At 50.3% G+C, this 69,538-nt stretch overlaps 2 protein-coding genes across 4 annotated transcripts; both read left to right on the top strand.

Moving 5' to 3' along the window:
- The first annotated feature begins 18,324 nt into the window (after positions 1 to 18,324).
- On the top strand, positions 18,325 to 42,255 carry VDAC1 (voltage dependent anion channel 1). Of its 3 annotated transcripts, none has more exons than XM_069483619.1 (9): positions 18,325 to 18,404; positions 28,537 to 28,609; positions 29,172 to 29,221; positions 29,901 to 30,053; positions 30,141 to 30,193; positions 35,449 to 35,676; positions 38,788 to 38,938; positions 39,984 to 40,041; positions 41,260 to 42,255. In XM_069483619.1, exons 2-9 carry the CDS (start codon positions 28,543 to 28,545, stop codon positions 41,349 to 41,351), a joined length of 852 nt encoding a protein of 283 aa, XP_069339720.1. In that variant the 5' UTR covers positions 18,325 to 18,404; positions 28,537 to 28,542; the 3' UTR covers positions 41,352 to 42,255. The 3 variants fall into 3 exon arrangements, with proteins under 3 accessions (XP_069339720.1, XP_069339723.1, XP_069339721.1); XM_069483622.1 differs by lacking the exon at positions 18,325 to 18,404 and adding an exon at positions 18,522 to 18,564 and having other exon boundaries at positions 28,540 to 28,609; XM_069483620.1 differs by lacking the exon at positions 18,325 to 18,404 and adding an exon at positions 18,522 to 18,564.
- A 1,667-nt stretch (positions 42,256 to 43,922) lies between these two features.
- Positions 43,923 to 53,406, top strand: C10H5orf15 (chromosome 10 C5orf15 homolog). The gene is made up of 3 exons (XM_069484048.1): positions 43,923 to 44,080; positions 49,615 to 50,141; positions 51,923 to 53,406. Exons 1-3 carry the CDS (start codon positions 43,942 to 43,944, stop codon positions 52,052 to 52,054), a joined length of 798 nt encoding a protein of 265 aa, XP_069340149.1. The 5' UTR covers positions 43,923 to 43,941; the 3' UTR covers positions 52,055 to 53,406.
- The last annotated feature ends 16,132 nt before the right edge of the window (positions 53,407 to 69,538 follow it).

The following is a 69,538-nucleotide window of genomic DNA, read 5'->3' as shown; positions in this document are numbered from 1 at the left end:
AAATGATTCAATGACACACATACACAGACACACGCGCACACACAGCTTGGCATGTCGCAGTCATTTCTGTACCTAGATACATACCTAGATAAGCACCTGCGTACCTGTGTACACACAAACACACACAGGGAGAGGTACGTGCACACACAAACACACAGAGATCGGTATGTGCACACACACGCGTGCCGCTGAGCCCTGTGCTGAAGGAAGGGGGGATGCAGCTGTCCATGGAGGAGCTGAAATGCCAGCCGGCTCAGTAGGCCGAGGGCTTCCCTGTGGGCCTGAAGTGCGGGGGACCTAGGCAGGAAGGAGGGGCAGAGCTCCCATGGAGGGGGGAGGCACCCAGGTGTTGGCTGCTGTTGGCAGAGCCGTTTTTGTGCACCTGCACACAGCGGGAGCTGAAGCTGGGGGGTGGGGGAAGCCGCACAGATGTCTGCGCGGCCCCCCAGCAAGGGGAGATGCCTCTGAAGTTTAGGCTGTGAATCATAACCCACCTTAGAGCTGGAAGAGGCCCCTCGTTCGGGCAGCTGTCGTAGAAACGAGGGTGCAAACTCAACATTCCACTGGCGAAGAGACAGGGCTGGGGGCCGGGCACTGAGCAGGAAAGAGCCTCTGCTCGGGAGTGGGAAACGCTTGGTTTGAATCCCAGTCTGCCACTTACCAGCTGTGTGACCTGGGGCTGGTTGATAAGTGTCTCTGTGCCTCAGCTTTGTCATCTCTAAAATGGGCTGATGACACCCACCTGTCAGGGCTGGAGTGAGGATTAGGTGAGAGAATGGAAGTGTCAAAAATGGTAGCTTAAGGAAACGCAGGTGCTCCATAGAAGCCTACCCACCCATCCCAGGCCAGAATGACCAGAGAGCAGGTGGGGTCCTCTCCAGCCGCCTCCCACCAGGTAGTCCCACCGTCCAGAATCCTGCTCTGGGTGTGCCCCGTCCTGGGAGGGGTGTGGCCAGCGCTGATCTGGTCCTAGCCCTGCCTCTGGTGCTGGCTTGCTGCGTGACCTTGAGTAAGTTGCTTTGCCTCTCTGAACCCCAGCAGCCTCATTCTCTCCAGCCTGGAGAGTTGTGAAGCTCAACTATCTAAAACTATCAGGGGACATGAGGGACCCTCCCTCAGCAGGGAGCATCCCTGGCCATCGCTGGACAGTCTGACCCACCACTCACCCTCAAGTCCCTGACCACTGTTCTCCTGCCATCCCCGCTTCGGGCTCATGGGTGTTCACTGAGGCTGTTGACAGGATCTGACGGCATCAGCTGCCCCTCCGGGGGGCCTTTACGTGCTCCCATTCCCTCATCCAAACTCAGGGAAAGGCACAGGCAGGGTTCCCACCACCGTGTCTCCCAGGGCCCACGTACTCGGGGTGCTGAGAGAGGCAGGTCCCAGGTGTCTGGAGCACCCTGGTTTCTGCCCTACTGTGTGCTCCCTCCTGGAGGTAGGGGACCTGGAGAAGCCCGGGTTCATTAGCCCACCAGGCAGGTAAGACAGTGCCTGGTCACACCTCCATGAAAACACCCAGTGCGGGATGGTCCTCACTGTGTCACCTACTGGCCAGGAGCTCCCCGGGGCAGCTCACGTGGTCCCAGGCACCCAGCATGGGCTCATGGGCTGAGGGATGCTAAGACGGAGCAGAGGTTGGGGCTGTGAGGTCCAGAGTCCCTGGGCTTATTTCCTATTCGTGTGCCTTGTCCCCCCACCCCGACTGGAACTCTTACCCCAGCAGCGCCTGGACCCCACCGAGTCCACGTTGCCCGGGTGAGTGTGGGGTGGCCGTGGCCTTGAGCCCACCGTGGCAGCTGGCCAACCCTGGGCCATCAGCGCAGGTCAGCAGACAACTGTCTCCAAGCTCCCCACGCCTCCCTTGACTCATTCCGAGAGAGTGAGACAGCGTTGCCACAAGGGGTTCTGGCCTCTGCAGTCACCTTTGGTTTGGTTTCTGCTTGAGCAGCTCAGAGCAGTTTTGTTTTTAAGTGCAAACCCGCAGAGCTGCTTTCCCCTTTCTCTGATCCCCCAAAACAAACAAAGGATGTTGGTCTGCATTTTGGTTTGTTTTGAAGCTGCAGAGGAGAGCGAGGGAGATGGGTCACCTCGGGGGCTTTGAGGGTGGCCAGGCCAGGCGGGAGTGTGAGGGCGTCCGGGGAGGGTGGCGCCTTCCCCTGCAGGACTGGCTGGGCAGCGCGCCCTGGGTGGGCCCGGTCCCGAGGAACCACTCACCAGCAGGGATGCTCGGAGCGGGGGCCCCTCATGGCACCAGCTTTAGGGCCCACCATGATCAGCCTCTCCTGGGACCACTGGAAAAGCACTTTCCATCCTGCTGGGACCCTGGCCATCAGGGCTGGCCTTCCCTGGCCCCAGAGTCCATCTTCCCACTGGTCAGGGAGGGGCCCCCCACTCTACTTGGGGTACATGATCCATGGATGTACCCTTGTCTGTGGCCCCTCCCATACTGCGTGGAGGTCCCTGAAGCAGTAAAGATTAGGTCAGGGAATTTTCAGCAGTGACCTCTTTTCTGACCTCTCCCAAGGAAAGACGTCACCTGAGCAAGGTGAGCTCCATCATGCCCAGGGCCTGCCGGTGACCACAGTCGTTGGGAAGGATGCCCCAAGTCCTGGACCCACCAGGGAAGGGGCTGGCAATGCTTTCCCTTCAGTGGCGCCAATGGCAGGGTGGGCAAAGGGAGCGCATTTATTCCAGAACAAACGAACTAAATCCCAAGGGTAGTATTTTAAATCCCTTTATTAAAGCCCATCTATTTTGACAGTTCTTAATCTTTTATATTCTTAATCCTTCTAGTGGAAGTTACAGACCCCCTCCGTGGGAAAAAAAAATGCACAGGTAGAATTTCGTACCTGATTTAAAGGGGCTCTCAGCCTCCGTGCTTAGTTCTAGGGAAGTGAAGGTAATTCAGGGAGAAGTGACTTCCTAGAGTGACTCCTGTTTCTCGTCTGGGGAGGAGACAATTGAAAAACCTGGGTTTTTCTTCAAAGCGGATTTTGAAGGGATTGGAATCGATTGCTCTTTTAAAATGGGAGTGTTGCTGTCTGAGGTCTCTCTCCTGGTGGCCGAAAGAGGAGGTGCCTTTCGAGTGGACCCGGGGACCTGAAGCCCCCGCCCCTGCGCCCTGGGAGGGCCCTGTTTTGGGGTCCTGCAGCCCCTGCTCTGAGAGGGGCGTGGCGACACTCTCTGGTTGTCTTGGCTGACAGCTCACAGGGGCGTGAGAACGTGCTCTGCGCCTGCGCAGGGGTCGCTGCTCTGGGGACGCCCTGCAGCCTACCAAGCCCCAGCGAGTCTCCGCCGGGAGCAGTCTGCAAATGCGGAAATGCCTCTGGGCCGACCTTGCCCACTTCTAGGGTGAACAAACCTCGCAATCCCGAGAGGCCAGAGAGAGGCTGGTGCGTGCTCCCCTCATTCGGGCGCTGCGAGCTGTGCAGGACTCGGGCGCCCACGACGGCCCGTCCGCTTCGTCGCCCATCCTCTAGCGCCACCCGGTGGCCAATTCTGGAATAGCAACCAGGGCTCCGTCGGGCCCGTCCGCTCCGCGAGCACCTGCAGAGGGAGCTTTGCAAACACGGTGTCCGGGCGTCCGTCCGGGCCGACCCAGGCCGGGGAGAGAGCCACCTGGGGGGGTGAGGCCCCGCATCCGGATTCGTCACGGTCTCCGGGTGCCACCGCCGCGAAGCCGGGGCTGGGAATCGCTGTAAACCAAGAGGCTGCTCCCCGTCTGCCCGCCGGCGCGGGAGGGTGGTGGGGCGGCAGGAGAAACTCCAAAGGCTTCCTAAGGAGCGTCCCCTCCCTTGCGTGGACCTGCTCCCGGCTGCGACGGTTCCGACGTGCGCGGGCCCGCGTGACCCCACAGCGGGGAGTGTCGTCAATAAAGCGCTGTGTCCGTGCTCCGGCCTCTGCATTAGGATCTACGGGCATTTCACTGGGGGCCCACAGTCCTTTGCGGGCATTTGTTCACTTTGTGTCTTTATCTCAGTGATGGTATTTAAAAGTCAACATGAACACACCTTGGCTTACCTGGAGGGCTGTTAACTGGCTCTCTCTCTGGGTTTTGGTGTCCAAGGTGACTTTAGAATTTACCACCTATGGATGCCAAGCAGAACCACTTTAATTGTCACGGGCTAATTAGCAAAGGCTGAAAGGACTTAACTGGTGAAGGATGTGTTTGAGCCAGGCAAAGACTCAGAGAACATTCTAGAACGTTTTACATCCAAAGGTTTTTATAGCAGATTGAACAAAGAAAAGACTTGGGCGAGTTGAGTCCTCTTTTCAAAAATCTTTTCATGTTTTCAAAGCGATGCTGCAGTTATTTTGAACTCATACGCACCTGCCCGACGCGGTCCCACGTCACATCCTGAGCGACGTGTGCGGGCAGTTGGGTGAGGCAGGGCTCATGGCATTTGGACTAGAAACAAAGCCTCAATCCTGCCCGTGGCAGGGAAGACCCTGTGGGCTGCACCCCTGCCTGCCTCCAGCCTCCCGCCCTCACTCCACCCCGGCTGGCTCCACTCCAACCACGCGGGACATTTTGCCACGTGGCAGTCGTGCCAAGCTTGTTCCCCGCTCAGGGCCCCCGAGCTTGCTGTCGCTCTGCCTGGGGTTTGCTCTCTGGGTTCTTTCAGGCCTCAGTTCTAATGTCAGTGCCCCCCCCCCCAATTAAATTAGGGTCACTGCCTGATTCTTCTCCCCACTTTGCATTCTCCACTGCACTTTTCACTATTTCAATTTTATAATTTATGTGCTTGTTTCCTCGTTTATTGCTTGGGAGCCCCATGCCTTGCAAATCCTTGGGGGTAGAGGCCGTATCTAGCATTTCCCCAGACCCTGGCACAGTTCCTGGCACACTGATGTGGTTTAATAAGTACTCTGAAAAACAAAAAAAGAACACTTTTGGCCGGGCGCGGTGGCTCACGCCTGTAATCCTAGCACTCTGGGAGGCCGAGGTGGGCGGATCGTTTGAGCTCAGGAGTTCGAGACCAGCCTGAGCAAGAGCGAGACCCCATCTCTACTAAAAATAGAAAGAAATTATATGGACAGCTAAAAAAATATATATAGAAAAAATTAGCCGGGCATGGTGGTGCATGCCTGTAGTCCCAGCTACTCGGGAGGCTGAGACAGGAGGATCGCTTGAGCCCAGGAGTTTGAGGTTGCTGTGAGCTAGGCTGACGCCACGGCACTCTAGCCTGGGCAACAGAGTGAGACTCTGTCTCAAAAAAAAAAAAAAAAAAAAAAAAAAAAGAACACTTTTATTTTCAAATAATTTTAATTGCAAAAATTGTACAGAGAGTTTCAATATACGTTCACTCTGATTACCTTAATGTCAATATCATATATAACCACAGTACAAGGATCTATAAAAGGAATTAACATTGATACAATACAGTTCACTAATCTACAGGTTTTTTTTTCTTTCTTTGAGACAGGATCTCACTCTGTCGCCCTGAGTAGAGTGCAGTGGCAGGATCATAGCTCACTGTAACCTCAAACTCTTGGGCTCAAGTGATCCTCCTGCCTCAGCCTCCCACGTAACTGGGACTACAGATGCGTGCCACCACACCCGGATAATTTTTTTTTTTTTTTTTTTGAGACAGAGTCTCACTCTGTTGCCCAGGCTAGAGTGAGTGCCGTGGCATCAGCCTAGCTCACAGCAACCTCAAACTCCTGAGCTCGAGCGATCCTCCTGTCTCAGCCTCCCGAGTAGCTGGGACTACAGGCATGCACCACCATGCCCGGCTAATTTTTTATATATATATTTTTAGCTGTCCATATAATTTCTTTCTATTTTTAGTAGAGATGGGGTCTCGCTCTTGCTCAGGCTGGTCTCGAACTCCTGAGCTCAAACGATCCGCCCACCTCGGCCTCCCAGAGTGCTAGGATTACAGGCGTGAGCCACCGCGCCCGGCCGTCCCGGATAATTTTTGTTTTGTATTTTTTGTAGGGACAGGGTCTCATCATGTTGCCCAGGGTGGTCTTGAACTCCTAGCCTCAAGTGATCCTCCTGCCTTGGCCTCCCAAAATGCCAGGATTACAGGCATGAGCCGCCGCACCTGTCCTGAGCTAGACAATTCTTTGTTGTGGGGGCCTTCCCTGTGTAAGGTGTTCAGCAGCATCCCTGGCTACCACCCAGCAGATGCTGGTAGCACCCCCCCACACGCAAGCTGTGACAATTAAAAATATCTCCAGATATTGCCAAATGCTCCCTGGGGGTCAAGGTTCTGCTTACCCTTGGAACTGGGTCAGAAAACCAGCCCAACATCCTAGTGGGAATGAAGTCTTTGCAGCTTGGGCTTAGAAGAATTTCCCCAGCACCCTCAGTTTCCTCGTCTGCAAACGAGGGAGGCGATGTCTGTCTCACGGGGAACACCTGTCTTGGTCTTGCAGGCTCTGGGCTGACAACCTGGGAGGGTGCTGCCACCTGGTGGTGAGTCGGTGGGAGTGCACCCGCGGCCCGTCCTGCTTAGGGCCTTGGGGAGAGAACTTACCTGCCAGGTGGGACATAGCTGGGTTGGCTGGTGAGGGCCTCTCTCTAAGACTGGGCCAGGGAAGCCCCAAAGAAGGCCAGCTGGGGAATGCAGCAAGCAGGGGAGGCGGTGGGGATGGGACATTTTCCTAGCATTTTGGTCGAATGTTCAGTGATGTTAAAAAAAAGTCAGGCCAACTTCATTTATTTCCCTCTGCCTTTTTCTTGCAGACATGAAGATCCCTTTTCCTTAGAAGCTCTAATTCAGGGATTGGCTCTACCAGTTTGTAGGGCAGGAACCCAGAGGGTTTGCCCGGCAGCGACTCCCCGTGGCCAGGCTGGTGGTGACTCTGGGCAGCTCCCTCCCCAGCCCGGGCTCAACAGAGAAGGCAGAAGGTCGGCACCAGTAGTGGAAACCCAAACTCGCCATCTTCCCCTAAACCCCCTCCTCCAGGGCTTCCAGCTGACTAGGGCCTGGACCAGCCCCTGAGTTACACAGCCGGAAATATCACCTGCATCACGGAGTCCTACCTGGTCCTACCTCTCCCCACACCCACTGCTGCCCTCACCTGTGTCTGAGCCGCAGTCGCCCCAAGCCTGGCTCAGTGCAATGGCTCCACTGGACCATTCTGCTCTTGGTGGTGTTGGCTGGGGTCATGCCTGTGGGTGCATTCAGCTGGGAGCTTGGCCGGGGCTAGAATCTTCTAGATAGCTTCACTCTTATGTCTGGTAGCTCAGCTGGCTGGGGGTAGGGGCGGGAGTCTGGAGAGAGCTGGACCTCTGTCTCCAGCAGGGTAGCAGTTGGGCTTCGTAGGTGAGAGGCTCAGGGCTCCAGGAGCAGGGAATGGAAGCTGCCTGGTCTAGCCCTAGAGCTGGCACAGTGTCCCTTCCAGCACATTCTGTTGGTCAGAGCAAGCCCCAAGGGCGGCCCAGGTTTCGCAGGAGGGTGAGTAGACTCCACCTCTTTTTGCTGTTATTTGGTGCATTCATTTTATTTATTTATTTATTTATTTATTTTTGAGACAGAGTCTCACTCTGTTGCCCAGGCTAGAGTGAGTGCCGTGGCATCAGCCTAGCTCACAGCAACCTCAAACTCCTGGGCTCAAGCGATCCTCCTGTCTCAGCCTCCCGAGTAGCTGGGACTACAGGCATGTGCCACCATGCCCGGCTAATTTTTTCTATATATATTTTTAGCTGTCCATATAATTTCTTTCTATTTTTAGTAGAGGTGGGGTCTCGCTCTTGCTCAGGCTGGTCTCGAACTCCTGAGCTCAAACGATCCGCCCACCTCGGCCTCCCGGAGTGCTAGGATTACAGGCGTGAGCCACCGCGCCCGGCCTTATTTATTTTTATTTCCTTAGACTCTGCCTCTTGGTGAGAGGAGGGGTTGAGAGGAATTGGCCGCCACGCCCCCTCCAGGCCAGGCCAGGCCAGGCCAGGGCTCTCCGTTAAACACTCACCTGCTCACTTCATTCAGGCCGTTCATTTCTCCTCGAAAATCACCTCCTCTCCTGACTGTCCTGAGCAGCCCCACCCCTGCTCTCTGTGCTCACCCTGCCTTAATTTTCCGTGTGGCACTGACCAACACCTGCCGTCACATTCTGTATTTATTTGCCAACCGTCAGTGTCACCCACTAGACTGTAAGTGCCAAGAGGGGAGGGACCATGTCTGTTTTGTTCCCTGCTGAGTCTCTAACACCTCGCACAGTGCCTGGCCATGGTCAGGGCTCAGTAAACGTTTGTTGAATGAATGAATGAATGAATGAAGGTTCCTAAGAACCTTTCTTCTGTAACACCTACCAGAGCCCATAATTACGTTTATTTGTCTGATGGTTTGTGCAAAGTCTATCTTCTCCCTTGACTGTAAACTCCGCAAGGGTCGGGACGGTGTCTGTTTCTACCCGCCGTGCTAACATATCCTTGTACTTAGTGCGGTGTCTGGAAAATAGCGACCTGCAGCCAGTATCGGCTCGGTGCGTGCGGGCGGGGCGGGAGGGGCAGCGTGGAGGGAGAAAAGCGAAGCGTCCCGAAAGAGGGGTCCTCCTCACAGCACAGCGGCGCTGGATCTTGGAGAAGACGGGTTGCCATGGTTGTAGTGTTTGTCCCCCTCCAAACCCGTGTTGAAATGTAATTACCATTGTACCAGTAGTAAGAGGTTGGACCTTTAAGAGGTGCTTGGGCCACGAGGACTCCGCGCTCACGAATGGATTAATGCTGTTATCTCGTTATTTCGGGAGGGAGCGGGACCGAGGGACCCGCTTTCTGTCCCTCTCTTTGCCCCTCTGCCATGGGCACCGCAGCAAGAAGGCCCTCACCGGTGGCCAGACCTTGTTACTGGACTTCCCAGCCTCCAGAACTGTGAGCCAATGCTTTTCTATTTATTATAAATTATTCGGTATTCTGTTATAGCTGTACAAAATGGGCTAAGACAGGGATATAAATAAAAATTTCCTGAATTAAAATTTTTTTTTAAACCGCTGGGGAGCTGGTGTTTACAGCAGCCACACCCTGACTTTCTTCCGTGATACTATGTAAGACCACAGCTTTTCTCTGAGTCTGCCGTTCCAAGATCACTCAGGCGCCAGCCCCACCCCGGAAGTGCTAATGGAGACCCTCCAGGGGCGAGGCCTCGCCACCTGCATGCCCCCCAGCCCTCCAGGTGAGTCTCACGGGCACCACAATTGCGTGTCCTTCCTTTCCGTGTCTATGTTCTAAGTTTGACTTTTCTTTGGCTGGTTTTTCCTTTAGAAGACCTGGCATCTCCTAAGACCTTAGTAGCTTTATTTATTTTCCCAGAAATCTTTGTAAACAAGAAGCCTTTTCCATAATCCCTGAAAAAGGAGGCACGCTCACTTATCTTTTGAGGCTCATGGAGACGTCATGTGGTCCAGTCCCCTGTGGCTGGGCAGGATGACACTGAAGCCACACCAGGTAGGGAGGAAGCTGGATTCTCTCCCTCGTCAGGTTTGCTGTGTGGAATTGGGAGGTTTGTGTCTGGGGCTCAGGGAGAGAGGGGTTGGTGGGTGGGCGGGGGTCTCTAGCACACTTACGAGGAGCAAGTATTTCCCCAGGGGTGGCGGAGCTGGGGAGGGGGGGCAAGGGATAAAGGCCTAATCTTCTTACGTAAGAGTCATGGAAGAACTTGTTTTGTAACCTCAGGGCAGCAGGCTGCTAAGTTTAGATTTGAACCTGAAACTTTTGAACTTCCAAAGGCATCTGAGGCTGCTGCCGCCTCCAACTGTGCCGGCTCTGGCAGGAAGGGCTTCGGCTGTGGCATGGTGAGATGGTGGCAATAGAGGAAGGAGGGACCTCACCGGTTTTAGGAAAGCTACGACATTTCCAGGGAAAATCCTGCTGCTCAGCCTCCCCCCAACCCCTGCGGTCTCTCCCCAGCAGGAAAGGCCAGAGCAGGCCACTGGGGGGCGCGAGAGGATGAGGTGGGGATGTGTGGGTGTGGGGTGGGTGCCGACGCGGTGGGTCGGTGGCCAGCTTGGCTGCTGGTTTGTTGTCTGTCTGTCTGTCACTGCCCACGTCAGGAAGAGAGTCCTTGGCTCCAGCCAGGACAGAGGAGGAGGCTTTGGTGGTGGGGCCACTGAGGAAGCCAGGACCCCCCCAGCTCCTGGAGGAAGCTTTGAGGGGTGAGAGCCAGTGGGCAGGGTGGTCCCGGCCAGGCCAGTGCCTGGTTTGCAGCCAGACCTCCGTGGGGAAACTTGGAGAAGCCAGTCCTCCTCGGCGGACATGCAGAGTGGGAGTGTGAGTATGTGTGAGTGTGTGTGAATGTGTGTGTTTGTGTGAGTGTGTGTGTGTATGAGTGTGTGTGTGTGTGTTTGTGTGAGTGTGAATGTGTGTGTGTGTATGAGTGTGTGTGAGTGTGTATGTGTGAGTGTGTGCGTGTGTGCGTGTGCGTGCATGGGGGGGCGGTGCCGCCTTAGAGGAAGTGCAGCCCACAAGACCACCCTCAGCGCTGACCCAGGCTGTGAATTTAGGGAATAGTCCACAAGGCCACCGTCACTGCTCACACCAGTCGCGGGTTTGGTGACCGACTCCGCACTAGTCACCTGCCTTTATGCCCTGGGTCTTATCCGTTTACTCACCGTTGACTCGGTACCTGAGGTGGGGCAGGCACTCCAGGGAGGTCACGGTGGGCAGAGCAAGCCAGTCCCTGTCCTCACTCTAGCGGGGAAGTCAGGGAAGCAAACCCATGACCTCCCTGACATTTGTGACCCAAACAGCAAGCAGAGTGGGGATAGGGCATTGCATTGTGTGATTAAGGGAGGTAAAGGAAGACAAAAGCTTTTAAAGGACAAATGAGGAGAATTATACAATTGTTTTGAGATAACGATCCTTGGCTATAAGAATCACTGTGGCACCGGTGCAAGGCTGGACAGGCAGTGTCTGGGCAGACGTCCTCACAGAAGGGTTCCTTGTGTAAGCTCACGATGGCCTCTACGCGAGGCTGCGGGCTTTGCAGTCTTCTGTGATAGTTCTTGCTGCAAGGCACGCGTGCACGACCTTCTTGGGTTCCAACTGTCAGTTTTGTTTTTAACACAAGTGACTCCATTTTCATTCTGACACTTTCACACATTTGACAGTTCACTGGGAAGACTCACAAAATTCCGAGAGACCTTCGTTGTACTCACAGTTACAGTTTCCGACAGGGAGAGGATGTCGGTTAAAATCAGCCAAGGGGGAAGACGTGTGGGGCTGAGTCCAGGTGGGTCCCAGACGCTGAGCTGCCAGCTGTCCTCTCCCACTGGCGTCAGGGGTGGCCTTAACTCCTTCCAGCAGTGACGTGTGGCAGCCGGGAAAGCTCACCCGAGCCTCAGTGCGCAGTTTTTATCGGGGCTCTGTGGCGAATGCCCACATGTCTGACACCAGCCTCCAACTCTATCATGCCTGACTCGAAGCCCTCACCTTGAATCACATATGAGTTCATCCTGGGTGGCCAGTCCCCACCCTAAGTGACATTGTTAGTTTTTCTGGTGTGGCCAGCCTCTGCCCTAAGTATACTACTACCTGGCCTGATTACCTTCCGGAAGCCGAGGGCAAAGGCCAGACCTCTCCTGGGGCGAAGTTAAGTTCTCGGTCACACAGCCCTTAGCCCACGCCGGGCCGGGAGTCCATTCTCCCTGCAGGACCGACGACCCACAGGGCCCGAGCCCAGCCTTCCCCAGGTGTGCTACCTGCGCAGACGGGCGGTAGCCACTCCGCGCCAGTCACCTGCCTTTACGGCCCGGGTCATTCATCGTCTGCTCGGTTACTCATTTACTCGTCATTTACTGACTCCCTGAGGTGTGGCAGGCACCCTGGGGACGACACAGGGTGGACCACGCAGAGCCAGCCCTGCCGCACTTACTCCAGGGGGACGTCGGATAATCGAGAGCCAACCAATGATTAAGTATCAATAATGATACATTGTGCCACCTGCCATGAAGCAGACGAGGGGCTGAGCTCAGAGTAGGCATGGAGAGGAGAGCGCCCGCCTTAGGTTTTTGGCAGGGAAGGCGAGTTTGAGAACGTCCTGTTTCGGCTGAGGCCCAGAGAGCGAGAAGGCTCCAGCTGTGGTGGAAGAACGTGCCCAGCAGGGGGGCGCCTGGGCGGTGGCTGCCAGTTGACGCCTCTGCAGAGACCGGGAAAGCAGAAACGCAACCCCTTCCCTGCGGCCAGTGCAGTCCCATGAGGACAGAGGCTTTGTGGGCCGTGCGTGGACGGGGTCTCAGCCCCTGTGCGGTTCCACCAGGCCAGCACCAACAGCCATGCTAATTCCCTCTGCCCTGGTCCATATTTTAAATAATAAGAAACAGAGTTGTGCCCGTTAGCAGAGGCCATGGTGCCAGAAATGGGGACATTCTCCAAGTCCCAGCCACTTAGGCAGTGAATGCCAATCAGAGGGAAGAGCTGGCTGCATTTTCGTCTTCGGGGAGAACTGTGCGTGTCTGTTCACTGTGGGGGTCTGGGGAAGGGGTCCCATGGCCCTTGCAATAAAACGGGTCCCATGAGAATTTTCCCCTAGATTTCTCCATCCTTTCTCAGGAACCAGAACATGCGGAGCAAAGGAGAAACCCTCTCCTTCCCAGCGCAGAGGTCTCTGGCAGGGTTCCAGCCGCAGCCGGTTCCGTGTGCCACACCCAGACCCAGGTACGGGCGCACCTTCTCTCCCAGAGGACCTCCCGGGGCGGAGCGGGCTGGACACGGGCCTGCGTTTGCTGAGCGGTGACGGGAAGGTCCCCACTTACTCCACGTCAGAGTCAGTTTTACACAGCAAGAGCCTCTGCTGCTTTTCCTGAGTGTTTGATTTTCGTATGTTGAGCACAGTATGTGAAAGTTGGAAAGCAAAAGCGTTCACAGCCTTGTGTCTTAGTCCACGCGGGCTGCTGTAACAAAATGCCACAGCCTGGGCGGCTTATAACAACAGAAATTTATCTCTCACCGTTCTGGAGGCTGGAAGTTCAAGATCGAAGCTCCAGCAGATCTGGTGTCTGGGGAGGGCCTGCTTTCTGGTTCCTGCTTTCTGGCACTTTCTAACTGTGTCCTCGTGTGGCGGTGGTGGGGGGCAGGGGCGGGTGAGCTCTGTCAGGCCTCTTCTGCAAGGGCACTAATCCCACCTGTGAGGACCCTGTCCTCACGGTCTGATCGCTTTCCAAAGGCCCTGCCTCCTCATACCGGCATCTTCCACCATCCTGGGGCTCAGGATTTCACTGTATGAATTCTGGGTGGACACAAACATTCAGACCACAGGGCCATTCTAATAAATCATTTACAAAATTGTATTTCAGAGGTTTGTATATTAGCTTCCTGTTGCTGTTGTAACAAACTACCACAAACTTAGTGGCTTAAAACAACTCAAATTTATTATTTTACAGTTCTGGAGGTCAGAAGTCCAAGATCAGTCTCACTAGGTTAGAGTTAAGGGGTCACCAGGCCTGTGTCCTTCCGGAGGCTCCCAGGGGAGAACCTGTCTCCTTGTCTTCTCAGTTTCTGCAGGCTGCCTGCAGTCCCTGGCTCACGGCCGCTTCTTCCCTCTGCAGAGCCAGCGGCACAGCAGCTCTGATCTCTCTCCTTCCCCTGCTTCTGCCTTCACACCCCCTTCCCTTACACTGACCCTCTTCTCTTCCCCTTAGGAGAACCCTTGCGATTGGGCCCCTGGATGATCCAGGCTACTCTCCCCACGTCAAGCTCCTTAACATCTGCACGCTCTCACTTATGTGTGGAATCTAAGCTAGTCCTACTCAAAACAGAGGCAGAGAGTACAGTGGTGATTGCCTGGGGCCGAGGCTGAGGGGGAGGCGATGGTCAAACGGTGCCGAGTTTCAGCTGTGCAGATGAGTAAGTTCTGGAGCGCGTCTACACAGCAGAGCGCCTGGAGCCAACAGTACCGTGTTGTATACTTAAAATTGCTAAGAGGGTAGAGCCTCTCTTAAATGTTTTTACAAAAAAAAAAAAAAAAAAAAAAGAAGGGAGAGGTGGGGGAGGAAACTTTGGGAGATGATGGGTATATTTATAGCTGTGATAGTCTCACAGGTGTATGCTTATCCCCAAATTCACTGAGATATATATCTTAAATATGCATAGCTTTTTATATGTCAGTCATACTGCGATACAGTTTTTTTTAAAGATCCTTACCATGATCATATCCGTGTAGTTCCTTCTGACATGTAAAGAAACATATTCCCAGGTGCTGATGGATGGGACGTGGACATTCTCCGGGCACGGGCCATTATTCTGCCTTCGTAGTTCATCTCTGCAGTTTTTAACGTTGTGTTTGCAGTAACACTGAACCTATGATTGCCTTCCATTAACATTGTAACAGAAGTATTTCCCTACAGGGAGTCTTTGTAACCACCTTTCCTCAAGGCTGAGAATGCTCCAGGCAGGGGATGTGCTTCAACCCGCTCACACTGGAGGCTGTGCTCCTTCCCGGCGGCCCGTCTGCCTGCATCTGCCATCCCCATGCTTAGCATTGTTGTCTTAGTGCAGGTGCCCAGCAGTAGGTCAAAGGGGCAGAATAGGTTTATGGTTGTCGTTACATACAGCCTAATTGCTTTCCAGAAGGATTGCCTCAGTTTACACAACCTCTCCTGATGAGCCTCATTTGGCTTTCTTAAAAATAAAAAAATATATAATAAAGGTATTGCCAGGTGTGGTGGCGCATGCCTGCAGTCCCAGCTACTTGGGAGGCTGAGGCAGGAGGATGGCTTGAACCCAGGAGTGTGAGTTTGTAGTGAGCTATGATGGCACCATTGCACTCCAGCCTGGGTGACAGAGCGAGACCCTGTCAAAAAAAAAAAAAAATTTATATAAGTTACTACCATTTCTACCTTTATGGACTTCATCTTCAAGCTATGGTACTTGGGACAGAAGATGCTAAGAAATCACATTGAAGTCCAGGGACATCTGGCCCTGAAAAGAGAAGGGTGGGAAGTGTTTTGGCCGGTGTTCTTAGGAAGGTGATTGGCTGCTTTCCACCTTGATAAGTATCTACTTGTCTACTTGAGAAGTACCTGATGGCTGCAAGTTGATGGAAGAAGAAAAGTTCCCTAAAATGAAATTTTCTTACGCTGGCAACCCATTCCAACATTAAAAATCAAAGAAAAAAAATCTCATCTTCCCTGGATGTTTCACATTATTCTGCCTGAAGGGAGGAGGGAAACTGAGGATCTGGAAGAAAGCCCAATCCAAAACGGACTAGGCAAAAAGGGAATCTTTTTTCCTCCCCAAACGTCTATAGTAGAAGCAATAAACAGGGAATCTGTCGGCCCAGACAGCTGGGAAGCACAGGGGGTGGGCTCAGGCACGTCTAGACCCAGGAGCATGACGTCCCCAGGCGCTGGTCTCTGCTTCTCTCTCGTCTGCTGACTTCATCTTTAGGCACAGTCCTCATTTCAACAGCCCCAGGAATTCTCCCCTGGTCTTGCTGGTCCAGCCCTGCAGTTGGGAGTGCAGGGCTCTGATTGGCCAGGCCGGGCCACATGGCCACCCCAAGACCGGCCCTGGAGTCAGGAATGGAGGCAGCCCGGTCAAAGGTTGTGGACTGAGAGGAGGGGAAGAAGGGTCATTCCTGCAAACAACCCCCCCACCCAAACAAAAACAAAAAACAAACCCCCCAAAGCAAAACAAAACTGCCGTTAGGATTGTCCTGTCCCCACAAACCCCCTTCTCCCACCTACCAAAACTCGAGGGTCCTCCTCAGGGAATCACTCCTGCTGGGTCAAGGTCAGGCGGGGTCATTGAAGTGGCACCGGGAAACCCAAGCACGGAAGGACAGGAGGCCACCCAGGAAACAAGGGCTGTCCCCTCCTCTGCTCTGTGACCTCCCTGGCTTCTCAAGGACAACAGGGCCGCCAGACTCAGGTGTACCGGAGGGACTTGGACTCTGGGTTTCTTAGGTCAAATTTGCAAGACAGGATCTGACTGGCCCAACCAGCCTCGGTGGACCAAGTGGAGGGGGACCGCGGGTATGGTGGCCAGCCGGGATAGAAGGCGCCTCTGCTCCTGTCCCTGACAGCCACCGCCAGCAGGGGCCCATGAGTTACCCTCTGGGGCCTGGACAGAGATTCCAACCCAAGGGCTTGCAGGTCCCCTGCCTGTCTCGGCTGGTTTTCTGTAGCGTTTACTGAGCGCTTACCATGTTACACTCACACCAGCAGTCTGCAGCTGAGGCTCTGAGAGGCCAGACTTCTTACCCAGGGTCACAGCCAGTAGGTGGCTCAGAGGGCACTGGGCGATTAATCTGAAACTAGCACCTAGGGGAGCTGGCGAGCGGGCCCAGGGTAGGGGGGCACAGAGGACAGAGGGCACCTCTCTCTAGGTGGCGGTTCTGGAAAGGAGGGGTGGGAGGTGGTGCTCAAGGGGAGGGAGCGCCTTGGCATTGCCCCAGCCCCACAGCTGGCCTGCACTGGCCCCAGGGCACGGCCTCAGCTCTACTTGAGGTTCTTGGAGCCCCGTCCTCCCCGGCCCTCCCAGCCTCCCTGAGGTCTTCTCCTCCTTGCCCCGCTAGCCAGTCTCTGGGAGTGGGCTGGGCCTTTGTGTGCAGGGTGGGGACGGCCAGGTTGGGAAGCCCTAGTCCCCTGTCAGAAGGGGGCAACTCTTGGGCCCGGGAGGACATCTGTCCTCCACTCCCTAGATTTTTTTTTTTTTTTTCCGAGACAGAGTCTCGCTCTGTTGCCCAGCTAGAGTGCCGTGGCATCATCATAGCTCACAGCAACCTCCAACTGCTGGGCTCAAGCGGTCCTCCTGCCTCAGCCTCCCCAGTAGCTGGGACTCAGGCCAGGCCATCACTCCTGGCTAATTTTTTTCTATTTTCAGTAGAGTTGGGGTCTCACTCTTGCTCAGGCTGGTCTCCAATGCCTCAGCTCAAGCGATCCTCCTGTCTCGGCCTCCCAGAGTGCTAGGATTACAGGCGTTAGCCACCGGGCCCGGCCACTCCCTAGATGTTGAAGGGGACTGTTACTCACATCCTCAGTCACATCTGAGTGCCCACCGCCCCCACAGGGCCTAGGGTACACTGTCCGCACCGCGCTCCCACCACCCTCTATCAGCTCCCTTCTTCCTTAACACCTCACCCTACGGAAATGTCATTTCTAACTTGAGTCACCACTTTCCCATTTAATCTGCCGCCTCCTTCCAGCAGCCTGTCCAGATTGCCTCCTCCATCGCCCTAGTTGCCTACGGCTTGGCTTTAGCTTGTGTCACAGCTGGCTGTGAGCCAGTGTCCTGATTCTGTAGCCCGGCGCTTCCTCCACCGGGCCCTAGACGCCTCAAGCCTTTGAGGTCGTTTGTTGATCCAACGCTAAGAGTGTGTAGAATCTTCATCCAGCTTCAAATTCGTTAATTTTCGAAGCCTGCTTTGGGTGGGCCTTGCGCCGGACTCCGGGGACACTCCGTAGTGAGACCGCCCTTTTAGGCCTAACGGGGAGAAGGTGACAGTTCACTCCACGTGTATCAACCAAGCCAGGAGGGAAGCAGGCCCTGGCTGGGCGCGGGTTCCCCGGAGTCCCCTCGGCGGCCGGCCTGAACCGGGGTGACCTCCTGGCGCTGCGAGACCCAGCAGGGGACTCACAAAACCCAATTTGCTTTTTTCACTTCTGAAAATGCTCAGGAAATGGCTGCTAGTAGCTTTGCTATAGGAGAAAATTGTCTGCTAATCTGCAGCGCAAACTCGCGCACAGGGTTTTCTCCAAGATTTGCAAGCCGGAGCGCGGGTCGGAGGCGCCGGGAACATCGTGTCCGCAGCACCGAGCCCAGGAGCCACCGTCGCCGCAGCTGCTCTGTGTTTGCGCCGCCTCCGGCGCCCGGTGCCCCGCCGGGCCTGGGGCTGTCCTCTGGGGTTGGAGGCCGGTGCGAGCTTTAATGGGGGGACCCGGAGGCCACCTCCTCCACCCAGGCTAGGCCTAGGTCCAGCGCCACCTGCCACATCAGCTCCCAGGGGAGTGGCGGGGTTTGTCTCCAGCCCCACGGCCAAGCAGGAAGCCCAGGACCCCGCGCGCCTTCTATTGGCGCGGGGACTTCCAGGCCACCGTTCAGCTAAACGGAAGGTCCCCTCCTTCTTCCAGAAAGCTTCCACCGGCCCGGAGGTTCCAGCACTGACCCGCGTGTCCCTGCGCACGCACACACCGAGCACACGTCAGTCCTACGCCCGCCCATCGCCCCGTGCCCGGGCGCACGCAGGGCCTTAGCGCGAGCACACGCCGCCAGGCTCACGCGTCCGCTGCGGGCCCGCAAAGGTAAGAGCGCGGCTGGCGGGCGGGCCGGGGACCGGGCCGGGCCGGGGCGCTGTCCCGGGCGGGGCCTGGGGGTGGAGCTTGCCCGGCCGGGCGCGCTGGGGGGCGGGTCCGCGCCGCCGCCGTGCGCGCCGCCCCGCCCTGGCGCTGCCGCTCGCCGCTCTCGGGCCCTGCGCGCCGCAGCCCCAGCCGTAGCCGCCGCCGCCGCCGCCGCCTCGGAGGTAGGCGTCGCGGAAAAGCGCCCGAGCTCCGCCTGCGCCCCGGGCCGCGGGCCGGGCCCCGGGGAGTGGAGAGGGAGGAATCGGGGGAGGCGCGGGCGACGGCTGGGGGCGCCGGAGCGGGCGCCGGGAGGGAGCAGAGCGGCCGGCGCGGGCCTGGCTGGCCACGGCGGGCCGACAAGGCCGCGCGAGCCGGCGCCGGGCCGAGGGGCGCGAGGCCGGGGGTCCCGAGGCGCCTGCGGCTGGGGGCGAGAGGCCGGCCGGACTTTCGGGCGGAAGGGCCTGGGGCGCCGCGTGGAGGCCTGGCCGGCCGCGGATCTAGGTGACCTTTCCCGGCGGCGCCCTCTGGCCCTCGATCCCACCGGCGCGCGTCCGGCAGGGACCCGTCCGCTGCCCACGCTGGCCAAGCCCGGCCGGGCGCGCAGGTCCGTGCGGGCCACGCTGCCGCCTCGGGCATGAGCTCATGTGACGACCGTGGCCCCGCGTCTCCGGCCCCGCACACCCTGGCCGGCCCGTGCCTGGAGAAGCTGGCGCCCGGCACCACGCGCGCGTGCCAGCGCTTTCTCGGGCGGAACGGGTGAGAGTTGACTTAGGCCGCAGGGGCCGAGGCTCGGGCCTGGCCAGGACGTTTGGCCTCGGAAATGGAGGCCCCACAGGGAACGATGTGGCCTCCTTGGCCTTAGGAGGGATTCCTGGTTCCGCGGCTCATTCATTCGCCCAACGCGGCAGTGCATTCAGGGAACTGATTCGGAGCCCCTCGTTGGATTTGAGGCCCGAAGTTCTAGTGATTTGTTCAAGGTCACGCAGCTGGGAGGATACCAGACCTCAGTTTTGTCATCTGCAGAATGGGAGCAATTATACCTCTCCTTTGTTGGGCTTTGGGGAAGAACAAAATGAGTTGATAGACATGAAGCCTTCAGGACAGTGCTGGTATGGAGGCCTAGGGAGAAACCCTGACACCCGTGGGGCTTTTGGGGAGGACAGAGCCCATCCCCTGTAGACCATTTTGCTCCACGTGGTATTCTGGAAAGGGTTCGATAACTATCGTTCCTGTTATTTTAAGCATTATTATTGCCCTATTATTAGCAAGCATTTGAATACCAGATATTGAGTAACTTTCAGGATGATTCATGAAAAATCCTGTAAATTTACAAAATTGACAAGGTCAGACCTGAGCAGACCTTGAATGCAGGGGCAGACCTGGGCCTGGCCTAGGCTTGTTCCACTTGAGGCCTCGATCCCCTTGATCAGCCACCTGTCCCCAGAGGAGAGAGGGGAAAGGGCTCCTTTTTTGCCTACTATGCTGTTGGCAAGGCCAGGGCAGACTACCCAGGGCCAGCCTTCATTCTCTGCACCCCAGCTCTGGACTGACTGAGCTCCCAGAGGGTGAGCCTTAGGCCCTGTGCAGCTCTATCTTCAGTGCCTGGTGTGGTGCCACCTGGCACACAGTAGGTGCTTGAAAAGGATCTCTGGGGCTAAATGCACTCTTTGTATCCTAGAGTCGACCCACCCTTATTGACAGAGGGCTAGTTTTACTATTACAGCGTGTGGCACATAGTAGGTGCTCATTTGTGGAATTACTGTAGGGGCTGCAAGCCCAGCCCCTTGTCTCTCGATCCTGGACATCCTTATGAGGGACACAGGCACCTGCTTCCAGAAAGTAGCTTGGCCTAGCAGAGTCACACATATTTAAAGAACTGTAAGAATATGTACAGCCCCAGAGCAGTGAGAGGCAAAAGCTGTTTTCTGATTTGAAATACCTGCTTTAACACATTATCTCAGTGGTCTCCAACCTTTCTGGCACCAGGGACCGGTTTCATGGAAGACGGTTTTTCCACAGACTGAGGGTGGGGTGGGGTGGGGTGGGGTGTTGTGGGGTGTTGTGGGCGGGGGGACTCAGGGTGCAGAGCTCAGGCAGGGATTCTTGGGCCGTTTCCTAACAGGCCACAGACTGGTACCGGGCCTTGGCCCCGGGGCTGGGGACTGTAGCATTATCTTCATTCTGTGGCTCTCCAAGTCCCATGGGAAACTTGTTGAACTGGTGTTTCTGGGTTTGAAGAGAGGGTGGCATGGGTGACTGGGAGTCTCTGGAAGGCCCTGGGCCTGGTGCCCATCTTCCTCTGGCGGTGAGTGGGCCCATGGCTTGTGCTGGAGTTGTCCTGAGTAAGGGGCCTGGCCCAGGGAGTGGGGATGGCACGCTAGAATGGGGCTGTAGGCAGGGGTTATTGTGGCACAGAAAGCCGGGGCTCGGGTGGGCCGTCCGGTGCGAGGTGCCCTGCTGAGCAGTGGGCACATGTGAACGGTGAACTCCAGGCCAGTGACAGGAAGAGCCTTCATCTCCCACCTTCACCAGCAAGATCTTCTGAAGCACTGAAGTCCATTTTGCCCTTGATGGCGCCGTGTCTTTGGTTGTAGGGGACATGTGTGACCAAGGGCCAGCCCATGCCTGGGGATGGCCCTTCAGGGTCTTCGAGGGTTTGTAGTCTATACCTTTGGGCTCCCGGTGGATTCCTGTGGTGGCCACTGAGAAGAGGTGACCGGTGGGATCCCCAGCCAGGCCTGGGCACATTTGTCCCTTTTACTGCTTACTCACAGAGGGGTCGGGACGAGTGGGACGCTGAGCTCTTTACCCAGATCTGTGGTTGGGTCCACAGCACAGGTCTGACACGAGCTGTAGGGTTTATCTAGTATAGGTCAGGTTACTTTCTTGTGCCTCAGTTTCCCTACTATGAAAGTGTGATTGTCATCACAGTCATTGTTTAGTGAGGGCTTGCTCAGTATCCTCCTGGGGCTCGATGTATGTTCTGTGGCATTGACTGCACCACTCTGCAGTCCCTGGGGGAGAGCTACTATGTTTCCATTGCACAGGTCGGGGCTTGAGCACAGGGCGGTGAGGGAGCACAGCCTGGCAGGAGCGGAGTGGGGCGCGGGGCCTGGCCTGCTAGCTGTGGTGCCGGCGCTCTCCTGCGGCACCTGCAGCTCCAAGGGGCCATTGCTCGGAGCTGGTGGGTGGCGCCTTGGAGAAGCAGAGGTTGGGGGTCAGGTGGGAGAGGGTATTCTTTCACACCGACCAGAGCGAGCCTGTGCATGGCTGCGTGCAGGCCACTGGCAGTGGACAGTGGTTGGGGGGGGTCACCCCTAATTGTTGCAAGGACAGTGGGGCTGATTGTCTATTAGAAGGGTCAGTTTTCCCTGGGATGAGGTTGGAGATGTTCGTTCAGGACCTGGCCCTGCTGGACAATATTTAGCTAAACAGTCCCTCGTTATGGGTGGGGGCGGACTCTGGGAGGACTTATGGGAGGACTCTGGACCCTGCGGTTCAGGTTGACCTTTTGGCAACATGCTCATCAACCATTATTATAATAAGAACTACACAAAATGAAAACCTGTAAGAAAATACTAGCTGTGTTTGTTCCACGCTTACCTTGTACCAGCCGCTGTACTAAGTGTTTTATATTAACGAACCAATTCAGTCCTCACAAGTGCCCATCTGCGTGCTCTTTCTCCTGAAGAACAGTGAGGTCCAGAGAGGTGGTGACTTGCCCAAGGTCACACACCGAGACAGTGGCGAGGTGGGATTGGGACTGAGGTCTGCTTGGCTCCCGAGGCTGCCTGCCCGAGGCTGTCTGTGTGAACCCCCCTGGGTTGAGCCAGGCAGCCGGGCTCTGGGCAGTGTGAGGTCCCCGAGGTCAGGCAGGAGCCCGGGTGTGCCTGGGACCCAGACCCTGGCATGCCGACTGCCAGCCCAGAGCTTCTCCCCTTGGTGGGTGGGCGGGCAGGCTGCCTCCAGCCAGCTATATGCTCCTGAGTCACCTGGAAGGCCATGCTGTGGTGGCCCAGCTCCCAGGGTGTTTTAAAATAGAAGTGACCCTGGGAAGCTCAACTGCCCCCCCTGTAAGATTGTTGTGGAAGGGGGAGAGGGGAGGGCAGCTGTATTGGGGGCACAGAGCACAGGGCCCTGGGCTTTGCCAGCGTCCTGGAGACCAAACCAGGGACTGTTCCCTGGGCTGCTGCTTCTTGGCAAGAAAGAGAAAGTGCTGGGGTGTGTTGGGGATGGGTGGGTGGGTGGGAAGCTCCTGATTGTGCTTGCCCCCACCCCCCAAGTTGGCTGTTACAGCTAGGCTTGCCTCCTGCTGGTGGTCCCCAGGGTTAGGGGCCAGTGCTTTTGTTGCAATCCCTGGCTGGGCCTGTGCCCCTTCTGTCGGCCGGCCCGGTTTGGCCCGGCAGATACCCAGGGTGGTGTTGAGGAGGCAGCAGAGCCAAGGGCCTGCCCACAGCTCTCTCCTCCTGGGGGGATCCTGGGATGATGATGGGGGTGATTGCGATTGCTGTGTCGGGCAGGGTCCTCTCAGGAATCAGGTGCTCACGTAACACGTGGTAATCCGGGAGCGTTTAATGAAGAGATCATTTGCAAAGGTGTGGGGAGCGTGCAGGGCACCCATCAGGGGTGTGGGCCTGGGTCTGTTAACACCCCAGGGCCTACAGGGGAGGGGACCCCTGGCGGGAGCTGTGGCCTTGGGTAGAGGAAAGTAGCTGCTGTCCACCTGAGGCCCAGTGGGGGGGCGGCTAGGGCATGAGTGCCCCCACCTTACTCTTCCTGAGCTCTCGTCTCTGCAGGTGCCTTGCACTGGCGGAACCCGGCCGTGAGCCCACTGATGACCGTCCACGGTGACCGGCTCTGGGCTCAGAGCGGGAGGGAAGCAGGGAAGGTGGATCTGGAGGGGCAGAGAGTATCCAGTATGATGCATTATGGCCACTGTCATTTATTGACACTCACCCTGTGCCAGTCCTTAGTGTTCTCCCTGTTGTACTTATTCCTAGTAACAAACTTCCTTAGTAGGATGCTCGTTAGCCTCACTCTACAGATGAGCAAAATGAGAGCCTAAAAGTCTAAGTGGCTTGTTCAAGGTCGCACCGCCAGTAAGGGCAGAGCCAGGCCTAGAGCCTCTGCCGGGTACGTGGCCCTCCCAGTAGTTCACTGTGCCCTGCTGCCTGGGCACTGGGTGGGCTGGGAAATGCCGGGACAGGGAGGCTCCTGGTCTTCAGGTCCTCGCCCTGCCACACGCTCGCCCTGGAAGGTGGTGTCTCAACCCACCTGGATGTTATCTGTGTTCAAGAGACTTTTCTTCCTGGCTGTTCTGGCTGAGCCTTGGGGACCCACAGCCACCCTGCTCCCTGTATCAACATTGCTGTGGTTGTTGGCTCTCTGGGGGTCCCAGGGCTCCCCTGCCTGGTTCCTTCTGAGGGAGCCACTGTAGAGAAAAGAGTGTATTTCAAGGTGGGGGCTCTGGTGGGTGCTCAGTGAAGGGAATAGCCCATTCTTCTCGGTGGCACTTGGGGACAGCCCCTGCTTGCGAGGCAGCAAGAGGCTGCGAGGGACAGAGGGGGAATGCTGCCTCCTCTGGGAGGCTTGTGAGCAGGCACCCCAGGCAGCTCTCAGGCACACGGAAGTTGGGGTGCTCTGCCCTGCTGTGTGTGCTGGGCAGTGGCAGTGGTCCCCTGGGAGTGCAGTGCTCCCCGAAGTCCCAGTGCAGTTTGAATCTGTTCCTGGAACCAGTACTGACACCACTGTCTAGATAGCTTTTCCTTCTGGCAGCTCGATGGCAAACGCCTGTTGGAATGTGACTTGTTGATACGACATGGCTCCATTTCAGGCACAGTGGTTGGCGTTTAAATTTTTCTGTCCTTGACTTAAAAAAAAGTTATCAGTATGCGCAAACAACTTAACTAATGAAGCAGAATAAAAAATGAAAGTCTTATTTGGGCTCCACTCCTTCCCTGCACTTCCTTCCCTCTCCAGAAGCATCTCCAGGGTGGCCACAGTTTGCAGCTTGGCTCATGTCCTTCCCCGTGTGTTCCCGTCCACTCACACGTTTGCGAACGTAGAAAGGGTTTCCTCGGATTACGTGGAATTACATATTTTTTGTGACTGGCTTTTTTTCAGTTAACAATATCACAGATAGCTTTCTATGCCGACGATTCTTTTTTGTCACCATGTGGAACTCCTTAGCGTGCAAGTCCAGTGCCTTAAAGTTTGTTCATTCACTTCCTACTGGCGGACAGTTAGGTTGCTGCTGGGTTTTGTTTTGCAGATGTGTTAGCAAGGAGGCGCGGTGAGCGTCCCTGTGTACGCGTCTCTGGGTGCCGTGGTGCTGCTGTGGGGGGCTCTCAGGAGTGGAATTGCTGCTCGGGTTAATTGCCCAGCAGTCACTCTTCAGAGTGTCCCTGTAGCACTCCCACCTGATGTTTCCACACCTTCACCTGCTCTGGATATTGCCGTTTACATTTTTGCCAAGCTGCTGGTTAAGTGAGCTTCCCACACACAGATGGGTCAGTCACTCCACGGTGGCTCCCTGTGGCCCTTAAAAACAGTCCAAGGTTGGTTTTGAGGTCAGAAGCGGCCGGTGCTTACCTGTGGAGGCACCTTGGGCTGGGCTGGGGTCAGGTGCGCATGCGGTCATGGCTCGGCACCGGGTGGTGCTGCAGCCGCCCTGCAGAGGGAGCGCCTGCGTCCTGGTTACATTGTAATTTACTTGGTCCTTATTGTCTGACACTAAGTTTCTGCTTCCTCCCCTTTTATGATAGTAATTTCCTGCTCATTGAGTCATCAAACAGACATTTTATTGGATGCCTACTATGTGCAAGCCTTAGCATCTTTACATGCATAGCTTTTCCATATTTTGGATAAATTCATACATGACAGGCTGTGGGGTGCTTTGAGTTCAAGGGTGTGATTTGGGGGTAGGTGTGTGGGGGGATGGGGTGGGGGCAGTGTGAGCAGAGCAGCTGTCACCGCCATGCAGCTGATGAGTCAAGGAGGTGGTGTACCCCCAAGACAGAGGTTACGTAAGTGTTACGCAGGCCCTGCTGGGTGAGAGATACACTATCCTTCCCCTCTGAGCTTCCAGTATGGGCTGGATTTTCATTCCTCAGCTGGAGCGAAGCTTGCATAATTGTTCAAGGTCAGCCAGGGGAAGGTTGGGTAGGTAGGCTGGCAGGCTGTGGAAGGGAACCAGGGACTTCTGTCTCCTGATGTGACTCGCTGGCCCTTCTCAAAGTCATCGGTGACTGCAGGCAGGTCTGCTCAGCCTGGCGCTGCCATCCCTGTTTCTCACTCACGGTGGGAATGACGTCCCCGGGCTCTGCCCTGAAGCTGTCACCCAGGCAGAGAGACCGGTGGTCCCGTCTCCCCCAGGATGGCCTCTGATTCCTCTGCCCGTGGCAGGCGGCCCTGCTTCATGCTCCGCCTCTGCAGGCTGGGCTTTGAAGGCCCGGCGGTGGGGGCCGCAGAGACAGCTGTGCGCTGGTAACCAACCGCACGGGGAGCGATTTGGAGCAGATCCGGGTGAAAGGAGGGGCCGGGGCCAGGGTGCACCCTGCAAGTCAGTGCCCTGGCAGGGTGTTAAGTGAGAAAGCTGGGCGCCAACTTCTCTCTCCTCCAGTCCTGGCTGAGAAAACTAATGCTGATCATTTCTACTATAAAATTGTCTCTGAAATGGCTTCGGAGAGCTCTGTAAAAAGGGGCATTTTCGGGTGCTATTTGTGGTCGTGAGGGAGTTGAGCTTCTCGGCGAGAGGCAGAGCTGTTGCAGGCCTCCCCTTCGTCCCGTCAGGTAGGCGCAGCGGGGCCTGGCCAGGCTGCACACAGAAGCCGAAGGGGAAGCGCAGCCTCGCAGCAGGTGGGGCCTTTGGTGAAGGACCGGGTCATCCGTTCGCTGTCCTCGGTGGAGTGGACTGACGCAGCCTGCCAGCGGCTCCTGTGCGTCTTTGCCTGGTGCCGTGCTGGGGGATGCTTACCTGGGCCCCCAGAACAGGGGCGATCATCTGTGTTCGAAGAGATGGGAGGAGAGTGTGGCACACAAGCGAGGAAGCCGGCGTCCAGGATGGCTTGGATGAAGTGCTGGCACTTAAGGATATGTTTTAGTTAACCGGCAAGTGCTCTTACGAGCAGCTGTGGGATTTCAAAGACGGGAGCTCCGCTAGAGCCTGGCCTTATCTGGGCTCAGCCATCCCACCCCCTTGTCCTTGGATAGTAATCTCCTTAGTGGCCTTGTATTTCAGGCTGATGTTTGCTGTGGGTGGAGTGTTTTTTGACAGGTGGCTTTGCTTGTTGGGTTTTGGGGATTAGCGTTGAGAGAGAGCATTAAATGGTGAGCGCTCTGTGTTTCCCCCGAGGGAGGGCCCAGGCCAGATGTGAAGGCTGTTGTGTCCGGGAGCCGGTCCTGCAGCCTGCCTTCCTGAAGCCGGGGGAGAGTAGTGGGGAGACTCTGGCACCTGAGGTCCAGGGAGGTCTTAGCTGAACCAGAGACATTGCCACTGGGCTGCTCCCCCCAGGTGGTTTGTGGCCCGGCTGGGAGAGGGGTACTTGGTCCACGGATGGTTTGGTAACCTCGGCTGGTGTCGGGAATGTTCTGGGCCCTTTGCTGATATACGCTGCACGTCTGCTTGGGGCTGCATTACCTTTCAGTCCAAAGCTGTTTCATGTTGGTTTTGTCTAGGAAGGGCCAGGCCCGTCTGTGGCTGAGACGTGTGCCATTAGGCAGGGGCATTTCTTGAGGACCTGCTGGATGGTTTCCTGGTCTGTCCCTGGGGTGGATGTGCCTACAGGGTTGGTTTGGGAGGAAAGAATAAGGAAAGGGGAGTCCCCAGGCTTGAAAACGCCTGGGAGGAAGCCCTGACCCTAATGTGGGCTGCCTATGGTTCCAGCCTGATCATGTGCAAGAAATAACAACAGCAGTGACAAAAATAGGACAGAGTCAACAGCTCACTGCTCTTCTCTGCTCTGACACAAAAGCAAGCTGGGACAAAATTTACAAAGCATCCGGAAAGAGTAAAATAGGACCAGAACCATAAGTTCACAATTTAAAGTTGTGGAAGTTTATAGCCATTTCTTTTACAATGTCACCAGGGATGCTGGGGGCTGCTTGCAACGTCTGCGAAGTTAAAGCCTCGGTCAGGAATTCGACTTGCAGTTGTGATGTTCTTCCCTGGGACCACTTGACCACTTTGTAGTGGGCTCCTTCCCCTCGCTAAGCACGTGTCATTTGTGCGAGTGCACATACGTGTAACTTCAGATGGGGTGTGTGCAGGTTCACTTCGATAATTTCGGTATACTGTATTTTACAAATGAGTGGAACCATCCTTCTGGTTGAGACCAGTGATTCTGGGAATGGGAGGGGGTGCAGGAGATGGGGCTTCCCCACGCACGGCAGAGCATGGCGTGTGCGGTCCCAGGCGAGGACTTTAATTCTGTGTGTACGGCAGGCAGAGCACGTCAGAGCAGAGCCTACCAGGGAGGCGGTGTGGTCCTGAGGGCAAGGACTGTTCGAGTTAATCTCCCTCCTTGAACACGGTGGTGCTTAATGTTTGCTGTCTGATGTAGTAATATGCAGCAATCCCAAGTGCTACTTTGATAGTTGGTTTTTAAAATAAAGTCACACTGGAGCTCAATGAACGTTTGTTTAAATTAATTTTCTTTGGAGGATATGTTTGGCTTTCTTTCCATGTGAGGAGTTGCCTAATTGGTTAGGTTTTACTGTGTTCTCTGTGAGGAATATGACACCCTTAATAGTGGGTTCCTCTACAATGCAAAAGTTTTGTGAATAGTTGAGCCCATTCTGGCACATAGTAGGTATTCCATAAATATTTGTAGAATGAATGAAATCAGAGCCAGATAAGAAATACGTTGCCATAATAAAACTCTGATTTCTATTCAGTACATTTAACGTCCTTGCAGCCGACATTTTGTAAGAAGATAGGTTTTCTTGGCAAGAGTCCTGCAGTTCAGCGAAGTAGCTGGCTCATGGGAATGTGTCTTTGACAGTTAATTCATTCAGCAAATATTTACTGACTCCTACTATGTCCTGGGCCTGTGCTCAGTCCTGCGGATGCCAAGGAGAAGAGGTCCAAAGTGAGGCTGAGCCTCCGTCAACAGAGACTGATCGGGTGTCTCGAGCTTTGGCCACGAAAAGGATAAGACAGAAGTTTCTCTGCCCACACCTGGGGGATAAGCTACCTAGAACTCACAGTGCTAGATGATTTTTATTGGTTGCTAATTATATCTAGTAATTTTTATTGATGGAAAGTTAATTTCCCTAATTACCAACGTATTCATTCTGGCGGTTCTTTTATTGCAGCAGAAGATGGCCGTGCCTCCCACGTATGCGGATCTCGGCAAGTCTGCCAGGGACGTCTTCACCAAGGGCTACGGTGAGTGCGCGGGAGGGAGGGCCTTGCAGCCCACGGTCAGCGCATTCGAGATTTTACCCGGAACAGTTCTGGAGACCTGGCCCAGTCAGCTAGCTGTTCAGAGCTTCCATGTCAGGAAGAAAAGATGAGCTCTCTGTGCCTAGTGAAGCAGCTTTGATTGTGCACCCAGTAGGGGCGGGCTCGTGAGCCGCTGCCGACGGGTGGACATTCTTGTTTTCTCTTCCACGCGTGGAGCAGGGCGGCAGATGCCGCTGCAGTGGAGCTCGACTTCTAAATTTAGCCCGTCCTCAGGCACGTTCCACGAGGCCGATGGCTGTGTCTGCCAGCTGTCAGGCACTTCTCAGACCCGGCGGGGAGCACAGGTGGGGCCCAGGCGGGGCCTGCGCCCTCTCTGTCTGCCACTGTTCCAAGCAGCTGAGCCCCCTGCAGGCCTTCAGCCCTCGTGGCCAGAGCGTGCTTCCTTTTAAAAAAAAAGCATTTTGAAACAGCCGTAAGGGAAGCAGAGGTGCTACTCTTGAGCTAGTTATTTAACCTATTGACAGTTGTCTCCTTCTTTCTCTAGGATTTGGCTTAATAAAACTTGATTTGAAAACAAAATCTGAGAATGGATTGGTAAGTTGTCCAGCCCGCATAGAACATGGGGACTGACTGTAGATCAACCAATAATTGCCACGTCCTGGCTGGCAGAGCCAAAGGAAGGCACTTTTTTTGAGTGTGGCAGTTTGTGGTTGTCCCATTCATTGCAGCCTCTGCACGATGGGTGGATGGTCCTGGGGGACCACACACCAGTAGGCCCCTAAATGCAGCAGCTGCTAATACTCATAGGAAAAGGGGGGCGGGTTTCAGTTTTAGTTTTCCTTGTCCTTCTTACTTTAAAATTAACCTCTGTTCAACCACATAATTATTTAAGCAAAATTTTAGTAGTCTCTTTTAGATTGTGCATGCAGTAATTGTTGGAAGGAAGAAGTTTTAGGTTTGAATTACTGCTCTGTCAGCTTTTGCTCAATGCTTTTTCTCTGTACGAGGCTGAAGCCAGGATGGGGGTGTGGGGTTGCTTTCCTGTCCAGACTGTAGTTACAGGGGAGGAAGGAAGCTGTCTCCTGACAAAGAATCCCCCATAAGATGCCTGTAAGTAGCAGGCTCCTTTACCACCATCTGGACTTTAAGCTTTTGTCTTGACACATTCAGGGTCTCACCTCTGCATAAAGGCAGGTCACAGTCTGTACAGGGACAGAGTGAAACCAGGTGCGTGCCGGGGTGCCGGCTGTGAGTCTCTATCTCTCCTTTGAAGGAATTCACAAGCTCAGGCTCAGCCAACACTGAGACCACCAAAGTGACGGGCAGTCTGGAAACCAAGTACAGGTGGACTGAGTATGGCCTGACGTTTACGGAGAAGTGGAACACTGACAACACGCTAGGCACCGAGATCACCGTGGAAGATCAGGTAACGGCCGCCGGGCAAAGACGGGATTTATCCTTCACATCTGCTGCCTTGTGACTAAACCTGCTGGCGAATTTCTTTTCTGTTCAGCTTGCACGTGGACTGAAGCTGACCTTCGATTCATCCTTCTCACCTAACACTGGGTAAGATTCTCATGTGTTCTCTCCACAAGGATGTTCTGTGATGTTGCAGGTGGTGGAAGCACTTTGGGACAAAGGGTTTTAGGGATGGGGGTGACATTACTTAAAAGGCAACCTCCAAGACCAGGAGATCTACGTTCTCTGGTTTTGAGTCAGTTCCGGGGGACACATCCACATTCATGCATTAATGGATGGCTATAACCAGCACTCCTTAATTCAGGAATAGTGTTTACCCAACAGATCTTTTTTAGGGTGCCTCTTGTGCTTGACTTTGTGCCCATCTGGGGATCTGAGGGTGCCCAGGCCATGGTTGCTACCTCCGAGGAGCTTCCTTCCTTCCTTTTTTTTTTTTTGAGACACAGTCTCGCTCTGTTGCCTGGGCTAGAGTGCCGTGACGTCAGCCTAGCTCACAGCAACCTCAAACTCCTGGGCTCAAGCGATCCTCCTGCCTCAGCCTCCTGAGTAGCTGGAACTACAGGCATGTGCCACCACGCCTGGCCAATTTTTTCTGTTTTTAGTAGAGATGGGGTCTCACTCTTGCTCAGGCTGGTCTTGAACTCCTGAGCTCAAGCGATCCTCCTGCCTCAGCCTGCCAGATTGCTCGGATTACAGGCGTGAGCCACCTCACCCGGCCTGGAGCTTCCTTTCTAATGGAGGATTTGGACCAGTATTTAGTAGGATTTTGTAATTAGATTCTGCACTGTTACTGTTCTCCTGCCCTCAGCCGTGGAGGCTGCAGGATTTCTGGGCAGTAATGCTCCCCTGCGTGTGAGTTAGGCGCTGATAATGTAAGCAGCCAAGGCTGAAGGGTGATGGGTGACACCTGAAAGCAGGGCTAACTGGTCACTCTTTCCAGCTTCGTTTCTTCAGGTCCGGAGGACCCTTCTCCCAGCTTCCTGCTCAGGGACACTGAGGCTGCATGAGTTGAACTTCAGGGTGGCTCCTGACTGTACTTTTTGCCCCAGGCCTCTGGCCCCAGATAGGTTAGGCTTGTTGGTTATTGACACCTGGAGAGACAAGATCGTGTGTTGGTCTGCCTCAGCTCCTGGGTACTTTTCAAAGTGGCTAGAAGGAGTCATTCCCTTCTAGGATACATTCTTGTTTTTTTCCTACTCTGAGTGGTGGGTCTCCTAAACCTGGGGAGGATTGTTTTGTACACTGATGATGAGATCAAGGGCACGTATTGAATTTTAGTTTTTAAGAATTACCATTTGATCCAGCAATCCCACTACTGGGTATTTACCCAAAGGAAAAAAAGACATATAAAAAAAAATCCATACTCGAATATTTATAGTAGCACAATTCACAATTGCAAAGATGTGGAAACATCCCAAGTGCCCATCAATACATGAGTGGATTAATAAAATGTGGTATATGTATACCATGGAGTACTACTCAGCTATAAAAAACAATGGTGAACTACTATTGTATTATCCTGGATGGAGCTGGAGCCCATTCTTCTAAGTATCACAAGAATGGAAAAACAAACACCACGTGTACTCACTATTAAATTGGTACTAATCGATCAAAACTATGTGCACATACGGAAGTAATATTCACTGGGTGTTGGGGTGGGGGGAGGAGGAGATGAGTAAACTCAAACCTGACAGGTGCAGTATGCGCTGTCGGGGGATGGGCGCTCTGACTTGGGTGGTACAAAGGGAATTTATGTAACCAAAGCATTTGTACCCCCGTAATATTCTGAAATAAAGCAATTATGGTGAAATATGCATATAGAATTTACCATTTTAAGTGTATAGCTCACTTGCATTATGAATTTCATTTTTTGCCATTCCGTATTATTTTCCTCTCTCCCTCCTTTCCTTTTTTCCATTCCAACAACTATTTATTAGAGGGAGGGTCTGCTAAGCCAGACCCTGTGCTAGCTGTGGGGTGCCCACAGGTCGCTGGGCAGATAAGGCTTTTACCCTCCAGAGATAAGTCTTTTTATAACCCGGTTATGGATGGTCCGAAGATGGAAGATGGTAGGTCAGAAGGTGATTTGTTCTCCTCTCTGTTGTAGTTTCTCATGCCGGGAGCATTGTCTTCCTGCTTGTCCGCTCCCCCACAGGGCACCCCGCTGTGCTATCTGGGAGGAGTTATCCCGAGAGACCCTCTAATAGGATGAGGGCTGGAGGACGTGCCCACGTGCTTGGATTTGCTGCCTGGATTTGCTGCCCGAGATGGCAAACTCAGGAGTTTGTGAGGGATTTCCCATTGTCTTTGGGAGGTTTGTAGAGGTCTCCAGGTCCTACAGTAATATGCATGGGAGAGTTTAAAAAAAATTAACTTTTTATTTTAATATAACTTTATATGAACGAAAATGTGGTAAACATAATATGCAGAGTTCCCCTCTATCCTTCCCCTGATGTAACATCGTACATAACTGTAATATAATTACCAGAACCAGCGCGTTGATGTTGACGTCATACAGTTAACTAACTCATTGCCCCACTGATGTCTGTCTGGTCAGTGATCCAGTTCAGGATCCTAAATCGCATTTAGTTTCAAGTTTCCTTTGTCTCCTCTAATCTGGGACATATTCACAATCTTTCTTTGTCTTTCATGACCTTGACACTTTCAAAGAAGAGTGGCCAATTATTTTGTGGAGTGTCCTTCAGTTTGGATGCATCTGATGTTTCCTTATGATTAAATTCAGGTTATGCATTTTTGGCAGCCATAGAAGTGAACCTGTGTTGTGTGTTCTCAGTGCATGATATCAGGAAGAATATGTCAATATGCCTCATTTCTGGTGATGTTCACTTTGATCTCTTGGTTAAAGTGGTGTCTGCCAAGTCCCTTTGCTATAAAGCTGCTGTTTTTCTCTTTGTAATTAATAAGTATCTTGTGGGGAGACACTTTGAGACTGTGCAAATATTCTAGTTCTCACAAATAGTAACATCCATTGTTGACTCTTGCCTGCAGTATGCTTGGCAAACGATTTTCTGTCCTCATCATTTCTTTACTTATTAATTGTGATTCTGCTGTCAGGAAGAGCCATCCCCACATAAATTGATTTATTTAATCATTTATGTATAATAAATTAGTATGGATTCATGGATGTTTATTTTATTCTATAGGTTATAATCCATTACTGTCGTTTATTTTGTTGCTCAAATTGTCCCAGATATGGCCACTGTGAGCTTACGTTCTGTGTGCTTTTTGACAAGCTCCTATCTGTTTTTTGAGCATGTCTTCATTTCTGGTTTCAGAAGGTGAACCAGGCTCACCTCATACTTGCTCTTCCCCAGTCCTGCTATCGGCTGTTTCTCCAAGGAGCCTTATAGTTCCTTGTACTGGAGGATGGTGTTTAAAAACTCAGATTGCAGGCGCTGGGTGTACGTATTGCTGCTCCTGGGTATTTGAGGAAAGTTTTGATGACTCTTAATGGAGATGAGAAGTGCAAGCTGGCTTTCCAGAGCAACTGAGGGCGCAGCCTGAGTGCAGACCACATCTGGACGAGGCTGCAGACCCCACTGGGAACCAGCACGCACACCGAGTGTCTACTGTAGGTAAAGCCTGCTCACTAACCACACACAGAGTCATGCCTCTCTCGGTGCTTGTCAAGTTAGCACCACTGTTTAAATAGCTTTAAAAAAATCCCAGTATCTGAAAGAGGAAGAAAGCCTGCACAGACGTGATGTGATGTGTTAGAGAGAGCCCTGGACTCTCTAGCACGCCCTTTCTTTGGGGATCTTGGGCCCTGGCCAGAACCCAACGAGACAGAGGGTGGAGGCGCCGTGTAAGCTGGCGCAGGTGCTGCACACGGCTGGCCAGGGGCCCTGCCACAGGCGTATCTTTGTGGTCAGCAGCAGCTTTTTATAAAAAAGAAAATGAGTGGTTATAAGATGCCCCATTTTTACATTTCCTGGTCCTCCTCTCTCTCTAAATGTCAGCCTCTCGGTGGCTGTCTCATCCTCAGTCATTCCGCTCAGGTTGGCGCCAGCCAGACACTTGACCAAAACCTAGGCTCTCTCCCAAAGAGCAGGCAGACAGAGATAGGTTTATTCTGAGTTTTTCTTATTGAGAGACAATTTGGTTGTTAGTCCTTCTCTTCAAAGCTTGCCAAAATGTACAGAAGTGACTTGAACACAATGAAGGTTCCAAGGCACAAGTCTCGTCGTCCCCTGTGCTGAGGTGAGCAGGCACATGCAACCTCCCTGCAGAGGCCGAGGGAGAGCCCAAGGGCCTCAGACACGGGCATTGTTCTTATCGTGAGCGCCGGGAAGAATCATGTCAGCAAGACTGAAACATATCGGATATGTTCGATCTGTGAATTCGTAACGGCGAATCCCTCACTGGGGCCCACGGTCTGGGTGCTGTGGAGGAAGGTAGGGGTGCGCAGGGCTGTGTGGTTCTTGGGGCGCTGGGCAGGTCTGGCTCCTCCTGTGGTCTCTGCTGCGAATGCGCTTGCTGTGGAGATGTCCGTTTTGTCACTGAATGACAAACGATCAGGGGAAAATAGTCCACGTTTTATTTGGTAGATGTGATCTTGTTATCCAGTGTTTACTTTTGGAAAAAGAGGTGGTGATGATATGTCTGCAGGTGACACTATGCCCCTGCCTTCCTGAGGGGTGCTGGGTCTAGGCGGTGAAGGCACTGGACTGGTTATAGACTCAGTATTGGGATCATTAAGCTGGACCTGGGGTCTTGTCTTGCTACACGAGACTTCCCGGCCTCCATGACTGCGGAGTCCCGGGTTCCACATCACACCCAGTTCTCTGAAATGTGTACTCCCTGTAGTCGCAGGAATACGGAATTAAAAGCCATCTTACTGTTGTATTCACTTAGAAGGGGTCTAGTATTGTTTCTGTACTTAGTGTGTGAGCCACGAAATAAGAAGTTGATCATCTCCTCCAAAGCTGCTGTTTGGGGAGCTGCCTTCGTGACCGATGGAACTTCCCCCAGGTTTGGGAAACGGCAGAGATGCACTGTTTCGTAATCACACGGTGGCTCTCGACCTAATGCACGCCTGTGTAGGCTGCTACACTGAGCTTACAGGTAGTGGAAGAAATTACTTGGCACTCATTTTCAGGCTTGTCCTGTCCGTGTCCTCCGTGTGTTATGGCGGCGTGTCTGCAGACGGGGTCCCCGTGGAAGACAGGTTGCCTCCTGCTCTTTGTGGCACAGCCGCTGCTTAAGGGAGGACTGGATCCCTGGCCTCAGCCCCCGCCTCTGTGTAAACCGGGATTTTGAAAAAGAGTGTGCATTTCAGGGTGAGTTGGCCTCTGACTTTAATACAATTTCTTGCCCTTTAGGAAAAAAAACGCTAAAATCAAGACCGGGTACAAGCGGGAGCACATCAACCTGGGCTGCGACGTGGACTTCGACATCGCCGGGCCCTCGATCCGGGGCGCCCTGGTGCTGGGCTACGAGGGCTGGCTGGCTGGCTACCAGATGAATTTTGAGACCGCCAAGTCCCGAGTGACCCAGAGCAACTTCGCAGTTGGCTACAAGACTGATGAGTTCCAGCTTCACACGAACGTGTAAGTGCACCTGTGGGGCTGGGTCCAAGCGTGTGTGGTCGAGGGGTTGCTTTTCATTATTTTTCTCTAGGTCCGAATTTTAACCACCACCGTAAAGTAAGTTTCTTGGCATCCGATGAGCCAAATGGCCTGCTGCATCCTCTGTTTCCCACCTGCCCATTTCCTGAAGCGTCTTAGGTTCTTCCTAGTCTGTGAACAGTAAATATTGCTGCTGGTCTGCAGATGAATGACGGCAGGGGCACGATGTCATTGCAAAGGGCTGTCCCTTCCCTGCAGTTTTTGTTTTAGCTAACACTATGGGGGAAAAGGTGCAGCTCTCTTTGTGGAATGTCCGAGAATCAGTTTGTTAAGGTGTATGCTTAATGAAATGTTGAAATGGTAGACACATTAGGAGCTGATTATCTCAGTCAAAAACTAAGTATCTTCTCTGGTGGGGCGTTTGAAACTTTGTTAGCTATTGGACAGTGTGGTGAAGGGAAGAGAAGATGACAGGTTAGGAGAGAGCCCCTTGTAACCAAACTTGAGAATTGAAGTCGAGTGATGATTCAGGTTGAGGGAAACAAATATTTCATCCATAAAAATCTTGTTTTAGTTTCATGAGGAATTAACCTGTGGCACAGGTGGGGTCCAAGTTTATTTCTTTCCACTAGAGGTCAGTAAAGAAGTGACTTCTTAAACTTAAGGGAAGTAAATGGTGTTAGTGTGTAAACTAATACTATTTTTATTAATAAAAAGTTTTTGAGGAATTTTAACCGTTAATTAAAAATTTGGAGTCTTTTCCAACTAAACAGTCAGAGGGAAACCACAGAGACAGCCGGTGCAGTGGTTGCCGGGGTGGGGGACGGTGTGGATGCAACGGGGTCCCCGAGGGTCTGGGGTGGGACTGATCCACACCCTGACTGTGGTGCTGGTACACGAGTCTGTACACGTGTTAAAATCTACAGAAATGTACACCAGCAAAGGGTCCATTTTACTGTATGTTAATTTAAAAAAGGCAACATACAAAAAAGTTATAGGAACAATATCACAAGCATGGAAGTGTTTTTTGACTTAGAATTCCTATTGGAGTGGGAAGTGTTCTGGAATTGAATTGGCACCGATTTTAGGCAGAACAGTGGCTGTTAGCCACCTCCCTCACATATCTGAGCTTCAGTATTTTTAATAAGTGACAAGGGGACGTGGTTTGTTTTTGGAACTGGCATGAGGGCAGCTGACACAACTCACCTGGGCTGCCCTGGTGCGTGCAGAGGCCCAGATGTGAGACAGATGTTCTTTGTGCTTCATATAGATGAGTTTGAACAATCAACTCCCTCTGTTTATGGTTTTGAAAGCTCAGTACAGGAAGGCAGTATTACGTTCCTGGTTTTTGAATATTCTGAAAAATCTGACCTTAAAAAAAACAAACACGTTTAAGCCCAAGAAAATTTCCCCATTTGAATATATTACTAAAGTCACTCAAAAATCTACTATATTTGATAAGCTGCTGCTTTGTAGCCTGCTGGGCTGTCTGAAGAAGACAGGATTCCCCGTGAGTCAGGCAGTGCCTGGGGTCTCCCTGTACTTTCTGAGTACAGTGTCTGTCTGGCTGAATTTCAGGGGAAAACTTAAGAATTTAAGATGTATTTTATGAGCATCTACTTTAGCAAGAGCGTTTTGTGAAAAGCAGAATTTGCAGTGAAACAGCAATAATTTGTTCTTAGGTCCTTAAGCCCTTGCTGGATTCCAAAGCACACGGGCTCTGACTTAGTCACCAGTGCTGTTTCCACTGGAAATACCCGAAATAATGAGGCAGAACTTTGACATTGATTTTATGTTGAAAATGTTTGAGAGGGTCTAGACAAGCTCGAAGACCAGCTGATGCAAGGAGAATGATCATTCCTTTTTTTAAAAATTGCAGCATTAAAATTTTTCTTCAATTTTTAATCAAAGGAATCTAAGCCCGTGGTTGTGAAATCAAACAGTGCAAAAGGGCCTATGAAAAGCAGTGGTTCCGCCTGCCTCTGCCTGCTCATCCCAGCTTGCCAGTGGCGGCCACTGTAAGCATTTTGTTTTCCGTGGCTCCCTGCATGGAGAAGGATGCTCTGAGCAGGCACCAGTGTACGCGGTGCATGTAAACGCCCACCCGACAGCAGCAGCGATAGACCACGTATGATCTGTGCCCACCCCAGGCTGTCCGCGAAGGACAAAGTGTGGACTCTCAGAGCTCTTCACATACTGTTTTGGGGGTGCCAGTGACCGCACAGTGCATACAGGCTGTTCCGAGAGTTCAGCTGGGCGGGACAGACGTCCAGATTCCAAGAGCTTGAGTAGGGCCCCACGAGAGGAAGAGGAGGGTGTGAGTGGCCGGGAGGAGAAAGGGGCATTCTCAGTGGCGGGAGTCCATTCAGTGTATTTGGAAGAGAGGAGGGGGTTTCATTCTGAATATTTTTGGAAGACAAACATTTTGTAATGTAGCAAGAAGCTCCCTTTCCAGTTCCCCCAGGACCTTAGGTGCGGCAGTGCGGGTCCCCAGTGTGCACAGGTGGGACGGGCCTGCACCGCAGGTGAGGCTCTTTTGTCACTGCTCCTCCTCCTGGGGCTGGGGTGGTCTTAGCTGCCTCTCCCAGCAGTGGCTGCAGTGCGTGGTGCCAAGGCCTCCACCTGCCTTCTGAGGGACACCTGTGGCCCGGCCTCCTCGCAGTTTCTGGCTGTGTTCTCTTCTCATTTGCTTTTCCTCCCACAGTGTTTTTAATGATAGAGTCGTTTATAAAAGTAGTAACTTAGCATCAGAAAAAAGATCACTCAGAATCCCAATGTCCTAGTTGCTGCTTCTATTTTAAAGCATATGTGGACGCAAACTTTTAAGTTCCGTGCAGCTTGGGCAGTTGACTGTGCTGCGTCTGGGTGTTTCCAGAGGTGGCTGAAATAGCTCTTCTCTCCTTCTGGGCCTGATTCTTACGTCGGTTCCATTCTTACCCAGTTTCCTGTGCTTTAGTGCCTGTTCAAACTTACGGCCTTCTCAACACCAGCGATTAGATCAGTCCGTTCCTGGCATCCCTGTCTTCTGGTAGCCTGGGCGGCTCTGTCTGGGTTCCCAGGGCAGCCTGGCATCTGTGCTGTGCTTGTCCGCAGGAATGACGGGACAGAGTTCGGCGGCTCCATTTACCAGAAGGTGAACAAGAAGTTGGAGACCGCTGTCAACCTCGCCTGGACAGCAGGAAACAGCAACACTCGCTTCGGGATAGCAGCCAAGTACCAGATCGACCCTGACGCCTGCTTCTCGGTGGGTATCTGTGGAATCGCGCGGCTCACAGGCCTGCCTGCTCCTTAGGCTGGAGTCCTTCAGGACTGCTTGAGGACCGTGACTTTGAAGAGTTCCAAATCAGTACAATGATAATGGAGATTGTCTCACTTTGAAAAGAGTTCCAGATGACTGCAGGGATAACAGTGATGGTACTTACCACGCGTGCCAGGCACCGAGTAGAGCCTTTCACGTGTGTGTTATTACGTTTAATCCCCTTTGAGATAGGTGTGCTTTTTCTTTTCTTTTTCTTTCTTTCTCTTTTTTAATCATCCCTGTTTTTACAAATGAGCTGGAAGCTTAGAGAGGTGGAGTAACTTGCCCAAAGGCACACAGCAGGTAAGTGCTGGGCCCTGGATTTGACCCTGCCTGGCCTGCTCTGGAGCCTCTTCCTTTAACCAGCGCCTGTTCCATAAGGCAGACTATAGAAGGGGGTGCTCTGAATCCCAGGGTTCTAAATGTTCATTTCCCCCTCAGTTTTCATTCTTTCTTAGCTGCAGCCTTGCTCACGGGCCCTTGGGTTGCTTCACAGTTCTTGCAGTAAATCCGGTTGGGCGCATTTCTGTTGTCACAGGGCACCGCAGGCTCTATGGCGGGACGAGGAAGTCTCACGTTGTAGAACGGTTTCTGTACTGGTTTGTGTAATTTATGGAAAGTCTATTTAAGTCTCCTGAACTGGGAACTGCATTTGGCTCCGTTAATGTTAGGCACTTAAAAACAAGGGAAAGGGGGCCTCGTTATTTAGATGGTGTGAGCCAAAAGGAACAGCTAGAAGGGACACCGGCCACCAAGAGGCCCTCCTTCTCCTTGCTTTGCTCTTCTGAGCGATGTCAGATCTCAAAACATGCACCTAAATTTGGTATATTTCATAGTGAATTTAATGAATCTCCTGAACAAGGTGGTCATGAAAAAGGATAGTCTGATTCTAAAGTCTAGAGTTGGTTGATTAAAAAGCTTTTACTCATTTTGGAGATGGAAGCGTGAGGTACTTAACATTTTCACTCTGTCTTGTCTTTTCCCTGACCAGGCTAAAGTGAACAACTCCAGCCTGATAGGTTTAGGATATACTCAGACCCTAAAGCCAGGTATGTGTTCGTTGTGTGTGACATCAGTTCTTTGTCTTAAAAAAAATTGTGGTGCTGGTTTGCTGATTCATGTCATTGCTTAGGAAATGCTTATATAGTACATTGTAAATGAGCATATGTAAAGTTTATGATTAAATGTTTATAAAAGAGTACACTGTCATTATAAAACATTTGGAGAATATGAGAAGTAGTAGGAGAACAAAAGGCCAAGGCTACCATTTTCACATTTTTAGTTATTTTCTTTCATCCACTTTTCCAGTGTGTCCATAATGCTTAATACTTATTTCTAGCAGGTTCTCAAAACTAAGCTATGAATCATTCCCATTTAAAAAGACAAAGAAATAGGAAAAGTGGTGTTCAAGTTTCCTCTGTACCATCAGCTGGGCCAGTCCACAGTGCATTATAGCTCCAGGAGATAATACTGCCTTTGGACCCTGGAAATCTAAGATTACAGGCTACTCCCTGGAATCAGGCTGCTCCAGGGAAGATCAGCTTGTTGTGTGCGTACGTGGGTATGTGTGCACGCTACACGTGTGTGTGCACACTGTGAATGTGAATGTCAGGCCTCAGGTCTGATTCAGGATTGGGGTTCGTTGCAAGGGAGGGTTGCTGAAGCAGCTCACTGCATGGTACCAGGGGTAGAGACACTGATTGTAGCAGGGAAGAGTGGATTTGGGTAGGCTCCTGGTCAGTGGGATAATTACAGTTGTTTTATATGCTCACTTTGATGGTGTTAGGTAGCAAGGATTGAAGGGCCGTGTAGTTTGGCCCTGCTGATAACACCTGGAATAGGGTCTGAATTTAGTGTTAACCTTTTTTTTGTTGTTGTTGTTGCCCGGACTAGAGTGTCATGGCATCAGCCTAGCTCACCTCAACCTCCTGAGCCCAGCAACCTCAAACTCCTGGGCTTAAGCAATCCTCCTGCCTCAGCCTCCTGAGTAGCTGGGACTACAGGCATGTGCCACCATGCCCGGCTAATTTTTTTTTTCTATATATATTTTTAGCTGTCCAAATCATTTCTTTCTATTTTTAGTAGAGACGGGGTCTCGCTCTTGCTCAGGCTGGTTTTGAACTCCTGACCTTGAGCAATCCTCCCGCCTCGGCCTCCCAGAGTGCTAGGATTACAGGCGTGAGCCCTGCGCCCTGCCTGGTGTTAACCTTTCTTCTCTTTTCTTTCCTCCATCCCTTTTTCCCTCTCCCTGGTGTTGCCCCTTGCAGGTATCAAACTGACGCTGTCAGCTCTGCTGGATGGCAAGAATGTCAATGCCGGTGGCCACAAGCTTGGTCTAGGACTGGAATTTCAAGCATAAATGAATACTGTATAATTGTTTAATTTTAAACTATTTTGCAGCATAGCTACCTTCAGAATTTAGTGTATCTTTTAATGTTGTATGTCTGGGATGCAAGTATTGCTAAATATCATGTTAGACCTCCAGGTTAAAGATGGTTCAGCTTTAAGGTGTTACCCTTTCAGAGGTACAGAAGAAACCCGATTCCAAAAAAGGTCTATTCAGCTGTAGACTTGGGGGGAACTTGGTGGCTCCTCTAGAGATGCCAGGTTTCTTTTTTATCTAGAAATGGCTGCAAGTGGAAGCTGATAATGTGTAGGCACTTTGTAAATTCATATTGAGTAAATGAATGAAATTGTGACTTCCTGAGAATTGAACCTTGGTTTCCTAACCCTAATTGAGGAGAGGCTCCTTGCTTAATGGTGTGTACAAACTCACCTAAAAGGGACTTTTTAAGACAGATCTTCGTGACCTGTTCCCACCCCAGTCCATTATCACCTCTTTTACACCAAAAGGTTTGCAGGGTGTGGTAGCTGTTTCTTTGTGCCATTTTGGGGTGGAGAGGGTGGATGTGGTGAAGCCAATAATTCAGGACTTAATTCCTTCTCGTGTTGTGGTTTTTTGCCCTTGCACCAGAGTATGAAATAGCTTCTAGGAGCTCCAGCTCTAAGCTGGGAAGTCTGTGTGATTCTAATCACATGGTGACAACACTCAGAATCTAAATTGGACTTCTGTTGTATTCTCACCACTCAATTTATTTTTTAGCAGTTTAATGGGTACATTTTAGAGTCTTCCATTTTGTGTGGAATTAGATCCTCCCCTTCAAATGCTGTAATTAACATCACTTAAAATAAAACTTGAATAAAATATTGAAACCTCATCCTCTTCCTGTTGTCTTTATTGATAACAATGTAAATAAACATGGCACTTGTTTAGATTTGTTCTTTGTGTAACTGATCACCCGAAAACTGTGGGCCTCAGTATTTGTCATACTGTCTTCATCAGGTTTATAAGGACTTGCACTATTTCTAAGTGAACGATTAAAATTTGTCCACAGATAATGGTTCCTAGTGGTTGCCGATGTCAGGTACAGTATTAAAATATTTTTAAGTGTATGAAGGGCGCTCTGAGTATGAGGGAATAGTTCCCTCACCAGTTACTTATTAACTGTCTGCCTTCGTATGCAGCATATTGCAACATCATTGTGCCAATGCTGTGAGTTCACGGTATCTCACCAGTAAAGAGAATTGAGACATCTGGTGTGAGGACAAAGTGGACGAAGAATCAGGGAAGAGGACTGCAGTGTGTTTATCCTACATAAGCTGTGTAAAGTCTGAAGCAATCTCCAAACAAGCAGAAGCTCGGATTGAGAGGCTTGTTCATTAAACTGAGTGGTATTTTCTGTACTCACAGAAGCGAAAGCTCCTGGGGCACTTGGGGAGGACTTTGCACCTTGGCTGACCTGGAAGGTTTGCAATAACGACGGGCTTGTGGTGGATTTCAGGAAATGAGCAGATGAATGACTTCTTGGTTCTCTTAACACAGGGTTTGTGTGCTTCTGAGCTGTCACCAGGGTCAGATAAAGGCAGTGGGGAAACCAGACTCAGGAGTAGAACACAGGCCCTTCTCTACTCTTTAGAGCGGCAGCTCAGTGGAGTCTCAGGGGCAAATAGCAGCAATCTTCTGTGAGGAAATTATAGATGCCAGAGTGGTGGAGCTGTGGGCACAATAAATGTCTTGCTGTATGCCACATTGATTTTCCTGAAAATTGATCAAATGAAACTTTTATGGTTTGAAGCCCATAGCTGTTTATTAAGGAAACATTCCCAGAACCGACATACAGATCAAAGCATTGTGCCAGGGCCCTAAAGTGAACTTCTTGGAAGTTTCTAAATTTGCATTTTCATATGGGGGGGGGGGTTAAGTTACAAAACTTAAAAAGTAATAGCTTATTTTAGGAAAACTTGGAAGCTATTTACAATGGCAACTCCTTACCCCTACTTCACAGCCGCCTTCCCTGCTTTTCCTCCCTAATACATACCATCTCATAGAAACTATGTTTTGCACCATCGTCTCCCTCAGGACAAAATAAACTCCACGAAGGCAGAGGGGTTCCTTTTTTTTCCACTGCTGTATCCTTAAACATGGAGAGGTGCTAAATATTTGCTGAAAGAATAATTGTAAGGAAAGATAATAAAAATGACTTGTCATTCCACCATCCAGGTATGACCACTGTTAGCACGTTTCTTTTGCTTTTGTGAGGGGAAGGGCAGTTAGCTTTTGTCATCAGTCCACTTTACACAGTTAGATCTTTTAAAATTGTTTAAAAACGCTTTTATTGGCTGCATGGTATCCCATCACGTGGGAGACGGGGACAGTCCAGCACCCGACACGCCACACCCCTGACCAGCGGCCGAGAGCACAGCGCGCTCCCGCCCGCCCCTCGCCGCAACTCCCATCTCCTTCCTCCTAGTCCTTTTCCCAGAGCCCCGCCTCCAGCTGCGACGTCATCACGCTGGGACGCAGGTGCCTAGGGCCGCGGCGCCCTGCGCAGCGTCTGACGTCACGACGTAGAGCCTAGCAACAGCGCAGGCTCCCGGCAGAGTCCGTTATGGCCGCCGCCGCCCTGGGGAGGATGAGCGGGGCCGCGCAGGCGAAGCTGCTGCCGGAATCGGGCATGCGGGCCGCGGCGGGGCTGGCGCGGCCGCTGGTCCTGGCGCTCCTGCTGGCGTCCGCCGCCATCTCCAGTGGTAAAGGGGGCGCCGCGGCTGGGCGGGCGCGCGGGAAGGCGGGGAGGGCCGGGCGCAGGCCGGGAAAAGGGCTCTGCCGAGTGTCCCGAGCAGACGGCGAGGTGTAGTTGGGGCAGGCTCTCTACGGGTCCGAGCAGGGAGAGTATGGTCTGATGGGGTCCGAGGCGGTGGGGTCTCCAAGGGGCCTGAGAAGTGGGGTTGGGAGATACGGGAACCAGGATGTGACGGTGGGTGGGGAGGGAGGAGTGGGGGCCAGAGAGCCTTGAAGAACCGGCAGCCGCAGGGGATGGTGGCGGTGGGGGTCCCCAGAATTTCTTGGAGTGGGAAGTTAGGAGGATCTAGAAGAGAGGGCGGAGGAGACAGGGGCCGAGGAGATGGCCGGGGCGAGGGGGTGTGGTGTCTGGGGAGGATCCTGAGATGAGGGACTCAGGGGCCCAGCAGGGCCGAGGAAGGATGGGGGTTTTCCAGAACAAGTGAGGTAAAGACCGTGGTGGGCAGGGGTAGTGACACAGTGACCGGACTGAGCTGGCTGAATATTTCTGAGAGGGGAAGTGAAGGGAAAGGACCTGTCTTCGGGTCCTGGTGCATCTCTGAGGTCTGGTAGGTTCCGGTGGTTGCTGGATAGTCCGGCCCGGCCCGGTGCAGTCTCGCACCTGAAATCCCAGCGGGAGGATGGCTTGAGCCTAGGGCTTCGAGGTTAACTGTGAGCGATCATCCGCCACTGTGTTTCAGCTGGGGTGACAGCGAGACCCCCTGTCTTTAAAAAAAGAAAAGACCACTGGGGTGTTGGTTCCCTGAGGGGCTTGGGAGGGGGAGAGGAGTTTGGGAACAAAGGAGATTCTTTGTAAACATGGTTCCCCTTCCCTGTGTCTTAGGTTAACATGGACAGCCCTGCCTCATTTTAATGGATCTGTAGGATTTGATTGAGAAAGGATTTCTTTTCTTGCAAATGTTATATTGTGAAATCAAGATATTGAAGGCTTTATTGAGAAATGAGGAAATCTGCAAACCAGGGCCTGATACTTAGTGGGGGAAAGTCCACTAATAAGAACTTACGATGATTAAGCAGTATGTTGTTTAGTAGTCCCATTTTAATTTCAGGCCAAGACACAATCCTGCATTTTTCCCTAAATTTTTTTTTGAGTTTTCCGATGCAAAACAGTGTGAACTAGGATAGTGTTTTCGTACTTGCCAACAGGGCCTGTCTAGCCCTACGTTCCTCTACGACAGTTCTGTGGGTACATACTTACGTTTCCTAGCAACACTTCAGGATTGCCCTCCCAGAGGTGTTTGCAAGTCTGTGGGGAAAATCTTAGGTCCATTTTCTCCAGGCCCTTTCATCATTAGTAAAATGTAATGAGGATTTCCCTGCTTTATGAAGATATTCCTGTTCTTAAAGTATTAAATATGAAATGTCCAATTTCAAATAAAAAATATAGTTTGTTATATCTCAATGAGCAGTACAATTAATCAAAGTATGTGCCTAAATTATCAAGTTTTGCCATCTTAACGGTAGCTAGTTTATGCCAGCAGCAAAGAAGCCTGGAGAGGGCGAGTAGCGATGAAATTGAGAAAGGTGTTTTCCACAGCTTGTTGAGAATTGAATATTTTTCCTTGTAAGAAGTGGTCCAAAGCCTGGAAGAAGTGGTAGTTGGTGCAAGGTCTGGTCAATGTGGTGAATGACAGTTTCCAAGTCCAGTCTTGGTAGTTTGAGCAGCGTTGTTTGTGTGACACATGGTTGAGCATTGTCTTGCAAGGATTGGGCTGTCCCTGTTGACCAATCTTGGCTACTTAATCACAATCATCCTCATCATTTTGTTCAGTTGGTTACAGTAGACATCCACTGTAATTGACCAGGTTTTGTGAAGCTGTTGTGGATAATACCAGTGCTGGACCACCAAACAGACACCATTAGCTTTTCTCGATGAATATTTGGTTTTGGACTGTGTTTCGGCACTTCATTTTTATCCAACCATTGTGCTGAATGCTTGCAATTGTCAAAAAGAATCCATTTTTCATCACCTGTAATAATACAGTGTAGAAATGGTTCGTCTTTATGTCATGACAGCAAAGAAAGGCAAGCTTCAAGACAATTTCTCTTTTGATGCTCATTTAATTCATGTGGAACCCATCTATCCAAGCTTCCTAACCTTGCCCATTTGTTTCAAATGGTACAATATTGTTGGAATAGTAACGTCAAACCTTGCTGCTAATTCACGTGTAGATTGAGATGGATTTGCTTCCACTACAGCTTTCAGCTCATCATTATCCACCTTGGTCTCAGATCACCCATGTGGCTCATTTTCAAGATTAAAATCACCAGAATGGAACTTCTCAAACCATCGACGTACTGTGCGTTCATTAGCCACATCCTTCCCAAACACTTCGTTGATATTTCGAGCTGTCTGTGTTGCATTGGTTCCATGATGGGACTCATATTTGAAAATGACATGAATTTTTGACTTATCCATGGTTTTACAAAACCATGGATGCTTTAAAAAAAATTTGACAGATAATCACAAGCCAAACTGTACATTTGAAATACTGAGGATGTACCTTCACAATAAAAATAAAACAAGAAGTGTCAAAATGAAATGTCAACTATCAAACTTAGTACTTAAGGAAATTGGACATTTCATACTTAATAACCCATACTTAAGTAGCATCACTGTTTTGATCACTTAATGAAAAAAAATGACATTTAAACATTTATATTTCTTGCTAGAATGCTTAAGAGACATGGTTTGGGGACATATATCTGGTAGCTGTAGTTTCAGAAACAACTTTTCCCCCTAAGATATGGTTGAAAATCTTGTGATGGGTGTAGGTGTAAGGTAAGCGAGGTGAAGTGTGGAGTATTAATTAAAGTGTCCTGTAGTCTCTGTTTCTATTTGTTAGAGCCCCATAAATGTTGTTACAACTGGGACAATTGACGAACTCTTTATCTTTTTTTATTAAGTCTGTATATATATACACCAATTTTAAATGTTACAAATCTAGATTGTTCTCTCTTGAAAATAACTTAAATGAAAATGAACATATATACTTTTAATAGGGGAGCAGCTCCATGGCAGTACAGTATGCAAAGCTGGGGACAATATAACTTTTATAAGCATACCTTATGGTGGAGTAATTTCAAAGTAATCCCTCTTGTAATAAGAAAACTAGTCTAGAATGTGTTAAGTTCCAAATTTCAAGTGAGTGTACACAAAGTTAGAAAAATCTACCACCTTAGATTTATTTAAACTCATTCCATATTAGATTTCGTAAAATTTCAATGCTTGGGTATATTCTTGGCAATCTGTAAGAATTTTTAAGTTTTATGTTTTTGTTTTGATAAAGTCTAAAAAAATTAACATAAGTACTTTGGATCCCTAGATGACCAAGTCTTGGTCATGCCCTTTCAGAAGTGCCTGCTTCTCTGCATTTGCCATTGTATTGTTCTCAATTGTCATCTAAATTTAATGGGCAATGCATTCAGCTTTTAAGGCAATGTTTCTCAAACCCGTGTGTGAGTGAATTCTCAGGGTCCTTTGCATTCTTAAGTTTGAAAAATGCCAATCTAGTTTTATTTTAAGGCAGTTAAAAGAAAAGAGAAGAGGAGAATTAAATTCAGAAAATTTTATTTAGGTTTAAAATGTTAAGTTTTAGAGAAGTAATATCAATTAGGAAAGGGTAGAAATGGAAGATTTAGAAGTCTAAAGTAATTTATTTGTTTGTAGAAGCTCAACAGTTAAATCCATGCAGTCAGAGTTGTCACCTTGTTCTGAATCCTTTTCATGTCTGACTGGATCAACTTCTCTGACTTGAGGGAGAGGAGGCCCTTACGGGGCGTAGGGAAAGTGTGTCCTTAAGGGAGAGTCAGGTTTCAGTTATCACAAGAAAGCCAAGGGTGAAAGAAGGCTTTGCTGATGGCTGGGAATTCCAGAACGCACAGTGAGGGCTTCTTTATAAGCATTCTCATCCCCGTCAGCTTGTGTCCTTTAAAGATATAACATTATTCCAAAAGTCAAACATAGTAAAACAATTCCTTTAAAAGTTAAGGTTAGTTAGTTGGCTCCCAGTTATTTTAATTTTAAATATTATTTAAAAACATGTTTTCCTACACTTGGGCAGGAAAATTAAATGTATCAGAGAAATTATAATTTGTAAATTCCTGAATTGTAACTATAATTAGTTGAAGTGAGAAATGTAAAAATTCTTTTCAGAAATTTCTGTTAATAGTTTTCTGAGTAGTACACTCAATTGTAGGTCTTGTTTTATTTCTCTTTTCTTCCAGTTAAAGATTTCAAGAAAATGAAACTATTGAAAATGTTTTAAGAGGGTTTTACTAATTTACTAAATTTTTTACTGACTTACTAAATTATTTTTCTGGGAGACTTTATTCACTCCATTTGAAACTGGCTATTTGTTTTTCTATACAAAATAGATGTCAACTGTGGTTTATAAGCCAGAGTGTATTCACATAAACAAAGAGTTGTCTGTTAGATTGTTGTGTGAAGGCACACATTTGTGAAAACCCTGGAATGACTTGGTTTAATCTTACTCTTATAAAATATCTTACTTTAATTTGGTAGACTTTAAAATATCTGAATATATTTACATCTCACATGAGAGGTTTTTTTTTTTTTTTAAGTGTAATTGATGTCCTTGAAGTTCTTCAGCAGATACTACATTAGATCATAAATTAGAAACTTAAATTTCAACAGGGATTCCTCTGTTGAATCTTCCTCTATTGATTCTTCTCGGTATATAGAGTTATTCATGTAAATAATTTTACCTTTACTTTAGTGAACCATGCTGAGCAGGTAGCAGCATAGGGACATAAGAATTTGAATGTATTTAGTGTCATTTTCCATACCTAAATTGCCTTTTCCAGTCTTTAAAATAGTCTAGTTGTTTAGCTTTCAAGTTCTAGTTTCTGATTTTTGTCCTTTAGTTTTCTCTTTCTTCTTCCTGAGGATACTTTTTTTTTTTTTTTTTTTTTAAGATTTAAGAAAAGGAATCTTCTGGTTCAGGTGTCATTTAGAAATACTGTCTACAGCTTGCTTTATAGTTTCTCTTGAATTTGTTATATTGTGTTGATAGGGTTAGATCCAGATTCCATCTTTTTTGTGACCTACTTGAGCCAGAATCAGCCACCGTCTTTCTGTTCTGGGTGCAGAGGGGACTCTGGACGAGGAAGACTGAAGTCCACCCTCCTTGTGACATGGAAACGAAGGATGGGTGAGGGCCGTGTGTGGACTTCGCCACTGTGACCTAAAGTCGGACCCTTCTCTTTGCTTTGGTGGCAGGCTGTGTGGTGCAGTAGGTCCTTACGCTGCTGAAGTTGTTACTATCCGGCAAAGCAATTGTTATCTGATGAATAATTGAGTAAGAAATGTAATTGATTGCTGGCTATTGAGACTTCATAATTGGTTCTCAAGAGAAAGCTATAGGAATTTAGCAGAGAGAAATGCTTAGTGAAATTTGGGTAAATATGCTTTTAGCTTGGTGGAGATTTCAGTTTAATGTTCTTTATTTGTTTATTTCAGTTGTGTCGACTGATGGTTCACCAAGCCAAACCGTACTCAACGCACATGTTTCTACCCCAGACACAAATGCTGTAACACATGAAAACCAAACGAAACCTTCTGTGTCCCAAATTAGTACCACTGTCCCCCCCACAACTGGTACAGAGAAAAGTGGAGGAGCATCTGTGGCCCCTCGTCCCTCGCCTACTACTTCTCTGTCCCAAGAGGAAGCTGATAACAACGAAGATCCCAGCATAGAGGAGGAGGATCTTCTCACGCTGAATAGTTCTCCATCCACAGCCAAAGACACTCTGGACAATGGGGACTATGGAGAACCAGACTATGACTGGACCACCAGCCCCAGGGAGGACGAGTCTGATGACACCTTGGAAGAAAACAGAGGTTACATGGAAATTGAACAGTCAGTGAAATCTTTTAAGACCCCATCTTCAAATATGGAAGAGGAAGATAGCCATTTCTTTTTTCATCTTATTATTTTTGCTTTTTGTATTGCTGTTGTTTACGTTACATATCACAACAAAAGGAAGGTAAGTCTGGGATTTTTCAGCCCCTCTAGGTGCCTTATTTTTTTTTGGAGACAGAGTCTCACTCTGTTGCCTGAGTTAGAGTGCTGTGGCGTCAGCCTAGCTCACAGCAACCTCAACCTCCTGGGCTCAAGCGATCCTCCTGCCTCAGCCTCCCGAGTAGCTGGGACTATAGGCATGCGCCACCATGCCCAGCTAATTTTTTCTATATTTTTAGTTGTCCAGCTAATTTCTTTCTATTTTTAGTAGAGACGGGGTCTCGCTCTTGCTCAGGCTGGTCTTGAACTCCTGGGCTCAAACAGTCCTCCCGCTTCGGCCTCCCAGGGTGCTAGGATTACAGGCGTGAGCCACCGCACCCGGCCTCTAGTTGCCTTTTGCTATCTCAGTCATATTTCTTATTAATGCTTTTGATGATTCAGGGTTTTTTTTTTCCTTCCTTTTGCCAAATTTAAATTGATGGTAAAATATTGAGATGTCGAATCAGTTTATAAATCTGTTGTATATTTTAACAAATTATAGACAGAATGCTTGACTATATGTGCTTCTAAAAAACTAGTCAAATTATTTCTTAATGAGCAATACCAAAGCGCAGTGATTTTTTTTTTAAGGTTTTATATCTTAATTTAGCATTACTACGTCAGTGGGAATACTTGTGGAGAAAAAGTATTAATCTAATACTTACCTTTTAATTTATTGAGCATTGAACTTAATGATTTTTTAATAACTTTTTCTGGTTATAAAAGTATTACATGTTTATTTTAGGGAATTCAGAAAACACAGAAGCATTTAGAAAAGAAAATTTAAGCTATTACCCAGAAAATTATTAACATTTTGGTATAGAGTTTTATATCTTTTTACCTAACATATCATGAGCATTTTCCATATCATTAATATTCTTTAAAAACATGATTTAATAGGTGCGGAAATGATTCAGCTATTTTCCTATTGGGCATTTCGACAGTTTCCAATTTTTGGTTCAGAAATAATATTGTGGTGAAAATTTCTGTGCCAGAATGGGTCTGGTGGATCCCATGAGGTGAAGGAGGCAGAGGCAGGACCGGATAGGTTGGTTAGTGTGAGGGCACCTTGGCACTGTGTAGTCCCAGGGCTGAGCAGTTGAGCCTTTCAAGATACTTAAAGGGAGATCAGACATATAATTTGCTTTTAATACTTACTGGTCAGGAAGTGTCAGTTCTTGACTTTGTTGTAACTTACTTTATGATTCCCTAAAAGCCATCTACCCTTTGGGGCCTTGATTTTCTTACCTGAGAAATGGTGAAACTGGACCAGATAATTTCAAAATGCCTACCAGCTTTTTTGAGAATCAGTGAATCTAGTAATAGTTTGAAAATAGCCAACAAACAAACCCTTCTGGTTATTTGTAGTTAATGATTTCTCACTAGTTTTGTAAGTGTAGCTGGACAGAATTTGGAATGCCAGTGATGCTGTATCCGAGTATGTAGTGTTGGGCCATCTCTGTTGTGAACACCTGAGGGACTTGTTAAACAAGTGGGTCCCTGGGCTCCACCTTGCGCATTAACTCAGTCTCTGAAGGTAGAGCTCAGGAATCTGAGTCTGTAACACATGTGCCTGTGTACATTGAAATCTGAGAAGCTTTGTCTAGCCTTGTTTACAATATGGAAAGCAAAGTAGCCTTTTTGTTGTTAATATTTTATTTTTTGTATTTGGGAACCTAGGAGAGAGATTTTTCACTTGTTATAAAAATGTTTACCATATTCTTTGTTTTCCCGTTTGCATATTTAATTGATTTTGTTTTATTCCAGATTTTCCTTCTGGTTCAAAGCAGGAAATGGCGTGATGGCCTTTGTTCCAAAACAGTGGAATATCGTCGTCTGGATCAGAATGTTAATGAGGCAATGCCTTCTCTGAAGATCACCAATGATTATATTTTTTAAAGCACTGTGATTTGAGTTTGCTTATTATGTAATTTTGTTTGCTTGACTTTTTATATGATATTGTGCAGATGTTTGCCACAGGCAGTTGGTACTTAAATGAGAGGTGGGTCTCTCTTTTGCCTTGGTGCTTTGGAAATTCAATGTCACAAACAAGGAGTATATAATTTTTTATCTGTACTTTTAGAGCTGAATTTAATCAGGTGTCCAAAATGTGAGTTAAACATTACCGTATATTTACACTGTTAGTTTTTGTTGTTTTAGTTTATTATACTTCTTATGGAATTATTAGTGATGCTACTTTTGAAAGATTCCAAACTTGTAACTAAATTCTGACCTATCTGGTACTGCTGACTCAGATTCACTCTCTGCCATCCAGATACTATTTTTTAAGCACATATTTCTCTGTGGTCCCAAACTGTAATGTACAAGCGTATGTGTTGATAATGTTTTGCATTTCAGTAATATTTTTTTCTTCCAAGAAAACGGCTTTGGATATTTTTAGATAATTTAAACATAATTTAAGATATGATATTGCACAATCTGACCACAATTTTAGATAATCCATTAAATGTGTCTAGAAATTCTGGCAATAGAGACTGCCGTTTGCTGTGCACATAGATAAAATGTTACAGGGATACCATTTTTTGGTCTGAATTACTAAATTAAGTTTAGAGGTAGGAACTGTGGTAAAATATGAAATACATGCACAGTTACTTTCAGTTGGCAATTGATTGTAGCTTGGGTTTCTCCAAGGTTTCAAGCAATGGGCAGAGTTTAAAACTATATCAGATTTGTTCACTTTATTATTTTATAGTAGCTTTGAATAAATCTGAGGGTCATTATCACTTAAATAATATGGTATGTAGGTCTTTCAAATTAAAATTTCATTCAGAAATGAATGAAATTGTTTGTAAACATGAATGAAGTTGTTTGTATACATAAAGGATATATGTGCACAATGACCTTTTTCCCCCCTGAACTTGTTTTATTTTCTTAGTTTTTTTTTTTTTTTACAGAACTGGAAATTATTTACTTTTTTCATTTTTTTCTGTATTTTATCATAGAGAATTGATCAATATGTAAATATGTGATTTGCACCATGGCTGACTTACAAGTGTCACTATAACTTTTTAGAAAACATAACCCCTAATATATGTTAATCAAGGCCCAGGTGAGCCAGTGGGCTGTGTTTTGTGTAGAGATGGGACAAGAAGGCCGTCCATCCTGCCTCTTAGGTGGACAGCGTACTTTCCTGATAGGAAGGGAAGCACAGTGGAAATACACCTGAACTGTTTTATTGCAGTAATTTTTTTCATATCTGAAATTGTATTATTTAATATTTTGAATAAGATTTTAAAAAATAAATGGCAAAGATACAAATCCACGATTTTACAAGTGTGTTTCATCCCAGTGATGACAGTTGGGGGTGAACGGGGGTGGAGTTAGTCTGGGAGGAAGCTAACCTGACTAGCTTGCCGTCCTCCCTCTCGGTAGCAGAACCCGCCTTTAGGAATTCCGCGTACGTTTTCAAATCCTTGTCGAGGTCTGATCTACTGGTAGGTGCTGAAGTTTATGGAAAACTGTAGCAAAGTAGGATGGCGAAAAAAGTAAAACAGCTAATTCAGTGTGCTCTTTTTAGCATCCTGGGGTCCCTATTGTCTGGGATGGAAGGTTCCTTCAACCTGAGGGTCATCCCCCTCCGTGGATCTGGGCTCTTTGGGGACTTCCTGGTGGCACAGTGTTTGCCACCTAAGTCCCAGCACTGCAATCAAATAGCCTCGGACTTGTGGAGCATCAGCGTGTACATGGATTAAAAATGCCGCTGGAGTCTTGCAGAGGCGCTTGAGCTGCTGGACTAGTGACCCGAGGCCCGCGTTTGAGTCTCACGCCAGTCGTGTGTCCTACTCCTGTGTGGTGTCTCTGCTCCCTTCTCCCCCACTCGCTTCTGGAGAGACAGCAGCTCTGCACCAAGTGTTGGTGCTAATAGGTTACGTTTTATCTTAGCTGAAAAGGAACGTGTTGAAACTCGAGAGGCAGTTAGATGCGATAGGCGTGTCCTGACTGGGGTTTCCTGGTTTGCACGTGCACTGAAGAGGCGCGCGCAGGCTCTGGTAGAACGTCCGCAGCTGGCCCCAGACTGAGCGCCTTGAGAGCAGGACCCGGCTTCACTCCTCTCCAGCCCCAGACTTAGCACTGCCTGGCACCCACCGGGCCCCTTTAAGTCATCGTTCAGGGAAGTATTATAGAAATTAGATGAGGAGACCATGGCAACCCAGGCTGTGCGCAAGATCACATAGCCGGCGTGTAGTCTGATACTGCTGACGCCCTGGACACACGACTGCACGCAGGGGTCAGAGCCAAGGTGTAGCGTGTCCGTCTTTGCACGTCCGCATTCCTGCGTGAAGCTAAAGCACACAGTAACTGTGAGATGTCACCCTGCTCCCCAAACCCGGGTTCCAACAGCAGCTGTAGCTGTGTGAGATGTCACCCCGCTCCCCAAACCCAGGTTCCGACAGCAGCTGCTGCCCACCGAAGGTGAGGGCGAAGGTCACTGCTGGCGTAACTGCCACAGTGTTCCGGGTCTCCCCATCCTGCGTGCGTGTGTGTGTGTGTGTGTGTGTGTGTTTGCATGTGTGGGGCGTGTGTGTGTGTTTGCGTGTGTGGGGTGTGTGCATGTGTGTGTGTTTGCGTGTGTGGGGTGTGTGCGTGTGTGTGTGTTTGCGTGTGTGTTTGCGTGTGTGGGGTGTGTGCGTGTGTGTTTGCGTGTGTGGGGTGGGTGCGGGTCGGGGCTGGCTTCGCCCTCTGCCTCCTTCCAGCCTGGCTGGGAGGAAGTTCATCCTTCGCAGCGGAAGTCCACGAGGTTAAAAGTGCTCTGAGGATCAGCTGTCTTCCAAGGGCTCAGCAAAGAAGGCCGTGCTGAGGGTTGTCAGTCTGGCCTGATCCAGCACAGCCTGCACCAGAGTATTATGGGGTGGTTCTCTTCAGTTGGCTGGATTCTGTTTACTTGCGTTTTCACTGTGATGTTAGGAGGGGAAGTTGCTGGGACAGACAGATTCGGGAAGTGAGCTGTGGCCGTGTCTGACTCATCTCGGTGGCCCCCGGTGCTGCTGACCCCCTGGCCAGGCTGTGCAAGTGGCTGCAGGGAGCCTGCTTTGGGTAAGCAGCAGCTTCCAGCCTCCGAGCTAGAGCCCCGCTCTCTTCCAGCTCCTTCCTAAGGAGTCCAGACATCTGCTGCCGTTCACAAGGCCCCGCTGCTTACGCAGGAAGCCTTTCTCCCCCGACGACCTTTGCATCTCTGCTCTGAAACCCGTGCTGCTCTCTCTCACAACCCCAAACCGCCCCATTTCCCTGTTGGGAAACCCCGGGATGCCATGCCGGGAACCCGTGACCTCCTGGACGCCTTTCTCCTCACAGGGCCCTTTGTGCTTCTCTCCCAGGCCACCCTTGGTGTGTGGACGGGACAGTCTCGCACCCGAGACCGCGCCCAGGAGCAGTGCCTGGCAGGGGCCCTGCGGTCACACAGGTCTGGGTCGGATTCCCCTCTCGGCTCGGAGTCCTCCCCAGGCCGTTTTGCAGCCTCCAGAGAGACAGACACATTTTCTGACCGTTCCCAGGAAGTAAGGACGGGTCAGGGGTCTCGAGGGCCTTGCTGGGGCTGAGGTTGTCCTGGCCCGTGTCGCACCTACCTGGTCTTCTAGGAAGACCTGGGGAGAAACGAGGGGGAAGGAGGGGTGCAGTTGAGGCCAGGGCGGCATGACCTTGGTCTGAATTCTCTGTGTTTGTGCAACCTCCCACCTCGTGAAACGAGGGATGGGTTAGCTCACGGGTCTGTTAGGCAGAGTAAATGGCTGGATGTTTGCGAGAGGACTGTGCGCGTGGGGAGGAGGCTTCACCATGTCACTGACCACAGAAGAGCCAGCTCAAGCCTTGGGCCCAAGGAGGGACAGCCTGAAGGAGCTGCTCAGCAGTGGCCCACAGTTCTGGGGTGCCTTCCCGGCTCCCCCAGCCCCCAGCCCCGGGGCTCCCCTGGCAGCCGGTCAGAGCCGCATTTATCCCGAACCACCCAGGCGTGCACGGTCCTGTTAGGTAACAGATGGGGTTTCCTTGGAGCCTCCCAACCCGATTCCCTGTTCTCCATCCTCTTCTTTCCCTGAATCAGGCCCAAAGGGTCCTTCCCATCATGCCCTGAGCTGTTCCCAGGAACAGAGAGGCAAGAAGCAAGGGGACCCAGGACCCCGGAGAGGCGGCCACCTGGGCTCCGTAGCGCGTGGAGCCTCCTCTGGGGAAGCGAGGATGGAGGCAGGGCTCGGGCCGCGGAGGTCACGCGCAGGTGTCCGCACTTGGCCATCACCACGGTGGCATTAAATGCCGCACACCTGGACTCCTTTCGCTCGGGCCCTGTGCTGCGTGCTGGGACGACAGAGTGGGTCAAACGGACGCTGTCCTTGTGGTGTCCGCTGTCAGGTGGAGAAGAAAAACAATTAGTCACAGCGAAGTGTGGCAAGTGCTACAAGCTGAAAACCGTATTTCACTTTTCCCCCAACGTCAGTGTAACTTAGACTTGTTCCAAGAGCAGCGAACGCCGAGTGGAGACCTACTACGGACCGGCACTCCCTGTCCTGCGTGTGCTCCGACCCGACAAGGTACTTACTGTCACTGTCCCCACTTAGCAGATGAGGAGACAGAGCACAGAGTGTTTAAGTAACTTGCACAAGGTCACACAGCTGATAAGGGAGAGCTGGGATTTCAGTTAAGGCCCCGTTTCCCCGGACTCCCTGTTCTCCGTCACTGATTCCCTGTTGCTTGGAAAACAAGAGCCACGGCAAGGTAAGAAAGAAAATGTTACCCAAAGGTTCTCTACCCTCTACCCGCGGGTCCTTAGCATTTGGGTGTGTTCTCTTTTCCTTTTAAAATTTCTTTTATTATGAATATAACAGAGCACACTGTAGAAAAACACATGAAACAAACACACAGCTTAACATCACTATAAAGCAAATACTTGTGTCACTACTTCCCAGGTAGAGAAATGGAATTTTGCTGACACCCCAGACCCTTTCCCCAGCAGCACCCTCCCCCTCCCCACAGGGAACTGTCATTTTGACCTTCATGGCAATCAGTTTTCCCCTTTTCTTTTTCGATTTATCGCCTTGCAGGAGTGTTTGCATTTCTGGTTGTGTTACTGGATTCAGTTGAATTGCTGGATGTGTATGTTCCACTTGAATAGCCAGTGCCAAACAGTTTTCTAAGGTGATTGAACTGATTTATGTTAATATTTCTTCTAGCATGTGCAATTTCCTGTTGCTCTCTACGTCCTTGCTAACACTTGGCATTGTTAGTATTGATTCCAGCTATTCTGCTGGATATGTGGTAATAGTCCCTGATGATTAATCATATTGATAATTTTCATGTGGTTATTGGTCATTTGCATATTCTCTTTTGTGAAGTGCTTGTTCAAGTTCCTTGCTTATTTTTCTATTGGGACGTCTGTCGTTTTCTTACTGGCTTGTGGGTGTTCACTGTTCTGCACATGAGCCCTTAATTGGTTACAAATGGGACAAATAGATTCTTTTATTCTGTGACTTGCCTTGTCACCCCCTGAATGGTGTCTTTTGATGAATAGAATTTCTTTTTTTTTTTTTGAGGAAATTATAGCTCTGTTTTATAGAAGTAATCTTTACTTACACAAATTCACAATTGAGTATGACGTTCTATTTTGTTGATCTTTTTGAAGAATCAGCTTTTGGTTTCATTGATTCTATTGTTTTTCTATTCTCTATTTTATTTATCTTTTCTCTAATATTTATTATTATAATTATTTCTTCTGGTGGCTTTGGATTTAGTTTACTCTTCTTTTTTCCAGTTCCTCAAAATGTAAAGTTAGGTTATTGATTTGAGATCTTTTTTATTATGGGCATTTATAGTTATAAATTTCCCTCTGAGTGCTGCCTTCTCTGTATCCCATAAGTTTAGGTATGTTGTGTTGTTGCTTTCATTTATCTTTAAGTATTTTCTAATTTTCTTTGTGATTTCTTCTTTGATCCATTGGTTGTTTAAGAGTGTTTTGTTTAATTTCCATATATCTATGAGTTTTCCAGTTTTTTTTCTATTATTTATTTCTAGCTTAATTTCATTGTGGTTGGAAAAGATACTTTGTATGATCTCAATGTTTAAATACTTATTGAGACTTGCTTTGTGGCCTAACATATGGTCTATTTTGAAGAATGTTCCATGTATACTTGAGAATGTCGTGAGTTCTGCTGTTAGATGTTGTGTATCTATATCTATATCTATGTCTGGAGATCTAGTTGGTTTATAGTGTTGGTCAAGTCCTCTATTTCCTTATTGATTTTCTATCTGGTTGTTCTATTCATTATTGAAGTGGTATAGTTGAAGTCTCCAATCATTATTGTAGAACTGTCTTGTTCGTCCTTCAATTCTGTTATTTTATTTATTTATTTATTTATTTTTTTGAGACAAAGTCTCATTCTTTCGCCCTGGGTCAATTTTGTTAATGTTGGCTCATATATTTTGGGGCTCTGTTGTTTGGTTTATATATGTTTACAGTTATATCTTCTTGAGGAGTTGACCCTTTTTCAATATATAATGTCCTTCTTTGTTTCTTTTAATAGTTTTTGATTTAAAGCCTATTTTGTCTGATATTAGTGCAGCCGTCCAGCTCTCTTTTGGTTACTATTTGCAGAGAATATCTTTTTCTTTCAATACATTTGTATCTTTGGATCTAAAGTAAGTCTCTTGTAGATAGAATGTAGTTGGATATGCTTTTAAAATCTAATCAGCTGATCTCTGCTTTTTGATTTTGAGAGTTCACTCCATATACATTTAAAATAATCACTGATAAGGCAGGACTTATACCTGCCACTTTGCTATTTGTTTTTTGTACATCATAACTTTTTTGTCTCTCATTTCCTTCCTTTATGTCTTTTTTTACTGCCTTCTTTTATGTTTAGTTGATTTTTGTAGTGAACTGTTTTGATTCCCTTCTCGTTTCCTTTTGTATGTCTTCTATAGATATTTTCTTTGTGTTTACCATGGGGATTATCTTTAACATGCTAAATTTATAACAATCTATTTTCAATGGATATAAATTTAATTTCAGTAGCATATAAAACTGCTCTTGGACACCCCCATTCTCCTTCCTATGTTGTTGTCATATTGACTTTCCACATTGTGTGCCCAACAGCATAGATATATAACTGTTGTTTAATGTATTTGTCTTTTAAATTCTGTAGGAAATAAAAAGGGGAGTTACAAACCAAAAATATAATAATATTTGTTTTTATATTTTCCCATGGATTTATCTTACCAGAGATTTTTATTTCTTTATTTGGCTTTGAGTTACTATCTACCACCCTTTCATTTCAACCTGAAGGACTCCCTTTGGCATTTCTTGTAGAAAAGGTGTAGTGGTAACAAACTCCCTCAGCTTTTGTTTATCTGGGAATGTCTTAATCTCTTTCATTTTTGGACAGTTTTGCTAGATTTAGAATTGTTGGTTGATAGTTTTTTTCTTTCAGCATTTTAAATATATCATTTCACTGTCTTCTGGCTTCCTTAGTTTCTGATGAGACATTGGCTGTTAATCTTATTGAGGATCTTGTTTATGTGAGGAATTGCTTCTCTTTGTAGCTTTCAAAATCTCTCTTTGTCCTTGTCTTTTGATAATTTGATTATAATATGTGTTGGTGTAGATCTCTTTGAGTTTATCCTACTTTGTGTTTGTTAAGCTGCTCAGTTTCTTGGATTTGTAGATTCATGTTTTTAACCAAATTTGGGAAGTTATTTGTTATTATTTCTTCAAATATTCTTTCTTCCCCTGTATCTCTCTCTTCTCCTTCTGGAACTCCCACAATACATATGTTGATCTGCTCGATGGTATCTCATAGGTCCTTTAGGCTCTGTTCATTTCATGTTTTTCTTTCTACTTTTTAGGCCTGATAATTTCAGTTGTCCTATCTTCAAGTTTGCTGATTCTTTCTTCTGCTTGCCCAAATCTACTGTTGAACCCTTCTGATGAAATTTTCATTTCAGTTATTGTACTTCTCAGCTCCAGAATTTGTAGGTGTCTCAGCTGAGTCCCAGGAGTGATAATGTGGTGTTAGTATGTGTTAATGACATATCTTCACTCTGGCAGGGCCATAGCTACAATTTCCCTCAGCATTTTTGCTCTCAACCCAATAGCATCTACAATCTGCCAAGCCACAGGTAGTTTCTTTCTGCACACATGGCCCAGGCCTCAGCTACAGATTTGTAAGAAACTCCTACATTGACCTACTGGACTCCCTCTCTGCACAGCTTTCTTCTCTCCAGTGCCCTATCTCCCAAATTCCAGCTGCTTTAGCTGTCCCAAACTCTGATGTCTGTATCCTCAGCTCAGTGATAATGTCATGCTCTGTTTGGGCTCAGCTTTTTGAAACATGATTGGAAAATTGTCCCAAAGCAGAGAGCTGGGTGGCTGGGTGATTGTATAACTCCTTCATGAATTTCCCTTCTCTCAGGGATCCCTGTCTGCTGTTCCTGTCTGAATAGTTGCCATCTGTCTATATCTATATTTATGTCTTTATTTATCTATCTCTCTTTATATTTCATTATCTATATATTCAAGTTTTATAGTTGTTTATGGTGGGAGGGCTAGACTGGTACCAGCTACTCCATCATAGTTAGAAGTTCCCTTCTTTCTTTTCTGGTGAAGTGAAGCGCATGTTGGCAAAGATGTTGAGACAGATGCCAGGCAGAGCCAGCCACTCTCTCTGACCCCCTGTGGTTTTCAGGTCTCTATGAGTGAGTGACATGGCAAGCACTTAGACTCTGCAAGCACTTAGGTGTGACGTCTCATGGCCCTCTGTCTTTAGCATACTCTAAATGAAGGGACTTCTACTACATGAGCACTGGTGGCAAGATTTTCTTGGATCCTGGAAGGCATTCACTTTATTGTTGCCACCAAATAGTTTGTTAATTTCTTATTAAAAATCCCGTTCTGCCTGTATTAGTCTGCCCTTTTGCAGCAAGAAAGTTAAGGTTGCCCTGTTGTCTGGTTGGGAGTGAATGGGAGCATGACCCTCCCCAAGGGTTATGCCCAGTTATGCCCAGTAGACTGGGCTTCTTTGCTGCTGACCGTTATTAACACATAGACCAGACTCTTGGCTTTGGGTCTGTAGGCGGAAAGCCATGTAGTAAACAGTGTTCCAGCAGCGGGGGACACACAAGGGGCATCTTTCAGCCCGTTAGGAAGGAGGCCCGGCCAAGGCAAACACTGGAACAGGGAGGCTAGTCTAAGGCAAGCTACGTCTATAAAGGAACTCGAAGCTGGGCATCTCTCTCTGCTCCAGGCGCCCACAGGCAACTCATTCATCCCACAGACATCCAGTGATTGCTTGTGCTGAGCCAGGCCCTGCGCTGGGTTCTGGGAATACAGGGTGAGGGAAAGAGTCATCAAGGACGTGGTGCTTGAATTGGCTTCTGGGGCCAAATCTTGGTTCCAAAAAAAATTGAGAAAAAAAGTTGCCATGAGCTCATCTTTTCCACATTTGAAGAAAAGGCCATACAAATCAAGTTCATATATTGGAAAGGGACCCAGAGGTTTCCTTTTGGAGCTTGAGAGCTGCTTGGAGGGGGAACTCTGGCCTTGCCTAACCCACCCACATGCTTTCAAGAGCCCATATCCAGTTGTGTTTCCATGGCTGAAGATATGAACAAGCTCTGGCCTTTTCGGAGGCCTGAGGACCCCTCTGGCTCCCTCTTCCTTCTTTTCTCTCCCAGGAGCAGACATCTGAGCTCGAGGAGGTCTACCCCGCATTGTAGGATTAGGCGGGCCCTGTGGACTCCATCCCTGCGTTACTCCTGGGGCCAGACCCTCTCTCCTTGCCCTCCTGGCACCTTCAGTCTAGCATGTAGAAAAGGTGTGGTTCTATCTCAGGTGCCCTGCGTCCCACTGTGGCCAAGGTGCATATTTAGGGGGCTCTGTGTGTTCTTTTGATAAGTGAATCCACTTTTGTCAAATAAAGTCTTGGTGTTTTCTCCGAAAATTCAGTTTCTGTTGAAAGGAGATCTCTGCAAAGTCTAAGACTCCAGAGATTTCCTAAGTTTCCAAAGATGATTTCTGGATTTCCTTTTGTCAGTTTTATGGATACATCTCGGATTCCTTTCTTGGTCATATTCTTGTGAGCCTCTGGCTTTGGGCCTGGGGTCATGAGTGAGGGGAGGCAGGCAGAGGCGTCTTGCTTGCTGGGGGTAGGTAGTTTTTGGGGTTCTCTTGGCCACGATGGTGGATAAAACCTCCAGTGTGGGGTTCATGTGCTGCCCAGGTCTGTGTGCCTGGACCATGCCCTCGACCATTCCTCGTCCTGGTTTCCCACCGTCTTTCTCTGCTCCCCCACCAGTGTGTATGGCCCTTTTCTACCTTTTTCCATCGCCGCCCACACGATGCTGAAGTTCACGTGTACCATGCTCTTCCAGGGCCAAGCTTAGATCTTTGAGAAAGCACGTTTCTTTTTGTTTTTCAGGAAGGAAAAGTCTATGCTTTGATGGTCAGAATTAATTATGATGAAAGTTTATGGATTTAAAAATAAAACAATTAGGTCTGGAAGATGCACTATGGAAGAGGTTCTCTAGGAGCGGCAGTACGCAGACTCTGTGGTCCACGCTACGTTTCATGGGAGAATGGGGCTACTGAATCGGGAGGGGGGACCTGCCCTGGAAGCTGAGAGGGCAGAGGGACGCCTAACCCGCCACCGTGAGGGGCCTCGAGATTGGAGCCGTGACCTCCGGGGTGATGGTTGTAAGGCCTCTGCTTCTCGCAGCCGAGCAAGCGCGAGTGCCAGCCGGCGAGGAGGACACTGCCCTGTTCATCTGCTCCGTTGCGTGAAACAAGGAACCGTTTGCTAACACTCACCAGGGCGGGCGGGGGCCCAGGCTGCAAAGCGGTGCTTTAGATTCTTCAGGAATGCGGGGGGTGGGGCAGGGGAGTCCATAATTACTTCTGATAGAAAGATAAATAAATAGGGAAAAATACATGAAGATGTGAGCCAGTATTGGCCAAATACAGCCACACCTTTCTGATGAACTGGGTTTCAAGGAAAGGATTTTCATGCCGAATAAACCACGCTAAGCCGTGACGAGTCTGATTCCTCCCCGCTAGGTCCTCCCGGCACAGTGAGAGGAGGTTTTTTTTTTTTTTGTTTGTTTTTTTTTTGGAGACAGAGTCTCACTCTGTTGCCCAGGCTAGAGTGAGTGCCGTGGCGTCAGCCTAGCTCACAGCAACCTCAAACTCCTGAGCTCAAGCGATCCTCCTGTCTCAGCCTCCCGAGTAGCTGGGACTACAGGCATGCGCCACCATGCCCGGCTAATTTTTTCTATATATATTTTTAGCTGTCCATATAATGTCTTTCTATTTTTAGTAGAGGTGGGGTCTCGCTCTTGCTCAGGCTGGTCTCGAACTCCTGAGCTCAAACGATCCGCCCACCTCGGCCTCCCAGAGTGCTAGGATTACAGGCGTGAGCCACCGCGCCCGGCCGAGAGGAGGTTTTTGTGTAATTGGCCCTTGAAACATTGTTACAATCACTTTGTGGCCTCCTTCAGCTTATTTTTAATTACAAGGTCTATTGCGTTGTTAAATTATTAACTCTGACAATTACTTATCTTGGCATTTTCTTGTCTTGATGAAAATGAAAACGGCAAGGTCATGTTAGCTCACTTGAGGTTTGGGTCCGCGGCTGCTTAAGTGGAGATGAATCAGATCGGGGACGTCTGCGGTTGCGCAGGGTCTGCTCGGGGAACGGGACAGAGAGCTCGGGGAACAGGACAGAGAGCTCGGGGAATGGGCAGGTGGGGCCGGGCGGCCAGAGCCTGCTGCGGAGGTGGGAGGTGCTGGTGGGCCACGGGCAGCTCCTTCTCCTTGTGCACGTCTCCTCCGGGATGCACAGCCCCAGGCAGAGCCAGGGAGCAGGGCGTCCCTCTGCCTGTCCCCTCTCGTGGTCCCCACCTGCCCTTCTAAATCCCACCTATCTGCTAAGGCCGGTTCCAGACCCTTTCTTCCTTGACCCCTCTCAGCCACACTGACGTCCTCCTCTGATCCCTGTGGTACTCCCTCTGACAACGTCGGCAGCAACAACAGCAGCTAAGCCAGAAGGGTGTCTGACATTTATTGAGTGCCCATAGTATGCCTGATGCCTTGGCCACAGCCGGCTATGGCAGGCCCAGAGGTCATGCTGCCATCTGTCCAGCAGAGGGCAGTGTGACCACACCACAGAGACACCTCCTCTGCCTGTTCTTGGGGAAAAGAGCTTCAGGATTTCCGCTGGGTGCTGGGAGGATGCTTCTGGCTTTGACAGCGAGTCCGACGTCCGACAGTGGGGGCAAAAGGAAGCACAACTGTCATCCCTCCTTGCCTCCAACCCTGGGGGGCCCCTGGGGGTCGAGTCCCAACCCCAAGTCATTCTGTGTTCAATCCCCCACTCCACGGAGGGCAAAGGGCAGGCACGAGCCTGGAGAGATGCCAGTGCCGATTCCCTGGAGGGCACTTGGCGAGCTGCTTCCTTAGGGGCTTACAGATGGTTCCCAAACCCGAGGGCCACTTGGTGGGAGCCCCGATGGTCACGTGTACTAGGTGATGGGCACCACCGTCGAGGGACCAGTTGGCCATTTGGCACAGCTGGCTCAGTAGGCAAATCTCTTGCAGAGCAAGAGCTGCTCAATGGGAGCCGGTTGTGCCGGGGTGTGGTTCCGGAGGGGAAGACAGTGAGGCTGCTGGTGGGACACGGCCGTGTCACACTGGGACTGCGCTCGCCCGCAGAGAGAAGGAGAGACGCCAGCCGGCCCCCACACTGGGCGATTTCGCCGACACAGCTCCGCACGTGGTTTCGTGGCTTGGGGAACGGGCAAGAGCTTCCCCTCAGAAATCTGTGACAACCCCAGCGACTGTCAGGACTCTCAAGGCTGAATTTTCTTTCTTTTTAATCTTGAGGAAAGCGCATTGGTACCTTGTCCCCAGCAGAGACAGGCTGGGAGCTTTCTGTGACCACGGCTCCATGAGGAGTTCAGGTCCAGGTCCCCCCCTCCCCCGCATCTGAGGCTGCGGCTCTGAGGGTTAGAGGTTGACGCTGCCGCCAGTCTGGGCTCCAGGGGAGCCCCTGGGTCAGAGGTTCGAAGCAGCCCGAGCTCTCTCTGCAGTCTCCCCACATCCTCCCGCTCTTCTCCAGGCTCTGAGAGGAGAAGATGCTAATCTAGCTCAGACTGCCGACTGCCCCGCCCCAGCCGCCCACCCTCTGCCGGGCAGCGGGAGGGGATGGACCCGGCGCACACAGGGGTCTGCGTGTCCGAAGGCAGCGCCTGATTCCGGGCCTCCCCCACCCCAGCCCTCGCTGTGCAAGCTCTGAAGCTCACGGAAGCTGCCGTGTGTGTGTGTGTGTGTGTGTGTGTGTGTGCATGCGTGCACAGGTGTGTCCATAGGCCTGGCAGGTGGAGGACCCCCTTCCTCCCCGGGGTGGGTTTGGAGGGATTTGCCTTTCACTGCCCGAGATGCAGCTGGGGGGAAATGTTCCCTGGCCCTGACCTGGTGGGTCACTGGGGCCGGTTGTGTGCCCTGGTTCATGACATGAATGCCAATGCTGATGCTATCTGGCATTTCTTGAGCACTTTAGCACTAGCTAGGCTCCTCACATGGGTTCCCCACTTTAATTCTTACAAGAGCCCTATGATGTAGGTGCTATATATTAATACAATATATAAAATAATATATGTGAATATCTATCTATGTAGCCCTCCTTACAGAAGGCAGAACCTGAGTTGTGGGGAGGTCAAGCCAAAGGTGTCTCAGGGACTGAGTCCCAGAACCAGCACCTTGCGGGAGGGGCTCGGAGGAGGCTGCTGATGAGCCGGGGAGAAGGTTCAGATGCCTCCCCACCCCCACTGTGGCCCCACTGACTTGGGGGGACGTGGGCTCACCCACCAGCCCCACCCCGCCCCCAGCTAATCTTGGGAGCAGGGAAGGGCCGCTGTCCTGCCACAGTCTGGGCTGACGGGTGGGATTGAGTCCTTGGAATTCAGGGAGGATGGCAGGGAGGATGGCAAGGCGGATCCCTAGCAGATGAGGAAACTGAGGCCGGGAAGGACAAGGGCTTGTCCGAGGTCTCACAGCTAGTCAGTGGTGGGGTTTGCTGGCTCCTTCCCAGCACCGCACAGCCCTGAGCTCCGCACGTCCCTGAGAAAACGGCCCAATAGGGTCAGAAGCAAGGAGGTCACTGAAAATAATCTGATTTAAAATGTGATAAATAAATTAATTGCTGTTTTTTTTTTTTTTGAAACAGAGTCTCGCTCTGTTGCCCGGGCGAGAGTGAGTGCCGTGGCATCCTCCTAGCTCACAGCAACCTCAAACTCCTGGGCTCAAGCGATCCTCCTGCCTCAGCCTCCTGAGTAGCTGGGACTACAGGCATGCGCCACCATGCCCGGCTAATTTTTTCTATGTATTTTTAGTTGTCCATATAATTTCTTTCTATTTTTAGTAGAGACGGGGTCTCGCTCTTGCTCAGGCTGGTCTCGAACTCCTGAGCTCAAAGGATCCGCCCGCCTCGGCCTCCCAAGTGCTAGGATTACAGGCGTGAGCCACCGCGCCCGGCCTATTGCTGTGTTTTTAATTGCTAAACATATGCACAACAAACAGCAAATCAACTCAGGCAGTGCAAAAGGGTAAATGATGACAACTAGGTCTCCGTCCCGTTCCTCCTGTCCCCCGTTCTCCCCGTACAGTCTCGGCTGCTTGTTTCTTGCACATCCTCCGCCCGCTTGGTTTCCAGCATCCGTCGCCGCTCGTTATGACCACGTGTGTCTTTCGTTCACCTGCTGCTCAGTAGTTGTGGCATCTTTATCGACACACGTCAACGCAGCCCTGGCACCTAGCCTGCAGGTTTTTGATGTGACAAATACTTTGTGCTTTTACCTGTCAAGGGCACAGCTGGTGTTGTCTCAGGGCCGTGCCACCTTTTCTGCTGTGGCCGAGATGTAGACTGTAGAGAGCTCGGCCGGCTTAGCCTGCACAGGTCCACCACGCAGAGGCGCCGCACTGAGGACAGCCGCCTGGGTCCGGTCAGCAGGAAGTGGTTGGTATCTTAGAAGCTTAGAGGGTGGGAGACAGACCCCGTGGCAGGTCTTTGAAGTTCCTGGGAGTCTGGTGGTTTGGAGAATATGGGGACGTTCTCTCCAAAGTGGAAGAAAAGTTGCTGTGTCTTGCTTTGTTTACCTTTAAGGAGGCACAAGGCTCGGGGCCCTCCATGGACTCTGGGAGCACCACGTGCCACGGGAGTGTGCTGTTCTGACCCGTCTGTTAGCTTATGAGGCTCACGGTTTTGTGCATGGCCCAGAACAAGAGGAGGCTCTGCAGTAGGTCTGGGCAGCCGCACAAGATGCTCTGACATTGGGCTTTATGACCCGGCAGATCAAGTGACACTTGAGCTGCCTGTGGTACAAGAGGATGCTATGCAGAGACTCTAGAAAGCTCCAGTCATATAATCACCCCACGGACCTTTAGGGTTTTAAAGAAAAGCCACGATTTCTTATGCAAATAACTATTCTCCTTTTGAGAAACAGCTCTTGGCTTCCCACTGGGCCCGGGTAGATTAAATGTGTGACATCAAGTGACCAGGCAAGCTGGGCCACCCGTCCTGGTGGGGACTGTCAGGCCGCAGGGCCGGGTGTGCACAGCGGCAGTCCCTCGAGAGGAACCGGCAGTCCAGGTCAGCTGCGCGGTTCTTACCACGTTGCCTTGACCTACACTGTGGACACGTGGGAGTTTCTTTCAACGAGTTGATGAGGGGAAAAATGGGACGTAGTTTACAGCTGGTCCCGCAGGACGTGCGGGCACACTGCGGAAGGGGACGGCTATGGCGTCGACCTTAATGCAAAATACCCCTCAAAGACAGTGGTGGAGAGACATTCCCTACGAGGGCAGAACTTCAAGGACCACCTGCGGCTGTCCACTGTCTCTGGACTCAGAGGTGACCGGAAGTGTGAATCTACTCCAATCCCCCGGCAAGGGCTAATGGTTTGGCTGGGGGGTCAGAACAAGATCAGGAGGTCGGTGGGGGTCTGGAGAGGGGGTGCTTGCACAGATCTCTCAGGAGGAGCGTAGCGCGGGGAGAAGTGAGTCCCCTGTGAATTCTCACCCAGTTGCATCCATAGCAAAGGAGGCGTCCAGCAACCAGGTGGACCGTGGTGACGTGTTCTGTGGCGTTGGTCATCTGCACTTCCCGGTGGCCCAGCGCTCGCTGGACAGGCCCATGAACGAGGAGCCCACGGCAGAAGGAATGGAGACACACATGGACTCAGAACCCGGATTTGTCGTCTCCGAAGCTGACGGTTATCACCACCACTGCCGGGAACAGAGGCCAAAGCTGCGCCCCTGGTGTGGCTCCTCCTTGGGATGCTGGACCCTCCCATCATGGAGGGGACAGTGACTTGCTCCCCCTGAAGACAGCTGCTGTGGGCACGATGCGCCTTCCCTGCCTTCCCTGCCTTCCCTGCTGCTGCTGGCACCGCTGTTCGGGGACTCGCGGGGTGCCGCATGCACCAGCGTGGCGCCAGAGAGCGCTGCTTCTGCCCACGGGACGCGTTTCATTGGAAAGGAGGCAAAGCAACCGGCCTGTGCTCACGGAATTCACTGGTCTTACCTACCACGTGAAGCAGCTGGCCTGATTTAGCTTGAGCCATGTGAAAGTGCTAATATTCAATTGTTTTTGACTTACAAAACGAGCAATTTCACAGACTTGACTCAATGCAACAGTGGAATGGCCTCTTGAAGACTCATGTGTGGCACCAACTGGGAAACGACATCCTGCAAGATGGGGCCGTGTTGCGCCGAGTGCAGGGCGTGCTCTGCATCGGGGGCCGACCGTGAGGCTGCTCCTCCTGCGGGCAGAGCACGGGGAGCCTGGAGCCGCGAGAGTGAGAGGGTGAAAGTGGGCTCCCCCTTCACTGCTCTCCCCAGTTACCCACGCACATAAGTTTTGCTTCCTGGCCTTGCAACTTTGGGCTCAGCTACTTTGGAAGTCTTTGTTTCCAAGGGAGAAACCAGGAAACGCCACAATGACTCCGTGGAAGAAGAAGTTGACGCTGCCACCTGGTTACTTTCTGCCCCTGACGACTCAGCACACAGGCAGACGTTGGGATGATTGATCCCGAGAACTAATAAATTCAGTGTTGGCCTAAGTTAGTTTGCGCTGGCTTTCTGTCCTGTGCAATGAAGATACATGTTAATAGCAGGAGCTCAATAACTGCTGAAGTATAAGTTAGTTTCTCTTCCATCTCTTGAGATTGCTCCATGTTTGGGCCGCAGATTAGCAGGAATAATTCATATTTTCTTCTACGGGTGAGAGCATCTTTTCTGACCTTGACCTTGACCACACCTGGAAATGTCATCCACCCTGGGGGGGTGGCAGGACAACCTGGAGAGAGCAGCAGAGAACGGCAACAAACTCT

This window comes from Eulemur rufifrons, chromosome 10 (genome assembly GCF_041146395.1).
Source record: "Eulemur rufifrons isolate Redbay chromosome 10, OSU_ERuf_1, whole genome shotgun sequence".
In the NCBI taxonomy this organism is placed as follows: domain Eukaryota; kingdom Metazoa; phylum Chordata; class Mammalia; order Primates; family Lemuridae; genus Eulemur; species Eulemur rufifrons.
Note: the sequence above shows the minus strand (reverse complement) of the source record. Positions and strands in the feature narration are given on the sequence as shown.

Bases quoted from the DNA above. Each gene is read 5' to 3' on its own strand.
- C10H5orf15 (XM_069484048.1), top strand. From the start codon at position 43,942: ATGGCCGCCGCCGCCCTGGGGAGGATGAGCGGGGCCGCGCAGGCGAAG. The intron at 44,081-49,614 runs GTAAAGGGGGCG...TGTTTATTTCAG, and splicing joins GTCCGCCGCCATCTCCAGTG to TTGTGTCGACTGATGGTTCA. The intron at 50,142-51,922 runs GTAAGTCTGGGA...GTTTTATTCCAG, and splicing joins CATATCACAACAAAAGGAAG to ATTTTCCTTCTGGTTCAAAG.
- VDAC1 (XM_069483619.1), top strand. From the start codon at position 28,543: ATGGCCGTGCCTCCCACGTATGCGGATCTCGGCAAGTCTGCCAGGGAC. The intron at 30,194-35,448 runs GTAAGATTCTCA...CTTGCCCTTTAG, and splicing joins TCCTTCTCACCTAACACTGG to GAAAAAAAACGCTAAAATCA. The intron at 40,042-41,259 runs GTATGTGTTCGT...TGCCCCTTGCAG, and splicing joins TACTCAGACCCTAAAGCCAG to GTATCAAACTGACGCTGTCA.